General features: G+C 41.7%; 1 long non-coding RNA gene and 1 pseudogene across 1 annotated transcript in view, besides 4 other annotated features; one reads left to right on the top strand and one right to left on the bottom strand.

Annotated features, from left to right (window-relative positions):
* RNU6-655P (RNA, U6 small nuclear 655, pseudogene) lies at positions 11,960-12,066 on the bottom strand (annotated as a pseudogene).
* Positions 17,153-17,654: an enhancer, noted in NCBI's record as "H3K4me1 hESC enhancer chr18:75791151-75791652 (GRCh37/hg19 assembly coordinates)". NCBI's record gives its function as "activates a minimal SCP1, AML or CMV promoter by ChIP-STARR-seq in naive H9 embryonic stem cells {active_cell/tissue: H9 hESC(naive)}" and the evidence as "EXISTENCE:reporter gene assay evidence [ECO:0000049][PMID:30033119]".
* Positions 41,376-42,120: an enhancer, noted in NCBI's record as "OCT4-NANOG-H3K4me1 hESC enhancer chr18:75718641-75719385 (GRCh37/hg19 assembly coordinates)". NCBI's record gives its function as "activates a minimal SCP1, AML or CMV promoter by ChIP-STARR-seq in naive H9 embryonic stem cells {active_cell/tissue: H9 hESC(naive)}" and the evidence as "EXISTENCE:reporter gene assay evidence [ECO:0000049][PMID:30033119]".
* Positions 42,121-42,866: an enhancer, noted in NCBI's record as "OCT4-NANOG-H3K4me1 hESC enhancer chr18:75717895-75718640 (GRCh37/hg19 assembly coordinates)". NCBI's record gives its function as "activates a minimal SCP1, AML or CMV promoter by ChIP-STARR-seq in naive H9 embryonic stem cells {active_cell/tissue: H9 hESC(naive)}" and the evidence as "EXISTENCE:reporter gene assay evidence [ECO:0000049][PMID:30033119]".
* Positions 45,418-45,946: an enhancer, noted in NCBI's record as "H3K4me1 hESC enhancer chr18:75714815-75715343 (GRCh37/hg19 assembly coordinates)". NCBI's record gives its function as "activates a minimal SCP1, AML or CMV promoter by ChIP-STARR-seq in naive H9 embryonic stem cells {active_cell/tissue: H9 hESC(naive)}" and the evidence as "EXISTENCE:reporter gene assay evidence [ECO:0000049][PMID:30033119]".
* The window catches only part of LINC01029 (long intergenic non-protein coding RNA 1029), a 22,434-nt gene continuing 5,422 nt past the window's right edge, over positions 55,078-72,089 (top strand). Inside the window, exon 1 of the long non-coding RNA NR_104127.1 lies at positions 55,078-55,170. This is a non-coding gene — a long non-coding RNA (long intergenic non-protein coding RNA 1029). The remainder of the gene's footprint in view (positions 55,171-72,089) is intronic.

Here is a 72,089-nt window from a genome sequence, read left to right as displayed (position 1 = left end):
ACACAGTGGTGTTTGTGTGTCTAAACACAGAAAATGTACAGCAAAAATGTGGTATTGTCTTATGAGGCTAGAGTCACATATGCAGTCTGTCTTTTAACTGGCACTTCTGGATTGCTGGCTTCTTTACCTCCAAGCCTGGGATATATGAGGCAGAAGGAAAGTCCAGTGAACTCCCTCCCATGTCATTTCCCGGTTGAAGTCCCTGGATACTCTGCCTCTTCTCTCCATCTTCAGAGTCTTACGTGTGTTTAATCTATGACATCCAGGGTTTTGAGCTGCACCTCATGGGAAGACTAGGGAAGAAAATGTCTACTCCATCTCTCTGAAATCAGAATCTCTGTACATTTGTTTTTAAAATCATAGACTGGAAAAATGTAATCCGTATATCCAAAAGAGCTAACGTCTTCTGAAGAACTTGGCATGGCCACATTCATGGTGGAGAGGGGTAAACTGGAGTGCAGACGTACAGTCACACATCAGGGATCCATTCCTCGAATGCATCCCTAGGCAATTCCACCGCATGAACATCCTCAAATGCACTCACACCAACCTAGACGGGAGAGCCTTCTACACACCCAGGCTGTGCAGTGTGGCCCGTTGCCCCCATGCACCTTCACAGCAAGTAGTGAATACTGTAGACAATATAACACAGTCGGGTTTGTGTATCTAAACACAAAAAAGGTGCAGCAAAAATGTGGTATGATCTTATGAGGCTAGAGTTACATATGCAGTCTGCCGTTGAACAAATGTTGTCTTCCAGCACATGATTGTGTATATGTATATATAACAAGCATTTGAAATGTTCACTGTCTTCTCATTAATGTGGATTACATATATTACCTCGATATTCACCACATCTCTCTTTTCTTTAATCAAATTTTTGTGTAATCTGTCTAGGGTCCTCTTCTGAGTTAAGAATCCTAGGAACAGAGCTGAGAGAAAGGAGTCAGTCACAGAATTTGTGAAAAAAATCTCTGGGTTACAAGTGAAGCTTCAGCCTTACAGCCCCCATTGGATGTAATAGACCTCACATAGTAACAGCATTTAGGCTCATATTGTCATGAAAATAAAACCTGCACTCGTATCTACTTTCATACAGAAAAAAAAAGTCAAATTGAGCATTTTCACTATGTGGAATTCACTGGAAATTAAAGAAGTGGATTCAGCCCCCTTTGTGGTTTCCACGGTGCCTTCGGAGCAAAGAAGAGGCGACTTTCTCTTGCCTGGGAAGGCGGGGACTGATGAGAAGGAAGCAGAGCTAGAGAGAAAGACACCTCTAATGCAGTGATATCCATTTCCATTAGGCAAATAAAAGCCACAAATCACTCAGATGATGCAAATGCTCGATGATATTTGTGTTCTATATATCAGAGTTCTGACCATCTAAAGTTTTGGGAGCATGTTTCCAACTTGGCGTCTGTAGGATCATTGGTGAATTTGATTTTTCAGCTTTTCCTAATGACAAATCCCTGAGTTGGAAGCAAAAAGGCAAATAACTGATTATAAGTGCAATGAAAGTCTCTTGAATTTACATATACATTTACTTGTACCCTGTCACATTTTCTTAACCTCTGAACCTCTGCACAACATATAAATGAACTTGTCTGGAATTGTTTTTTTCCCCCAAATTGCAGCCTGTATTTCTGTAGCACTGATGCAATTATGCCACCTCAATTGCCTTGCAGTGGGAAAAAAAAAGCACAAAGCAAAACTTTGTATATCAAGAAAATAAAGCCTAGAAAATTGCCTGTGACACACAGCAACACAAAGACAGCTACGCTTCCCCAGAAAGTGGACAGAATAAAAGTAGACAGTTTCTATTAACAATAACAAGACAAAATACAGAGGCCCTTTATCTCTTAAAATGTAAATTTATACAAGGATTCATGCTGCCCTGCTGTAAATATCAAATACCCCTTTAGACCATAGAACAAGAATGAATTGATTTTCCTGCTAGCCTCCGCCATCTGCAGATTCTCATAGCTTGGCATTATATCAATGCTAAATTAAAAATCCTACACTCTAAAACCATACGGGAGATTTGTGAGGTTCAAGCTGTTTATTCTTTAAATTATATGATTGATTTTCTATGTTCATATCTACTCTATCTGAATCATTTTTCAAGTTTATTCAATTGATTTCTTAGTGTTATGTGTTGCTCTCTCAATAACCTTTCTCTAGTGCATATCAGCTTTATATCTGTTCTCATTTACATTTATAGGCCGAGAGCAGCTGAAAGTATATTGATTTTCTTCAAGCACTTTGGTATACAATCCCTAGTTATTTGTGATGAATGCTCTTTCTCATTTATGGTATTAAAGTCTCTGAGAGGAAACCTAATTCGATTTGCATTCATTTGGGTCATCTGCCCTTCGGAGAACATGGTAGAAGAAGCTGGTGGTGACAAAATTCATAATTCAGTGGCACTGAGTCCAGTAATGGAGCCAGGGTGAGAAGCAGCGTTCTGTTGGCGACCTATTCAACTCACATGGCAGAAATCTACTTATTTTATCTCATAATGTTTATTAATGACTTCAAACCAGTTACCCAGTCTTAGCCACTAAACTCTATTAATAAGGTAACGATAGCTATTATCTGTCACACCATCTGATTTCAACCATAAATGACACGTGTCGCTGGACGGCTTGTGCAGCATATCATGTAATTAGTAAACAGAAAATTCAGACGATTCCGTTTTTACAAATCATTCAAAGTCTCAATCTTCTCTTCATTTTTTTTAAAAAGGTAGAAGGAATGAAAGGAGAAAGAAAGAAAGCCACAGATAAATAAGATACTCTGGTTCTGTGAGCTTAAAGGTTAAACGTGGATTATTTTGTATTTGCCCAGTAAATCAGTTTCTCAGAATGCCTGGCTAAATCCAATAGATTAGCTAATGTCTGTGTACACACAATATCTGTTAGTCTAATAAAGGTCTCATACTGCTCCATTTATGTCTCACACAGTGACAAGCACACGGGCCCCAGCTGCTCTGCACTTCAAATTAGTATTAGATACCATTTCAGACTGCACACCTAGAATTAGAAGTGGAAATGGCCTGGTGGGTGAGTCCTCACTTCACCAGAGTAGTTAAAAATGCACTGATTTGTTTCTTAGTCGCAACATGTACATAATCTCTTTGCGAAGCTTTCTTCTGCATTCCTTCATCTTTAAAAGGAAGTGAACTAATTTTATATTTATCCAACAATAAAACTAAATAATCAATGTGAGAAAAATCCTCCTTAGTTGAAAGTAGCCTCTTTCTTTTTGTCTCAGTCAAAAAGTGCTTGTTTTAAAGGACAAAAAATGTACATTGCCAATGAGAAATGAATACCTGACTTTTAAGAGGACTGTGTTTGTTTTCATGGATTTCCCATTTTGGTGCTAAAGAGCTGCCTGAGACCTTGATTTTCATGTACATGTGTAAAGGAAACACGTAGTTGGATAAATGTGTAAAAAGGAGTGCACACTTTCTAGGCACAGTCTGGTTATCTCTCCAATGCATTAAGTAGGAAATAAAATCATTTTTAAAATTTGATTTTCCATATTACTTTGACCAGAGAAGGATTACACTTTTCAGTTAAAAGTAAAAGCAGTTGAAACAGGACATGATGGAAATGTGAGAAAGCATAGACTGCATTTTGAAAGTTTGATTTCTGTCAAGGACAACAAGATCAGAAATGTGTTTATTACAAAGGAAAGGCTATTTGACCCCTTGTATACTTAAAAAAAAGGTCTTTAACATATATTATTTACTAACCATGAATATCTTTCTTTGTTTATTTCTAAAAAATAATGTAAATATAGACTATACTAGCACCGTCAAGATGCTGAAACTGGCATTTGAAAATAGGGAGAGTTGGGCAAGACGGAAATTCCCAGCCGGTCCAGTGGAAGTTCACTGGCACTGTCCATGGATGATGAGTCTGTGAGGAAGGGGGGTTTGCAAAGAGAGAGGGGAACACTAGGGAGCAAATTCAGATCTGACAATACCTCCAAGGGGTGCGTCCACCACTCGATGCCTTGATCCCATTTCATCTCAGCAAAGGAACTGTGCAATTCATCTCTGAGCTGTGTTTTTTTCATTGAAAAATGACAAGCCTGGGTTTAATGATTTTTAAAGTCTTTTTCATCCTAACACTCTATACTACTAGGCACAGATTTTGTAAATATATTTTATATACGCAGATGCACACACACAATTTTTCCCTTTCCGAGTTTGTAAATCTGCAGTGGTTTGGCTGTGTGTATGTGTAAACCCGACTTAGAGCATTTTGTGGTTGAAGATTGCAAACATTTACCTAGTGCTAAATACGCACCAGCTTTGTGCTACACCTTTCTATATATTACATCCTATAATCCTTAAAGTAAACTCAGCCCCATTCAGTGGAGATTCCTTGTTGGTTAAAGACCAATAAGTCTTTGGGGAATAAGGGTAGTAGGTAATCCTGTCATAAATGTATAATAATACTTCAATAACTTACTCCACCTACATTTAAACTTTCCTAACTTTTATTATTCTTCCTGGCACTGGCTAATTTTAACTCCCATACAGGAAAGTTATTTCTAACTTTCTCAGCAGGACTACATGTCTAGCTTAACAACAATGCCACCTGTCCTTGTGTCTACCTCAGACATGTCCTGAATTAGCTTTTCTATCCCTAGTCCATTTTCAAACAGGGAATAATATCCAGCCATGCCATGGTTTCTATAACAGACTTTATTTGTTTATGGGGGCATATATTCTAGATGAGTGAATTTTCACTTGAGGTGGAGGGAATAGTTGGATAACCCTATATTGTCACGTGGAAACTGTATCATACATGCATAATATATACACTGAGGGGTGAGTCATCTGGTTTTGCTGACATGGTAACATTCATAACCACGAACATTGCTTTCAGTTGAATAGTGAATAGTTTTGAGTTATAGTTAGCATACAATAAAATGAACCTATATTAAGTGTTCAATTTAATGAGTTTTGACAGTTTTAATCATTTGGAAATCACAATGGAAAGCGCATTTTCAACACCCTAGAAAGCTCCCTCCAGCTTTTTAAATCACTTTCCCTTCCCCTGCACTGAGCAACTACTAATGAACTTGCTCTTTACCGTTGCCCAGATCAGATATGGGGAGGGTTTCAAGAGCAATGTGGACACACAGGCACTCACTCAGTCAAGTTAATGCTTCCACTGCTACCAACTTCACTGGTAGGAGCCAAAGGTCCATTTGCAAGCACATGGGTGATCCCTTACCTGTGCTTCAAGGAACCTTAGGACTTCCTCTCTCCTCTTACTGCCTGGCTCAGGTGCTGGTGCCATTCCATTCCATGGCCATGCAGGATGCTGAGAAAGCACCTTCGGCTTCCCAGTCCCTCTCACTTAACATCCAGCCAGCTACATATTTCTACCATTTGTCTTTCCAATTATCTTCTGAATCACTCCCTGCCCTGCTGTGCCCATTGTCACGAATGTAGGTCAAGTCCCTCTCATCTCTTATCTGAATAAGTTGAAATACAATCTTCCTATGGCCGTCAAAAAAAAAAAAAAACTGCACCCATAGTTTTTCTACAACCTCACTGACTGTTCATTTCAGCCCTTTTTGCCTGATTTTGTTGCATTTTCTAAGCTTGGCACTCAGGTCCCAGCCTCCCTTCCCCCCATGTATGCTCCCTCCTTCAGAAGAAAGATGCTGCCCTGTCATTGCCCAGGACCTCTCACCTGGGCTCCAAACTCCAATGACCAACTTCCTGTTCCACAGATCCACCTGGGTTCTTAATGTGCCCCTCAAACAGAATGTGTTCTAAAAGAACTATTCCCACCCCTGTCTGGATGAGTTCCCCCGCAGTGTCCCTGTCTTCCAAAAGGGCAGCATCCACCAGTCAACTCATGCACCCGAAATCAGAGGTTCATCACAGGCCCCCACTCAGCTTTTATACCTTAAACCTCAGGCCCATCACAGGCTCCTGCACTCTCTTCCTGGCCCCCTGCTTCTGTGGCAAGTGCCCTAGGAAGGAAGTGCATCTAAGACATCCAGTTCCTCCCTGCCATGGGGTTGAGACCTGTCTCTGCCAGCAGCTGCCCCTGCTGGTCTCCTGCTCCTGCCCTGGGATGCCCACTCTGGCACAGATTTTCCCCACAACAGAAAAGGGAATAAGGTAAATATAGAAACCAGATCATCTTATTTCTCTGCTCAAAATACTATAGTGGTAGTCCATCCCTCACAAAATAAAATTTATACCTTTTTGGTATTCTGAGCCAATGGCAGCTGAGGCAGCATAGTTTTTTAATCTCACTGAATCCATTAATAAACAACAAGTAGAGCAACCAGGAGCATCAAGATAGTGAAAGCAAAGGTCTGTGAACATGTTCTATGATAAAGCTCAGTGGAGTGTAACTCTATAAACTCCAGCCTAAAGGAGTGTGGAAAATCACAACCACCACATCAGCATGGGATCCTGGACTCTGCCTGGGGAAGCAGAGGACATGCCTGAGCATCCCACAGGCCACAGGAGCTGAAAAAAATTCACTGGGAATCACAGAGGCCAATTTTCTCCACAGCTGAAGTGGGAAGATGTTTGCTCCCTGCAATAGAAGGTAGTGGAAGGACCTGCAGGAAGGTTAGTAGAAACCAGGAGAGTCAGACTTTATGAACTTTAAAAACTTACCAATCAAATAACCTCTAGTATAAAACGTTATGCTCTAGTATAAAACGTTAAGTATTTAGGCAAGGATATACATTTAGTGGGACAAGAAAAATGAAAGAAAAAAAAAAAACCATAAGGAAAGGTCTAGAGAAAAGTTTGAGAGGAAAGCCAAGAGCTCTCAGAAAGCAACGACCACACTTTCAAATGACACATGCCAACAATAGGCGGGACACTCCCTGAAGTTAAAAAAAAAAGATATCCTGGTCCACACCTTTTCTAAAAGTTCAGGCAAAGTAATTTCGCAAGAAAAGCACAAGAAAAAAATGCTGGAGTTAAATCCCATGCTAAGTTATTATTTTTAAAAATACACAAAATAACATTTCTACTGATAAATAACTATAATGTCAGAAAAATGTGCCAAAGATGTTCATGAAAATATAGCCAGCTATTTTAAAATAAAACACTAAGAAAATAATGCAAGCTATGAAAAAATAACATATACTAGAATTGTAAAAAAAAATGCAGAATTTAGGAGATATAGCTTGAAAGAATTATAATGAAAAGAAGTATCAGCTGAGAATTGAATGCTAAACTAGAATGAACACAAGGGCAAATAAGCAGAATAAATGATGTCTTTCAAGAATAGAGAATGAAAATGAGCAAAATCAGATACCAATGAAGAAAGAGACAAAAAGGATAAAAGAAAGAAAAGTGCCATTATTACAGAAAGGGGAAAAGAAGATCCAACATATGCATTATAGGAGTCCTTAAAAAAAGAAATTAAAGCAAATAAGCAACAAATACTAAAATCTATTAAGCAAGAAAACTCTCCTGAAAAACTATTTATTTTAAAAATATCCGAAAGTACATTTTGAAAGAGTACATCAACTATTTGAAAATATTAATGGAGAATGCCCAACACCAAGACATAGTCTAGTTAAAGCGAAAGAAACCATCTGTGAATCTAAGCCCCCAAACCAAGTAAATTGTAATGGGGAAAAAAATTGTCACAAAATTCTTAACAGCAAGACTTAGGCTGCAAAAACAAATGGAGAACCATAGTTAAGACAACCAAGGAAAAGGAATGTGAACCCAGCATTATCATCCACTCAAATTTGCTTTTGAATATGAGGATCACAGACAAATGCTAATCAATGTACAAACACTCAGGAGTATTTCTTCCATAATTCCTCTCTGGAAAATCTATTGGATAATGAGCATCACATTACCAAAGGAATTAATACTAGTGCTGGTGTGAACCTTAAATATGTAGCTACCTATAGCAGTGAGACCACATGAGAGGGAAAAAGAATAGAGAACATGACAGCTACGGCTTTGACAATGTAGATGTAGTACAACTATAAAATGGGTGGAAAATTGGGTGAGTATGTGCTATATCATACCAGGTGGGTTAAGTTGGTATTGCCACTTTGAAACTGTCATACATGTAGGGTGGAAAAAAGGCAAACAAGTAATTATGAAAAAATTCTAGTTAGGTATCTCAAAACCCAGAATACTTAATATGGAAGTATGGAAATACATCCATAAGATAAAAAAGGGTATTTTTATGATAAATTTGAATTGGTAAAGCCTAGGAAAAATAATAACTTACACAGTAGTAATGGAGAGATCATGGTTTTGAAATACTATTTCTCATGAAAAAAAATCAGAGTTTCTTGGAACTAGGTAGTTATACCAGATAGATATAAGGAAGCTAAGACAGATTATGATGGCCAGATCAAAAAGTGCAGGATCCCACCAATCCTGCCAGCCAATGATGGGAGGACAATTTGAACTGATACTACAGTTAATTGAAACCCATGAAATATGTTTAAATTCATATGTTCAAAATACTATTTAAGAAAAAATAATTGGTCACTGCGGTATGCAGAATAATGACCCCCCTAAATATGTCCACATCCTAATTCCCAGAACCTGTAAATAGTTTACCTTATATAACCAAAGGGACTTTATTGATGTGACGAAGTCAAGGATCTTGAGACGGGGTATTTTCCTGGGTTATCTGAATGGATCTGATGTATTCACAAGGGGTTTTCTAAGAGAGATACTGGACGATCAGAGAATGCAAAGGGAGAAGTGAGGACAGAGGCAGAGGTGAGAGAGGAGTGAACCTTCTATGCTGCTGGCCTTGAGGATGGAGGAGGGAGCCAAGAGCCAGGGAGTGCAGGAGGCACTGAGCCGCTGGAAAAGACAGACTGGCTTCTCCCCAGAGCCTCCAAAGGAACCAGCCCTAGGGACCTGTTTTAGACTTCTCACCTCCAAAACTGCAAGAGAATAAGTTTGTATTATAGGTTTGTAGTTATTTACTATAACAGCAATAGGAAACTATTGGTTTTCACTAAGGTGACAATTGGTTACCTTGAAAACTAGTAAATGAAAAGTTAAGAATCAAGCATTTATCATACCTTTCCTGTATGCACAGTATCACTCGTTATCTAAAAAATAGATGCAAAGAAATGCCTGTTTATAGTCATATTCAAAGCAATAAATGAAAAAAGAAAATGTTAAAATATCATTATTTTCTAACTCCTAGTGAACTCCTAGGTACAGGCATCAAGCACCATTAACAGGAAATGCCACAGTAAGAAAGAAAGAAAATACCACCATCGTTTGTCTTGCAGAAAAAACAAAACAAGGAAAAGCAGGAAACAAACAAACCATGAATCTGATGAATTCTCTCTAAATACCAGCCTCACAGAAACTACAGGGAAAAGAGGGATATTAAACCTTGCCATGGGATGCCATCAACATGAAATACCAGGATTCATCAAAAAATTGTAAGGGAAGGAAGGGATGAAAATGGAATATTTAGAGATTAACAGCCATTTTAAAGCCAGAACTAGCAAAACTAAAACAAACTGTTTAGAAATGCTTCTTTAAGTGATAACCCTCTAAAGAAACACCAAGAAGAGACTACTCTAAAAATAGAGATGGTGATTAATAATTTTAAGGGGGTTGAGGGTGTATGAGGGAGAGGCAGTGAAATTCCCTGTCTTGATTTGAGCAGTAGCCACAAGGGTATATGCTTTATAATAATTTATCAGATTATACTTTTGCTTTATGTGATTTTCTGTACCTATCTATTATAATAATCAGAATGGTTTAAGCAATGCAAAAAAGACCAACTGCATTATTACGGGAAACAATAGATCCACTTTACCTCTGGGTAATCCCTCCTGGTCCTTCCCTGACTTCCTTTCCTCCAGCACACTCTTCTTCTGCCTTCCCATGCAAAACACGTGCTGTTCCTTCTGCTGAGGACATTTTTTTTTAACTCTAAGGTTTCCCAGATAATTCTTGAATTCTGTGCTTGGATATCAACTCTTCAAAATGAATTTCTTACTAAAATAAACCCCAACTTTGAGTTTTCTCATTCAACTTTATTTTTGATCATAGCACTTATCACTCACTGAAATTATTGGACTTATTTTCTTGCTCGCTGACTACCTTTCCCAGAACAGAGCATCTAACACAGAGCTCCATGGGACAGAGACCTCATTTGTCTTATTGACTGTATTTCCACTGTCAAGAAGAGACCTGAAACACGGTGGGTGCTCAAAAAACATTTGTTGAATAAATGAAGGAATGGATGAATGAATGAATGAAGACCTACTAAAACCCTCTACCCACTTTTCTCTCTACATCCAGGCCCACTGGCAAATCCATTCTCCATCTAACCACCAGAGCGATCTACCGAAAACATGAGTCTGACTCCATTATTCCCTTGCTGAAAATTGTCCTGTTGGCTTAGCATGGCAATGACTTCCCATAATCAATATGACTACTCCCTATGTCTCTGGTTTCTTTTTCTTTTTTCCATGCTTGAAAACCAGTGGCAAACTGCTGCTGACTTCACACTTCTGATATCATACAATTTTACCCCATGATTATGCCCATCACGTAATGTTCTTAAGTAATCCCCACTCTTGTTTTAAGGAGGTTCAATTCAGTTTTTTTTTCCATATCTCTTCTAGGAAAATGCCTTCTAGGAATACAGTTGAGTTACGGGCATCCTAGAAATTTTTTGTACATATTTTAATCATTGCACTTAGTTTCTGTATAAGTATCTACCTTTGTGCTGTTTCTCCACCTAGATTCTGTGATCCTTGTGGACAAGAGCTATCCTGCATTCATTGCACCCAATTGTAGTTCTTGGTTTGAGATGGTGTAGTTCTTGGTGTAGATGTTTGAGAATGAACTAGGGATCTATGTTACACTAATGTGTTAGTTGGCCGAGGCTACCATAACAAAATACCACAGACCAGCCAGTTTAAACAGCAGAAAACATATTTCTTCACCCTTTTGGAGTCTGGAAGTTTGAGATGAGGGTGCTAGCACGGTCAGGTTCTGGCGAGGGCTCTCTTCCTTGCTTGCGGACGGCTGCCTCCTCACTGTGTCCTCACATTGTAGAGAGATGGAGCAAACCCTTGGGTGTCTGTTCTAATCTCATCATGCCCCCATCAAACCCAATCACCCCCCACAGGCTCCATCCCCAAATCCCACATCAGGCTTCAACATTTAAATTTTAGGGGGACAGATTGAGTCCATAGCAAATAGTTACTTTAATTGAATAGCACATTGCAAATGAAGATCACATGCACTACCTCAATGAACTCTCAAAACAACTCACCAGATGTGTCACATCTCTCCATTTAGAGGAAAGAAACCGAGTCTCAGAGAGAACAACAGCTTGTACCATTAGACGCAGCTCATGCAGAGTCAGAGCTCAAACTCATGGTTTTCTGATTCCAGAAGTTTTCCATTCTCTGACCATAGTTGCAATCTCTGACCAGTTACTTGCACCCTTTTTTTGGTAATAACGCTGTTGCTGAAGAAGTTTGTAAAATGAAGCATGGGTTAAGTGCATCAGGGAAGCTCCACATTTAAAGCAAAGCCAGAATCTACTGTTTTGTCAACCTAAGAATGTTTTGATAATACAAAAAATGTTTTCCAAATTACCACCTTGGCAAATTTTAATTTTCCAATATCTGCCTTTTTCATGAACACAATTGCTATTAAAACCATTGATTTTATCAAAAGTAAAACCTACTAATAATTGTCTCTATAGGGCTAACCATAAATATAACTTGATAATTTTTGACACTTACAAGCTATCTTCCTACCATTGTTTTGCATGATAGGATTCTGCATATGGGCATAGGAATTGGCTCTGTGTATGTGTAAGTGAATAGGAATTAATGAATTCATTTAACCCTTTTTATTCAAGCTAAATTATATAATCAAATTATTACATGAAAGTGTGTCTCTTCACTTTTTAAATAAAATTCAAAATTATATTATATGGAAGGCTTCACAAATTTGCATGTCATCCTTGCACAGGGGCCATGCTAATCTCCTCTGTGTCATTTCAATTTCAGTATATGTGCTGGCAAAGAGAGCACTTCACTTTTATTTTTGACATTAGCAGCAATTTATTCAGTTGCTGCTTTGTCCCTTTTGGGGCTTCTTATGGATGGACATAGAGACACATCATCCCAGAGCCCATTCCTGACCGTCCTGGGAGAGGAGATTCTGAAAGGCACCTGCGGATTTTAAGAGATAATAAAATGTTTTTTATGTTAAGATAACCTGGCCAGATCTCCATATTTGAAAAGACACTTTTAAATTATTAGAACTGTACTCTCCATTTATACTTTTATCACTATTTTTCAAATTCTATATAAAGAATAGTAAGAATCCACAGCACTGTAATATTTCAGCCTCATAGAAATTGTTGCCAGATAAACTAGATATGGCATCTTATTACGTAAAGTGAACATTTTCAACTGCTCATAAAACTCTTAGTAGCTATGAGGCCAACCCTTAGGTTTATCTCAGTGTCTACTAACACCTTATGAAAAGCAATGGCTAAGTCTATGACTTGAGCAGAGGAAGATATCACAGAGCTGGTTTCAAGAAAGCCAAAGAGGGCCGGGCGCGGTGGCTCACGCCTGTAATCCCAGCACTTTGGGAGGCCGAGGCGGGCGGATCACGAGGTCAGGAGATCGAGACCATCCTGGCTAACACGGTGAAACCCCGTCTCTACTAAAAATACAAAAAATTAGCCGGGCGTGGTGGCGGGCGCCTGCAGTCCCAGCTACTTGGAGATGGAGACCATCCTGGCTAACACGGTGAAACCCCGTCTCTACTAAAAATACAAAAAATTAGCCAGGCGTGGTGGTGGGCGCCTGCAGTCCCAGCTACTTGGGAGGCTGAGGCAGGAGAATGGCGTGAACCCGGGAGGCGGAGCTTGCAGTGAGCCGAGATCGCGCCACTGCACTCCAGCCTGGGCGACAGAGCGAGACTCCGTCTCAAAAAAAAAAAAAAAAAAAAAAAAAAAGAAAGCCAAAGAGACTCTGTTTGTTTCTTTTGAGAATGACTGGGGAGGGTTCCAGGTTCAACTTCCTGTAGGCAGCGTGGACTCGTGCCATCATCTGCTAATAAGAAGCGTCTATTCACCTGTTCACCTACCCTATGTTCATCTGAAGGTCAGGGTAGTTGGGTTTGCGATACATAAATCTGGAGACAGTTTGCACTTTGAGCATTTCTAAAATATCATCAATGTCCCTGCAGGAGCACCTTCCTGATTCCCGAGGAACTCAGGTGGGACAATCAACACCCCACAGGTCGGCCTGGAAAACCGTCTCCAGGGACAGACATGCTTGGGGGACCAGGGAAGACAGGATTAGTTGCTCTTGAGGAACACACTGAAAGTCCTCTGAGATTGAAGGCAACTCTGTTTCTTTGAGATAAACAAGTGTTGTTTTCTCCCAGTTATCTCTGCTTTTACTTCCAGCTCTGTCTTTATTCATTTAACAACTAAAGCAAAGTTTACAAACTCAGTCTATCCCCTTCCCCAGAAAAAAAGAGGAAAATTACAAGAGGACTTTGCTGATGGATCAAATCAAATCGAGAGCATTTAATTGTATTTCTGCCCCAAATGCTCCTGTCAGTTAAGAGAAGTCTCAAGGCTGTTCCAGTTTTCAGCTCCATCACCTGGTGCTTTCCAAGGTTGGTCTTCAGCACTCAAGAAAACCTGAAAGACAATCAGATATTTGAATCAAACACAAGTCAAAATCTCTACTCGCCTCAGCCTCGGGAATCATAAAGTATAATCCAAACCTTAGGCATTCTGGGATAAATTCTAGGTGTCATTTATTTGCAGAGAGCAGAGCCAGGAGGACACACAACACACAGTCTCCTCCCTTAGACAAGGAGCAGAACAGACATTCCCCGATGCAGGGTGTTCCCTTCTGACAATGACAGGTTCTTGTAAGTTTGCACAGCAAGTGCAGAAGTTCCATATGAAACCACTGATCCAAGCGAAACCCTATCAAACGGGACTCTCTTTTATTTTCTTTCTGATCCTAATGCGGCTTTTAGATAATGCAAATAGATCACAGGCCAAAATGATCTGACAAGATAATGGAGCTTTCATTGCTGCCTGATTAACTTGGCTGTAGGGTTCCACCTCGACCCTTTCGGCATGATGGTCCTAATTAATAATGATTACTCCCAAAATGTGCAAATGGAACGATAAACGAAGAACCAACTAATTAACTGCAACCATTTCTACTAATCATTAGTTAACATCCCATTTTGTCATCATTACACGGAGGCGCATGCAAGGACAGATAAAACAGGGTCAGCTTTTTGCCCCCATAAACCTGACAGCCATATTTTCTTTCCCAATAAAAGACAAACAAGTAATTAAACTGAGAGCTGCAGTAAGGGCCACAAAATTCGATTACTTCAATATTCCACTGGTGGGTGAAACAGAACCATTTTTCAAAATAAGTGCTGAGACCATCCCATTCTTCAGGCATGCTTCAAAGGTGAAATTGTTTTCTCTCCAATCAGAATAAGACTGTGCTACCTGAAGGATTGTTCCGCACTCTCCCCAGAAGAGTGAAAACTCCGACATCCAGAGGACCTGCAAGTGGAGCTACCTGCTAGCCTCACAGGCATGACACTCTCCCAAAACCCACGATGCAGGGTCTTGCTGGGAGGTGGCGTGGAGCTGTGTCCAGGTCCCCGCAGGGTTGGAGAAGGACACGGAACAGGTGAAGATGGCAGTGTGACTGTGTCCATGACATCAGCCGCAAATAGAGGGTGACTTCAGACAACACCCAGTGATCCACACTGGCTCCCAGTCATGAGAATCCCTGCTTGGAGGCTGGGGACCCCTGGGAGCATCCATGAGGCAGAATGACCAGGGCCTTCCATGGCTCACCCAGTCAGCCTCCCGAGGCCTCTTACCCAGATGGAGCTGCCGGGAGGGGAGAGGAGGCCAGGTGCTCTCAGCAATATGTTCTGCCTGTTTCTGATGAACAGACAGACTCGATTTAGCAGGTAACAGTTGCCTGAATGGATGCATTTGTTAAGGCAAAGATCAAGGAAACATTTATAAAGTGGTGGCTCTCAGGAACAGAGAGAGAACCACACACTTGGACAATAGTATATTTTATTTTCCCTTTGCCTCCACTGACACATTTCAGATTCCACTTTCTCCGCTTTTTAATGGCTTTTTGAAAACGCCTTGTACTGAGCTGGAATTTGTATAAAGGAGAATATTCTCAGAATATTTAAGTAGGTTCTTTCCACAATGTGTTCTCTACTTCAAAATAGTACTACTTTTTTATAACTGTTCAGACAAAAAAAAAAGAAAGAAACTTATTGGAAAGTTTAGAGTAATGTAGTTTATTAAATAATAAAAATCAGATAGAAGACTGCAATGTAAAATGGGCCTTTAATTAATTTTAAAATTTTAATAATGTTCACAGGTCCCTCATTTCAGTTGTCCACATCTGAAGTGAGGTAGAGGATAGAGACAGTAAACTGAACATTTTACATTTACATTTACAAGCCTTCAAGTTTTGGCCCTGTAATCTACTAATTGTTTTGCCCAAAATTACACATAAATAAAAAAAGAAAATATCTTCCATGAGTCTTAGTTCCGTTCTTTATTGCCATGAATAATAATGCCTTATGTACCTGGGGCTGTAAAGCTCGAATGTGGATGAAATGGTTTTCATTCTTTCAAACAACAACAACAAAGGATATAAGGTGTTTTCAGTGAGAATGGGGAGAAACTTCTTTCTATTTGGAAATCCTTATCTACGACTGTTTTCCCTGTCTAGGCGAAAAAGGGCAATTATAAGAAAAGTGAATAAGGGAATAAAAAAACACCTCCCAATTTATTTTCAACAATAGTAGAAGAAGAAGAGGAAGAAGAAGAAGGAGGAGGAGGAAGAGGAAGAGGAGGAGGAAGGGGGTAGGGGGAGGGGAGGGGAGGGGAGGCGAGGGGAGGGGGAGGGGAGGAGAAGAGAAGGAGAAGGAGAAGAGGAAGGTATATAGTAGCCATGGCTATTCAGTTGTAAATTGTACAAACCAAAGCAGACTGTTTTCTAAATCCCGCCTCATAATCAGGCAGGCGTGCTTTGCTTTGGGAATCAGGGAATGCTCTTTGCACGAGCGTCACTTCTCTCTTGCTTTTTCTTTTACAATCGCCTGAAATTTGGATGATGCAGGTCAGTTCTTACTTTCTGATCTGGGAACACTTGAGTCCAGAAAGTTCCTCTAAAAATATCTGTGCATTCTAGAGGGACAAGAGCTCATTAAGTGAGATTCAACGTAATGTTCCTACTACCATGACTGGCAAGCAACAAAGGCTCCGTCCAAGCATGTAAGCACACATACATAGACACTCACACACACATATGCACATGAACACACATGTAAGCATGCACCAATACATGGAAAAGACACAAAAAACACACAAACAGGAAAGTACACAAACATGCACGTATGAACATAAACCTACATGGAAACCCACAAACACACATTTAAACACACATGACACACAAACACATGAGACACAAGCATGCACATATAAGCATGCATATAACTATACAAACACATAACATACATGACGGCACACACAAACACGTGAGGGCACAGGCACACGTGTAAGTGTGCAGGTCAACACACATTTAATCATGCAAGCACATATAGCTGCACATATGACATCACATAAACACGTGTGTAAACATACATGAAAACACACACACAGATAATGTGCGCGGCCATGAACAATCATCACTGCTCGTGGGAAACTCTGTGCTTCCTTACTTTATTAAGTAGTTACCCTCTACTGTGTACCAGACACACTTGTGGGATTTGGGGATCCCACAGTCAAATCATCAGCCAAACCCCGTGCAGCCATTGTGCTTATGCTCTAGCGGGACGCTGAAGAAGCTAATGAGGAAGCAGCATCCACAGTCTGCCCAGGGAGTGGGGCTGGGGCTGCAAACACAGCCAGTGAGTGGCTGGGCATGGACAGTGGTGGTCTCCTGGGGCCCAGCTGGGGAAAGCCTGTTGGAGCAGAAGCCTGGCAAGCCCGGTGCTGCTCCTGGGGAGAAGAGCAAGAAGAGCATGGAGGGCCCCTGGGATTGAGAACTGGGGGCTGATCTTCGTGGACTCAGGTGCTTCCTGTGGGGCCTGATTAGAGAGGGCACTCGAGAGTGTAAGGTGAGGACCTGGGAGGCCTTGTGGACACCTCGTTAAGGGACATTTGCTGTGAGTGTGGAGGCAGAGAAATGGGCTGGGGGAGGGAATTTGGAGGCAAGGCGGGGTCATTCTGTGTGTTCTGAGAGGACGGAATTAGCCGGGGGGGCACAGCAGGTGGGGACACTCCTAGAAAGGAGACGCCTGGCGATGAAGGGCTGGGACAGTGGCCAGCGAGTCCCTGAGCCCGGGGGTCACCAAGAAGAAGGCCCCAGCCTGGGTGCCCGTGAGGAAGGCAGGGTACACAGTCCTCAGGGGTGTGGGGGGGTGGGCATTTGTGAAAGTGTTTTTTGTTCTTTGTGTTTTTTCCTGAAAAATAATAGGGTATCATATTTGCTAAAGTCTTAGCTAGACTTAGGCAGGACGCATAAAAGCTATTAAATTTTGACAACATAAACACGGTCCTGTCCACGGTTACAAGTGCAGTGGACGGCAGGGAGAACTTTGGTGGGGATGTTGGAGTTGAAGAATGAAAGAGGAAACAAGAAAAAGTGTTTGCTTGCTCCCCTGGCTCTCAAGCCCCCCTAATCCCTGGGAGAAGTGTGAGGGGACTTAGAATTTCAGTGAAGGTTTATCCAGGGCACACAGCACTTGAGACCCAGAAGAGTGCGGCCAAATCTGCCAGAACTGATTTCAGATGGGAAGAAAGCTCCCATTCAGGGCTGCCTGTGGTACTGGACACATCAGAGGCTCCCAAGAAACAGATGAGCTAGGATTTTCTATTCCCGTTTTTCAGATGAGGAAACCAGGGTCAGAGTTCAGAAATACCAGAGGCAATAATTGTCCCTTAATTCTGAAATAAAGATTAAAACAATCCATCCTAGGTTGTCTGTCATAATAACAAAAGAATTGAGCTTAAAGTTTGCTAGATTAACTTAAATTAAAGCAAGATTATATTATACCTTGCTTTTATGATCAGAAAATCCATCTGATGATTAAATTTATATATAGTGATATATGAAAAGTAATGACATATCATATATGAAAAATCATATAAAAATAATTTACATATAAATAATATATAATATCATTGACTAATTTAAGATATTTTCCATGAAATATGTAAAACTTCACATTAAAAAATAAACTATTTAACAAATCTTTACAATTATATGACTCTGCAGCCAATCTTGAGTATTATTTTAAGATTGTGTATTACATGTAGAGAGCTAACATTATTCAATATGATAATATATCCCCGGTTTCTCCCTGCCTTTTCTTACAAGACAATATTATTAAAATTCAGACATAGCTATCAATACATCATACCCTATGACAACACGAGGTAATGGTATTCACCCAATAAGAAACGTCCCACAGGGCCTCAGGGTGCACCACCTCCCAGAGGGGTGGGGCCAGGACAAAGGCAGCCTTCACGTGCGCGCAGTGGTGATTCCATCATAAATCTCACTGTTGCAAATCATGTGACAGTCATTAAAGTGGTTTGTCCTTTATTTTTATTTTTTTTAATTTTTTTTGAGATGGAGTCTCACTCTGTCACCCAGGCTGGAGTGCAGTGGCATGATCTTGGCTCACTGCAACCTCTGCCTCCCAGGTTCAAGCAATTCTCCTGCCTCAGCCTCCTCAGTAGCTGGGACAACAGGCACGCACCACCACACCTGGCTAATTTTTTTTTTTTTAATTTTTAATAGAGACAGGGTTTCACCATGTTGGCCAGGATGGTCTCTATCTCCTGACCTTGTGATCCGCCCACCTCAGCTTCCCAAAGTGCTGGGATTACAGGCGTGAGCCACCATGTCTGGCCAGTGGTTTGTCTTTTTAAGGAACAATACATGAAGAAAAACTAAGCAAAACATTTATTTCATAAATCTTCATAGAGAAAGCCACACGCTTACTTAAGAATTATAATTTTCCAAATATACCTCATTGATGCAACCAAATGGGGACAAAGCAAGGAGCTTTGGAAAAGTGGGGGCACCAGGATGGTTGCCCTTTACACCAAAATAAAACAATTTTAGTTAAGGAGCTTTCCATTTCTGAAAGGGGGGATCTGATATAGGTTTTCACATTGCACGCGTGCGTGGTACCATGTTTCTCTCCTCAACCAAAAAAAAGTGAATGAGCCACCTATAGAGTGTGCGCCTCACACAGAGCCACACGGGGTGAGACTTGGAAGAAAGCTGCATGGGTTTTCAATGATAACAGTTGCCATGGGCTAAACCAGCTACAATGTGCCATTTGCCCCCAAAAGATAGCTTATGCAGAATAAGTCCCCCTTGAAGAACATCTAACTTTTCTATATGCTGATACCAAATATCTGTTGTCTCATTTAATCCACACAAATGATCTCCAGAATTCGCAAACAGCAGCTCTGAGAAAACAATCCACCCCGGTCTTCTGCTCGTGGGTGCAGAGAAGCACAAGGGTCTGAGCCCAGGCCCATCAGACTCCAGAGGCCCAGACGTGCAGCCTCTAGAGCAGGGCCCTGCTAGGGGCACAGGGGATTGAGCCATCGGCCTGGGATGGTATGGACAGTCTGGGTGCTGAATCTCCTTGAATGCTTCAGCTGCTGTCTTACAGCACTAAAAAGACACTCCAGGAATTTGGGAACCTGGGGAAGCAACCCTGATTTCTTGGATTAAAGAGCAGAGGGATATTTTCAATAGGCTCAGAAATTTCTAGGTATATCTACCCCTAAATTATGTACATGGCTGTTGCCTATGAAATTTGCTTTTGTTGTTTTCAAATAGTAATGGTTTCATTTTTTTTTCCTGAGTACACTATAACTAAATGAATACTAGGGAAAAATCATACACACTTACGCTTCAATACACATACTCTAAACATTGTTATAACATGCTTCCTTCACGTAATAAATCACAAACATCATGTTGAGGTCAAATATACATCTATATCACTAATTTGATAGTTGCCTATCATTTCATCCAGTAGCCAACATGTGTAATTTTTTCTTTTCTCCGGTGTTTTACTATTATGGACAGCACTGAGGGAAACAAATTGGTGCCTGTATTTGTGTGCATTCTCTGAATATTGACTTAGATTCAAGTCTCCCTAGAGGAATTGTTGGATCAAGGAATATAAGCATGTATAAAGGTTTTAAAGCACAAGGAAAATTTCTCAAAATATAATGCTACTCTAGTTTGGGTGTGGTGGCTCACACCTATAATCCCAGTGATTTAGGAGGCTGAGGCAGGAGGATTGCTTGAAGCAAGATGTTGGAGACCAACCGGGACAACATAGTAAGAGCTTGTCTCATAAAAAAATATGTTATGCTTAAGGTTGTAAGGTTGCCCAATGGAATATAAAAACAAAGAAACAGAGCCAGTGGAACATAATGGGATGTGTGTGAGAAAAATATATATATATAAAATAATATAATATAGTATTATCTTATATATATAAAAAAAACCCCAGGCTGCTGGGTTTTCCTGCCCTCCACCTCCAACAAACACAAGTTTGCTACATCTTCCTGAGTCCAGGCCTCCACCAATGCCCGTGTGGAACCTTTGTTAGCTTCTTTCAGGTCTTAGAGGAGGTGGATTTGTGTTAGCTTCATGCTGTCTCTTCCTAGCTTTTGTTAAAACACATTCAAAAGCATGCATGCACACACAAACACACATATCCACAAAGAAAACACTAGTCCGGGGACATGGTCTCTCTAGGGGTGGCATGTCATATGTGAATGTGAATATTATATCTGAATTATCGGAATGTAAAATTTCAAAGCTGCAAACCACCCTGCAGGAATGCTTATACCACTTGTGTCTGCACTTCCAGAGGCCTGCATCTTCTTAACCACAGCTGGGAGAGGTAAAGGTTTATGTGTCTCCTGAACTTCTTGACTTTCTCTGTCCCATGGATGGGAAGCCTCCTGCTGATGTCCGGTGGCTGAGTCTGCTGTGACTGTCAGCTTTGTGCATGCAGACAGGCCAGCTTACTGAGGGGGTTAACAGCAAGATTCAGTGGGAGATGGTCCTTCTTACTTTGTGGAAAACCCAAATGTCATAAACCACCTTTTTTTTTTCTGGGACAGTTTTGTGCAAAGAGGAATTTTCTAACATTTGCTTTAGCGTGTGTGTGTGTGTGTGTGTGTGTGCGTGCGTGCGCCTGGGTGTGTGCATGTATATGTGTATGTGCAAATGTGTATATTTGTGCACGTTTATGTGTGCGCATGTGTATATGCGTGTGTGTACGTGTGTATGTGTGTCTAGAGAGAACTTGCCACATGGGCTCCTCTGTGAGCAACCCGTTCTGCCAATAGGTGGGAGAAGAGAAGAGAGAGCTGAGGCCCTGTCTGGTCCTTACACAAGTGTTGACATCACCTGCCTGTTTCTCTGCCCCTCTGCTCTTCTCTATGCTTGGTGTTTCCAAATCCAAGCTTAATTTCTTCAGGGAATACACCTCCTGGAGGTGTGGTGCCCAAGGAGGCGACGGGACCTGGAGGGTCCATGGCTCCCTATAGGAACTTCCATAGGCTCCTGTCTTGTCCAGCACTCTGCAGGGTGAGGCATCTGCAGGCCACATACCTGCAACTTCCATCCCCCACTGGGTCCTCTAGGGCCCAGCCATGCTCTCCCCAGCATGTAAGTTCAATGAACTGTATTGGATGCAATTGCCACCTCTACTATTTTCTCTGTCCTCACATGGGTTATTTCCTTCCATTTTTCTTCCTTCATTGTAATTTGTAGTCGTGATTATGGAGCCATCAGAGATACATGGTCATGTTAAACCCACCAAATTTAATTTTTATATAGAAAGAGCTATCATTTTTAAGGGATGGTTGTGCCTTGGTGTTATTTTAGCTACAGGATCCTATAGATATGGCTTTGGTTAGGGTTTGGCTTGGGGTTTGAGATATGGCCCTTTTTCTGATCATGAGCAATTCTTTTGATCTCTGGAATTCTTGATTGCATTACCTTTGAAATGAGTCTGTAACAGTTTGCCCTTAGGAGGCCATTGAGAGACGAAATGAGATAATCCATGTAGAACATTCAGCCCCTTACACATGTCAAGCACTCAAGAAGGCTTAGCTAGTTTCACTTTTATAATTACAAGTACTACTACTGTAAAGACTCCAGAACTGAGTGAGAAAGCTTGTAGAAAAAATGGATTCTCATGCTCCTGAGGGTGGTGGCAAGAGACGGTGTTCTGCAGAGGCCACCACTGGACACAACAGGCATGAAGTTGCCTTCTTGTCATGTATGTGGTTGGTTCCCTGACACAGTGAAATTGTTTTCACCCTGAGTTGCTCAAAAAACCACTTAGTGCTGCAGGCTCTCCACTGGGTGTCTCTCGCTGAGGGTGTTATTCACCCAATGCTGACAATCCATGGTGACAGCCAGGGGACCGTTTTAGGTGGACCTCTGCTGCTGAGAATGCACGAAATTTATACCAAGGTTACTCCTCAAATAAAACGTGCCCTGTTAACCAGGTTTGCCTTTCTTCAAACCAAGTTTCTTACCTTTGAGATGGTGTTTATGTCTCACGCTTGGTAATTCTCATCCAGACACTTCTTTCTTAGTCATGGAGCTATTCCCTTCCTTCTTTCTGACTTTAAAAATCATTAGATATTTTAAATACTTAGTTTGATGTGGGTAAGAGGATGGAAGAGGAGAAGGAATATTTGCATTACTAACGAATGCTTTGTCTATTAAAAACCAAAGCTGCGATTGGCCTTTTTTCTTTTCTTCGATGACAAGAGTTTTGTTATGACAATGTCACTAAATTATTTGAAAAATCACATAATGAGGTATCATCAAAACTATCTTTGTCAGTTGTGATATGCAAACTAATAATTTATGTCCTTCAATTTGTTGAAGGCAAAGAAATAAAAGCTATTTGACTTAAAAATGGATGTTTTACTCAGGTAATAATTTCATTCCTTTTAATTTCTAGAAATTCAACTAGAAGGCTTTACCCAGGTATAATAAATGAATATTTTTATTGTAAGTTGACAAATTATAATTCTATATATTTGTGGTGTGCAAAGGGATGTTATGATGTGTGTGCACAATGTGGAATGATTAAATTAAACTAATTAATATATCCATCACCTCAAATACTAATCATTTTTTGTTGTAAGAACATTTAAAATTTGATATCTTAGCAACTTAAAAATGTATAATACACTACTATTAACTATAGTTACCATGTTGTGCAGATAGATCTCAGAACACTTAACATTGTTAAGTGTGCCCTTTCCTTCACATCCTCGCTTGTGATCTTCTGTCTTTTTGATAAAACAGCTGTTCTAACAGGAGTGAGGTGACATCTCATTGTAGTTTTAATCTGCATATCCCTGATGATTTGTGATGTTGAACATTTTTAAATATATCTGTTGGCTATTTATTCATCTTCTTCTGAGAATGTCTATTTGGGTCCTTTGTTCATTTTTAATGAGGTTGTTTTCTTGCTATTGAGTTGTTGGAGTTCTTCATGTATTTTGGATAGTAACCCTTTTTCAGAGCTATGGCTTGGAAATCGTTTCTCCTAATCTGTGGATTGTCCTCTTCACTGCATTCATTGCTTCCTTCACTGTGCAGGAGTCTTTTTGTTTGATGTAATACCATGTGTTTACTTTGGCTTTTGTTGCCTGAGTTTTGGGGTCAAATCCAAAAAAATCCTTGCCCAGACCACTGCCATGTAGTTTTGCCCTTGCGTTTTCCTCTCGTTGTCTTACAATTTCTAGTCTTAGGTTTGAGTCTTTCACCCATTTTGAGTTGATGTGTGTATATCAAAAATTACTGCAGCCATTATGGAAGCTGTATGGTGATTCCTTAAATAACTAAAAACAGAATGAACACATGATCTAACAATTCCACTTCTAAGTGTAGATCCAAAGATTTGAAATCTGGGCATTGAAGACACATCTGCCTTCTCATGTTTGTTGCATCAGTAATCATAGTAGTCAAGTTACGGAATCCACCCAAGAGTCCATCCACCAATGAATGGATTAAAAAATGTGGTATATGTGCACAAAAGAATACTTCTCAGCCATAAAAAGAAGGAAATCTTGTCATTTGCAGCAACGTGGATGAACTTGCAGGACACTGTGCTAAGTGAAATAAGCCAGGCACAGAAAGGCAAATACTCTCTGATCTCACTTATATGTGGAATCCAAAATAAGTTGAACTCATAGAAGTAGAGTAGAACAATGTTTATTTACCAGAGCCTGGTGGGGTAGAGGAACTGAGGAGATGTTGGCTTAATGGCTCAGTTTCAGCTGGACAGGAGAAATCAGTTTTTGAGATCCATTACTATTCACTTTTTGAAATAAAATTTTCATATGAGGGCAATTCATGAGCCATTTTTCTTGATTACCAAAATCCACTCACAATTAATCCAGATCCTTAGACACATATATGAACACTTAATTTTTGCACCCTGTTAATGATTGAAAATAAGCTTATTTTTCCATTATGTGTATACATACGCTCCCTTATTTCAATCGCTTTAGAGAATCAAGGTACCTGTGATTATAACAACGATAAATTTAAAAATTGAAATTCAGGACCATGACGTGAAAGTGGTTGTAAACTGTCACATGACTTGAGTTAACTTCCTGGCCTTTCTACTTGCCTTGGAAATTTTCTTAGTTTCTCTGGGTCTCAGTTTTCTAATCTGTGAAACAGGGATCTAGTTCATTGGCTGTGGGAAGAATAAATCAGATTCTATTCTACATTGTGCAGCACATTGCCTGGCACGTAGAAAGCAGCAAATACAGATTTCTACTTTCTCCTCTGCTTTATAACAATAATACTAAACATATTAATATTATAATAATAATGGTTATTAAAACGAAAGTTGAAATGCAATAAAATAATAAATAAAAAAATTGTCCTTGAGTTCTGGAGACATATGAAATTAATTTTATGGAATCAAAGAATGTACCCTAAAGCAGGGGTCCCTGTCTCCCATCACCCCCAGATGGGAGCATCTAGTTGCAGGAACATAAGCTCAGGGCTCCCACTGATTCTGCATTATGGTGAGTTGTATAATTATTTCATTATATATTACAATATAATAATAGAAATAAAGTGCATGATAAATGTAATGTGCTTGAATCATCCTGAAACCATGCCCGCTCCCAGTCTGTGGAAAAATTGTCTTCCACAAAACCGGTCCCTGGTGCCAAAAATGTTGGGGACCGCTGCCTTAAAGAGATACATTCATAATCCAGAGCAGCTTAAACCATATTAGGAGAGACGTGTGAAGGGCGTAGTAAATATCACGGTCAGGAAACAATTGCTGGCTTAACATATCATCCCTAAATGGAAATTCACAAGTGCACGGGCTCCTGATTTCAGGATGTGGTATGAAGTGTTCTTCTGTGTTTCATATTTCAGGATGAGACACTTATGGAGACAGTAATGATGATTTAATATTATTTAATGATTTTCCTGAGCAATGCTAAGAGGGCCAAGTAGTTGTTTAGTAAATTGAAAGTCATGAGAAAGGTCCCTCATTTTCCTAAAATTTATGACGTTTATATTTCTGTGCTCATTGATTTGTTTGCTCCACAAACACTCACTAACCAGCTTCTGCATGCGTGGTTCTACCTGACATCATGACGTTTTGCTTGATCATCACACACTCTGCAACCTCCAGGAGTTACAAAGCTGACCTAGGGTCACCTCCTGGTACAGAGAAGGTTGATTCTTCTGCAGATTTTCTGACTCTACATTCATTGTTCTTTCTAATAGAAGACAGTTATGCCTTAATGTGGTTGTATATTTTAAATTTCAAGTTTGGAGGCAGCAAAAGAAACAAAATATTTTAAAATCTTCCTTCTTTCCAAATCCCATTTTATAATTTTGTTTGCTGTTTCTTATCTGAAATCCATCTGATAAGTACTTGTTAGAGTAATGCTAATCTTACACCAATCTATGAACTGTTCAAAAAATTTTGGCCGGGCGCGGTGGCTCACGCCTGTAATCCCAGCACTTTGGGAGGCCGAGGCGGGCGGATCACGAGGTCAGGAGATCGAGACCATCCTGGCTAACACGGTGAAACCCCGTCTCTACTAAAAATACAAAAAATTAGCCGGGCTTGGTAGCGGGCGCCTGTAGTCCCAGCTACTCGGGAGGCTGAGGCAGGAGAATGGCGTGAACCCCAGGGGGCGGAGCCTGCAGTGAGCCGAGATTGCGCCACTGCACTCCAGCCTGGGCGACAGCGAGACTCCGTCTCAAAAAAAAACAAAAAAAAAAAAAACAAAAAAAAAATTTTGTTGTTTTCTAAGTTCCCATAACACACATCTCACACATCTTTAATAATAGTGAAAGAGCTTGGAAACATGATTCTGTAAAATTAAAAGCACTTGATACCTAAAAAGCATTATAAAGTAAATTTAAAATGATCTTCCGAAGAATAACAAAGGTTTCAGGGGAAACATGAATTCTAAATGGCCTTCTATTTATCACTGAACACACAAGACATAGGACAAGCCCTAAATACAAAAATAATCAGACACTTCAGCTTTACCATAGCCAGTAATGAAAAAGCTGCCAATAACATCTTCCTCTGCAGCTGATTTAGTAAAACTTTATGAAGAGAATAAATTTTATGTTTTAGTATACATGACAAGTATGTTCTAGATGCTAAAAAGGAAGACAAACAGAGATCAATGTCCTCCAACATATACCTGGATTGCATCAGCTTCCAGTTATGATCTTGTCTGGGGGGGAAGAGAAAAGAACAATGGTAATTCCTGGTCTTGATGTCAAAGAATGGACAAACCATTTCAATTCCAAAGAGAAATACTTACAGATGTACTGTGCAAAATCTTTCTGCATTTGATAAACACTCTGTAATGGTTGGCAGAAATCATCTATCTTGTGGATTATATATCCAGCACAAGGCAAACTCACTAAGAGGGTTATGCAAACAAGAATAAGGTTTCTTAATGGCTGTGTTCATTTTGATCTCTGAGATTATAAGCCAATTCCACTTTACAGCTGTACTGCTACATAGCACTCCATTTGAATTTTGCCCTAAGATAATCCTTAAACACAGTTTCAAAGCACCTTGCATCCAAATATAGACTGGAGGTTGAATAGCCCAAGATGGCAAGCAGGTCCTGTTGTGAATGATGACAAATGTAGAAATGGCACCATAGAAATGTTGAGCTCAACTGAGCCTTGGAGATTCAGCCTCTTCATGTCACAGGTGTGAACACGGAGAGAGGCAGAGTGGAATGTGAGCTCACCCTGCTGGCTTGAGGTTGAACTCTTTATTCACAACCCAGGACTCTTCGTGGGGGAACACTGGCTTTCACCCATGGTACAATTATCTGATTGGAAGTGTAAAAATCTAGGGACAAAAAGAAAATAAAATACAGACTAATCTAAATTAGTTTGCTGAGATAGCGGCTGGTCTTTGCTGACCACCAAGTTAATTATGACAGTTACCCTTCACCAAAGGCATGGGCTTGTCCTCCACCAGGTTTCTCCAGCAGAATTTGTCCTGAAAATCCAGGAAATTAATTATTGGGAAACACACATTTGCCCCCATATTCTATGTAATTTGAGTAAAAGTGGATGTGAATCTGGAAAAATAATCTGGTTGTGTTTTTAATGCATTAGATGAAGTTGTATTGGCAATGTCAGTAGAAAGCAAAGGTTGTCGGAAGCATAAAGTATGTATTTTATGTTTATAAACATTAGAGAGTTAAATATAAGTACAGTAGAATGTCTTCAAAGATTTCTTAATTCCTATATTAATGAAAGTGTTTCTCATGCTATGGGGCAGCACAGAGAGAATGTAGCTGGGTTCAGTGTTCCTGTGGACTCTGTTGGGTATTGCCAGGTTTCACTGCCTCGAGTCCCTTTTGGAACCAGGTGGAACTGCGAGTCACTCACCATAGGGCACAAAAGGCCTGTTCTTCAATGCCAAAAAAAAAAAACCACCAGTATTATTCATCAGTAGTGAGTTTATGAAAATTACTCTTACCTTAGAATCGTGTAGTATTAGAATTGGACAATCTCAAGGGATCAGTTAGTTCTCATTTTGGAGAAAAGCATACAAACCTCCAGGTGGCTACCAGACATTCCACATTCACCGAATGACTAGCAGAAACCTGGCCGGTGTGTAGCTCACCGAGAGAAGGTCAGGCTGCTTGATGGAAATGCCGTATTTCTCTAGATAGGTGCCTGTAGCCTAACCAGACATAAGCAAGCAGAGTTGAAAGTAACTGAACAGATAACCATGGTTTGGGAGGAGGCTGTGGAATTTAAAGGGGCAAATGGATGGTGACTGTTGCTGAATTAGCTCCCATAGTACGTCAGACTGAAGACTGAGGGGATGACTAAAGCTTGGCATGAAAGCTAAGATCTGTGCAGCCGATCAGCTAGGTGTAAAAGAAAGACAAGTTCCATAATGTTATTTTTTAGTTTGTTAACTGTAAATTGATGTTTAATACATTGGAGGTGCAATAGATGACATTATTATTTGTTATCCTAAATCATCATAATGTTGTTTGCAAGGTGCACACACGGAGCTCCCACTTTCCAATAATTTTCTCATTCAGTTCTGACTAAACTTATGGCTTAAGCTCTATCCACCCAATATGGCACCAATTTTCAGAAGCCACAAGACGAATTGGAGACTCAGGACTCAAATTCAGGTCATCATAACACCAAAGCATGCATCTGTAATATAGATATTATTCTATAGTATTTATATAGCATCTACTATCCTAATATCTAGCGAAAATCACGTGTCAGAAGTATCTGGGCAGCATTAGTACTCAACCTGTGCTTTAACTAATAATAGTGGCACTCACAATTTCATGCCCACCATGAATATATTTGCCTTCTAAGGGATGATGGCCTCATGTACATACAACACCCATAATATATATGTATATATATATAAAATACATATACATATATGTTAGAGAGAGAGAGAGAGAGCGTCTCACTTTCTTGCCCAGGCTGAAATGCAGTGGTGTAATCATAGCTCACTGCAGCCTTGAAACTCCCAGGCTCTAGTGATCCTCCCACCTCAGCCTCCCGAGTAGCTGGGACTCCAGGCATGCACTACGGGGTCTCACTATGTTGTATAGGTTGGTCTCAAACTCCTGGGCTCAAGCAATCTTCCCACCTCAGCCTTTTGACATGCTGGGATTACAAGCATGAGCCACTGCACCCAGCCAGCCACGCATACTTTTGAAATAATTTTATTTTTCGAGATTTGCCGACACAGATTCAAGAATGCATTTATGATTCCGGGTAAAGGGCAAAACTAATGCAGTCTTGAGATCTATTTTTCTGCAAATCTTGGGGAAAAAGCTATTTATGCATTTACACTGTCATCGATCGATAGTGAAAACTACTCTGCTATGAGTTCAGGCTCCTCAGTTTCAAGAGGGAGTAGACAGCCACTGAGGACAGTGTGCCTGGAGCACCAGGAGTCTGCCCACCCTGCCCACTCATGCGCTGGTCTTCCCAGGTGACAGGCACAGGTCTGGCACCCCCAGTCTTGTATCTCTTACTAGAAAGGTGTCTCCTCTGCAGAAGCCCTAACCTAGTAGCATTCACTCATGCATTAGCACACCCAGTGTTGTTTATTCAGCGTGGTCTTAAAGATAAATATGCCACCCAGCTCTCACCCTACCACCAGTTAAGAAGTCAATGCCAGCACTCACGCATTTAAAACGATATGTAAATTGATGTTTTGTGTAGCGGGTGGTAGTGACCTCACAGAGCAGGGTCTGTAGGAATCGGGCTCATAGAAAGCTCCTGTGATTGGAAGATAAGCACAGGAGAAAGTCCAGGGGTGGGCACTTCCTGATTAAATGGAATAGATAAGGCGAGGGTCTAAAATGCCATCAAACGGCGAAAAGCACCCGGTTAGATGAACATCTCTGAGAGTTGCAATTAAAATGAACTTTTGGCTGAGGGACGTCCAGAGGGGAGGTCATGCTGACCCCACGTTCCGTCCTCTGGCCTGGGGACAACACTTTTGAACACGTAAGAAGAGGGTCCTGGGATGTGAGTCACGTGTGGACTTTAGAGATCCCAGTTTTGTTTCTGTATTCGCTTCAACAAATATTTCACAATAAACATTTCCAAGGACAGCCCCAGCGCCGGGCTCTGCCTGGCCTTGCAGGGTGAAGAGCAGCCTCTCATTCCCCAGGGAACAAGCGGCACTGAGGGAGTGGGTGCAAAACGGCTCTCGGTGGGGACAAAGCCTGGCCCCACCTGGACTGGAAGGCCTGAGAGTCTGTGGCTGCCTTGACCTGCCTGAGCCTCGCGGGGCCCAAATGCCTAGTTGTGAGTTCTTCTGCTTCCCGCAGGTAAGCCCCTACCCAGCTAGAGCCCTATCAGCCCGACCAGCCGCCCCCACCTCTTCCTCAGCCTGCCAGTCTGTGCAATTCTTCAAACAAGCCAGTCACGTAATCCAGTGGGCAGGAGCCAGGGGCCCCCGCCTCTTGTCATACAAAGCCTGCCCCCCACAGCCCAGCTGGCTTACCCTGCTCCCCTCCCAAGGGCAGCCCTCATGGGGTGCGGCTGGTCCTCCCCTGGGCGGAGGGCTATGGGACTCACACACTGCTGTCCATCTCCACAGCCCACGCTGGTGCAATCCATGCTCAGCCAGCAGGACTTCAGAGGAATGGAGACCCCCTCACCACTAGGTGCATAGGAGGGGATCCGTCTCCCACCCAGGGAAGGAGGTGAGGATGCTGAGAAGCTCTCTGTCTAGGACTTTGATTCCTTCATATTTCCCATCATATCTTCTCTTTGAAGGGTTTTCATCACTTCAGGGTGATCCCCAAATTGTTCTGGTCATCGCTACACTTCAAGAAAGATCTCAGAAAATAGTATAGTATCTGTAACTATAGCTCTGTCTCCTTGAAATAAATGCACATTTTTCAAATAAGCTTGTAGATATTTAGATTTCCCAGAGCACGTAACTCACGAATTACAAGTCATTCACCAAGACTGAATCTAATCGAGGTAGTTTGCAAGCAAGAAGGAACAAAGCACCCAAAACCTCATTCATGGCATCCGTCATTGCCAAGGTAGATCTCGTTCATTTCCACGCACAGTGTGCCATGTGGAACGCTGGCCACGCCATGGAACAGGTGCCTCCCGGTTGTGGAAACCTTCACCAGAGAAGGTGAGAGCCAAGGAGGGGAGACGCTTGATTTGCGTGCAGATGTGTTTTCCTTCCATTCTGTCTCCTGTGCTCTGAATAGAACAAGATCACCTAGCCTCTGAGGAGAGTGCTTTGTCTTTCTTCAAGAAGAGGACTTGGTGCTGTTTTATCCTGCTTCTAGCTGCTTCTCCGGTTAGCTTTACAGAGCTGGATTATCCGTAACAGTTCTCGTGGAAACTTTGAATACATTTGCTGACGACCTCGTGTACTCACTTCTCAATCTCAGCATCACATCTCGACATTCCAGAGTGAAGTTAATCATGCCAATTTCCAGGAGTTTGCTTCCATGTGTGGTTCAGGTAATATCTAGGTAATAGCCAGGCTTCAGATATATCCAGGTAATATAAAGCTCAGTCAATATCCAAGCTTCAGGTGTATCCAGGTAATATAAAGCTCAGGCAATATCCGAGATTCAGGTATATCCAGGTAATATAAAGCTCAGGCAACAACCAAGCTTCAGGTATATCCAGGTAATATAAAGCTCAGGCAATATCCGAGCTTCAGGTATATCCAGGTAATATAAAGCTCAGGCAATATCCAAGCTTCAGGTATATTCAGGTAACATAAAGCTCAGGCAACAACCAAGCTTCAGATATATCCAAGCAATATAAAGCTCAGGTAATATCCAAGCTTCAAGAAGCTGTGTGCTGGTTTAACTGTGCAGTGCATGTGGTGGAGCTGGGTGCCACCCCTGAAAGGTGCTTCGCGGGGCCAGTGACTCAGCACAACAAAGACCACAGCTTTCCTGGGGGAAAGATAAGAAGTCCAGGAGAGCTTTCTCTTCACTCTGTGTCTGCCAGGCACACTTCCGTGCAGATGTGGAGCTAGGGTGATGAGCTTGTCAAGGCAGAGAGAGGAGAAGTGCTCGAATCATTAGGCAGCACCCCAGTTCTCATGGGTGAACAGACTTTGATTTTACTGAGTATAATTCACATAGCATGAAATGCACCCTTCTAAAGTGTACATGTCAGTGGTCGTTAGTGTAGTAACAAGATGATGCAACTATCACCACTACCTGACTCCAGGACATTCTCGTCACCTCCAAAAGAAACCCCACGCCCCTCAGGTGCCACTGCTCACTCCCCCTTTTCCCTCCCTCAGCACCTGGCAACCACTTTAATTCATGTTCTGTCTCTGTGGATTTGCCCATCCTGGGCATTTCATTTGAGTGGGACGGTGTGGTGTGTGGACTGGGCATTTCACATGAACGGGACTGTGCAGTGAGTGGACTGGGCATTTCATATGAATAGGACTGTGAGGTGTGTGGACCTTTGTACGTGGCTTCTTTGTCCAAGCATCCTGTTTCCGAGGCTCATCGACGTTGAGTGTGGGTCAGTGCCGATGGGATATCAACTGAGAGGCGCGTTTTCCTCAGGGCTCTCTGGTGTGGGCCCCTCCTGCAGTCTGGCTCTGGTGGGGGGGACGTGGCTGGGCTCCTGCTGGACACTGTGGTGCGCTGTCTGGAGGGGTTTCCAGTGGCCGTGGGGTGCTGCTGTGCACGCCAGGGAACCCGGACCCCTCCTGGCTGCAGGGACTGAGTTGTGCATGAGCACACTGCATAGTAAGCTGATCAGTTGAATTCTTGGAGTAGTCAGCTAAACTCCTTCATACCCTAACAATAATAGCAATAATAATTTCCCCCTCTTTAACTTATTCCTACTGCAAAGTAGAGCTTACATAATAAATGATGTACTGTAGCCGCAATTTCTATTTACGGGAGTTTCAGTAAGAATGGAGATCATTTTGATTTTGGCCTACGGGGAAGGGCTCTGTGCTGAGGCGACACTGAAGGCACACGTGCTTGCTGGTTTTTACTCTCCAAACCTTGTTACAATGCAAAATTAAAATTTAGAAAAAATAGATTTTTAAGTATATTATAAATTATTTTATTCTCTCTATATAATTTGAGACTAATAAATTATACATAATAAATTATGTATACAAGTATATATATTTTAATTTAAAATAGTTTCATTAACTTATATACTGAAGTTAAATTAACTAACTTCTATGTATAATCTATTATTATTTGATACACACACATATGGAGAGTCACACATAGAAGTACTAGGAATTCAGGAAATCTTCAACTGCTAAAATTTAAGGATGAGAAAACTCTGGAAGCTTTAAAGCAGAAAAGTTCAGGTATGAAACAAAAGTCAGAAACACAGAGAAACTTACAGCTCCACAAAGGCAAAAGAAGAGGAGTTCTCCAAACGTGAATTTTTTCTTCAGAAGCCCAAACTCAGTTTCCAATACTCCAGGGAGTGCAGGGAGAGGGGCTGGAGAAAGGTGGCTCAGGGGTTCTGGACAGACACACTCAGGGCAGGGCCGGCCGGGCTGTTCAGGACCCACACAGCTCGGAGGGTGATGCTCATGGTCGGCAAACTGTCTACAGCCCCAGAAAATGCCTTCACATAGAAGGGAGGTTGTGAAGGGACTCCACTGTGTGGATGGGGTGGAGAACACCCTCTAAACCAAATCACATGTCCAGGAAACAAGTATTTGGGAATCTCCAGGAAACAGGTGTTTCGAAACCTGGAGTCAATTTTATCTGTGCGTTCTAAAAAGTATGAAATGCTACCCAGCCACCCACCCACATATCCCTTCTCTTTCCTGAATAGCCCCAAAGTATTCCCGGAAAGGGCAATGGGAACTCACATCTAAGCTGGGGAAATGAACCCTAGAGACCAATGCTGATCAATCCAGACCCTGAAATGTGAATGGGAATCAGTAACCAAGGATCAATAGCTCGCCAAGGAAAAGGAAAATTAGTAGGGTAACAGAGCGAGGGCTGTGTGTACATGTGCATACACTCACACCCACTCCTGTGCACACACTGTGCACACACCACACACATTCACACATACACAGGCCACAATTAACCATCTCTGAGAAACAGTGTTAACAAAGGAAACAAATGGAAACATTAAAAGAGCTTCATTTGTATTCTTATAGTAATTTGAGAGAGCATCACACGTGTAAAAGACAAATTGTCTTGAGAAAGAAGCTGCCAGAATCCCCAGATCCTGATATTTATGGTGATTTTTGCATTCTTCTTTATGACATCCGGGGTCTGAAATATTCTACTGTGCACATGCAATCCTTTCATTTTGGAAAATGGCATGTTTCTTTTTTTTTTTTTTTTTTGAGACGGAGTCTCGCTGTCGCCCAGGCTGGAGTGCAGTGGCGCGACCTCGGCTCACTGCAAGCTCCACCTCCCGGGTTCATGCCATTCTCCTGCCTCAGCCTCCCGAGTAGCTGGGACTACAGGCACCCGCCACCACGCCCGGCTGATTTTTTTGTATTTTTAGTAGAGACGGGGTTTCACCTATTAGCCAGGATGGTTTCGATCTCCTGACCTCGTGATCTGCCTGCCTCGGCCTCCCAAAGTGCTGGGATTACAGGCGTGAGCCACCGCGCCTGGCCTGAAAATGACGTGTTTCTTATTAAATGAAAGAATATGTCAACATAGAAGCGCTCTGTGGTTGGGTAAGTTTAGGAAAGCATCACGTTTTCAGGTCACAGAGTTTATCCCAGTATTTTATATTTTACCTACTAGTCTAGGATGTTTGGCTCATCCAGGGTTTATCTGGCTTCCTAGGGATGCCGTACCAAAGTGGAAGAGCCTGAGCAACAGGGATTTATGTTCTCACCGTTCTGGAGGCTGAGATTTCAAAGCCAAGGTGTCATCTGCTTAGCTCTTCCTAAGGGCTCTGCGGGACCACCGCCCGTTCTTGGCCCCTCTCCTTGGCTTGTGGACAGCTGTCTTCTCCCTGCGTCTCTTCACATCTTCTTCCCTCTATATTCTAAAGAGTGTCTGATAGTCCACATCTGTCTGTCCACATTTTTTTTTTTTCAGAAGAACCTCAGTCATATTGGACTAGGGCCTCCTCAGTGGCCTCATTTTAACTTGATTACCTCTGTAAAGATCTTGTCTCAAAGCAAGGGCATATTCTGAGGTACTAGGGTTTGGGATTCTAAAATATCTTTTTGAGGGGACACAATTTGACCCATAACAAGGATATTTAAATGTTGATAGAACTTTCAATTAAGTAAGAGTAGTTATGATCACATGCCAGTTCAATCATTGGCTACACTAAAGAGTTTATTTTATTTTATTCTATTTTCCTCTATTCCCCAAAGCTAGTGATTTTAGCATTATTTTCCAAACTTAGCCACTATGAGCTATGCAATAAAGCAGTGGTAAGAGGTCCATAGCCTGTGGTTGTGGCTGGTTGGAGACATGAACGACATTTATCCAAGAAAGTCACTCAAGAAGAGAGATATTTACAGTATCCTGAAGGCCTCAGCCACTTCGGAATTCATGAGAGAACAGTTGAGGCTGGTTTATTGTGGACACACTTTAATTTGGTACACCAGAAATCAAATTAGGACTTTGGTAGGCTTTGCTTCTCAGGTACTAAGGAATAAGTTATTTGTTATTGATTTATCTGCCAGATAGAGAGGATTGTTACTGCAAAACTTCACAGCACCAAGAACTTCAAGGATAAGAGTAGAGCACCGAGAATAAATGATGGATGGTGCTGAAACGAATTTGAGTATTTCCCTGAATCTTAAATATTTGGTCAGATTTCTTCAGGTTCTATTACAAAATCCTAAATACATGCTGAATCTTCTTTTATAGCCTTATCATAATTTAATATTTTAATTTATAGTAACTATACAATATTTGGCTTGGTGGCTTTTGTGAAAGAGAATGAAATAACTTACGGTTAAAACATAGTTTTTGGCTGGGCACAGTGGCTCATGTCTGTAATCCCAAACTTTGGGAGGCCGAGGTGGATGGATGACCTGAGGTCAGGAGTTCGAGGCCAGCCTGGGCAACACAGTGAAACCCTGTCTCTACTAAAAATACAAAAATTATCCTGGTGTGGTGGTGGGCGCCTGTAATCCCAGCTACCTGGGAGGGTGAGGCAGGAGAATCACTTGAATCCGGGAGAAGGAGGTTGCGGTGAGCCAAGATCATGTCACTGCACTCCAGCCTGGGTGACAGAGAGAGACTCTGTCTCAAAAAAAACAAACAAGCAAACATAATTCCTATTTTGTCTCCTCCAGTATGCAGTTCATTTTAAAACTCCTCTCTCCCCACTCCAACCATGCAGTTTGCCTGGGGATACTTGTCCAAACCATAATATCTTTTACCATCCTCAACCAAAAGGAAAGATAACACAGGTTGGGAAAATCTGGGTTCCTATTCCACTATTCTCCAATTCAAAACCCCAGAAACGATAGAAGATGGAAATATTCAGTTCTTTACAGGCAGGCATTTCTGCTCCCTTCTGAAAGTTGCAGTTTGGGCACTTGCCTTAATAAAAGTGTCTTTCTTGAGCCGGGCGCGGTGGCTCACGCCTGGAATCCCAGCACTTTGGGAGGCCGAGGCGGGCGGATCACGAGGTCAGGAGATGGAGACCATCCTGGCTAACACGGTGAAACCCCGTCTCTACTAAAAATACAAAAAATTAGCCGGGCGTGGTAGCGGGTGCCTGTAGTCCCAGCTACTCAGGAGGCTGAGGCAGGAGAATGGCGTGAACCCGGGAGGCGGAGCTTGTAGTGAGCCGAGATCGCGCCACTGCACTCCAGCCTGGACGACAGAGCGAGACTCTGTCTCAAAAAAAAAAAAAGAAAAAAAAAAGTATCTTTCTTGAAAGCTAATTTGATTTAGGCCTCCCTCACTTACAAACAAATAAGCCATTAATACAAATACAATGGACACAGTATATATGAAAAACATTACTTAAGTGGTACATTATATAAAATATCCTCAAATAACTGCACAAACTGCCTAAGAATATTGTTTCTTATATTTTAGAATTTAAAATCAAGCCAAGAGAAATTTCACAATCGTTTAATAATTTGCCCACCATGTTCCTCTCATTGTCTCAAATATTATTTTCCAATGTGACATTGGTATAACTAAGTAAAGGTCCTTAATTTCGTCATTAGACGAGCTGCTTTTTACACAGAAAGTTCTTGGATTTGATTAGATTCTGAGGGTGGCAAAGAGTTGTAAAGCAGAAAGTGACATAAATTTTCCCCAGAGGCAAAAGGAAATGGGATGTTCAAAGAGCATGAGCTTCCCTTAGTCTTGATTCCCCCGTTCCCCCACCCTATTTTCACAATTCGGACTTCTTAATTTTTTTTATAGATTTATAGGCAACTGGAAAACCAACTCCTTCTATAATCCGCCTCCAGTCTAGGTTCTGTAATACATCTCATAACTGATTGATTAGATGGTGAGAAAGGAAATTTTTACAAAGTGCCTAATACGCACCAATGCTAGACAACGCAATTTACATATATTATCCATTTTAAGCTAAATAATAAACTTGGCCAAACTATTAAGATTATTGTTTTACAGATGAAGAGCATGACATTGGAGAAACTAAGAAAACTGGCCAGGCTCACACAGTTAGTGAGAGCCAGGTTTTGGATGCCTGGCTTTCATGCATCAGAGTGCATGCTGTTTCTCCTCTTCTCTGCTGCCTTCCCAAGTGGGAGAATTTTCATTTTTGAGAAACGTTTAGAAAATTCTGAACAGTTAGAATCTGTTTCAATGCCAATGAATTCTTTTGGAGATTGGTCATTCTACTTACGTGGAGAACCTTCCCCTGAGGCTCTGTTTATCACTTCTGTATTTCTACTGGTCTCATCTCCAGGCACCCTGCTGAGGTGACTTCAACTCTGCACATTGCTTTCCCCTAAGCCCCTAAGAGGCAGTTCAGAATCACTATTACCACCATCACTACCACCATCACCACCATCATCACCATCACCATCACCACCACCATCATCACCATCACCATCACCACCAACATCATGACATCACCACCATCACCACCACCATCACAATCATCATCACCATCACCATCATCACTACCACCACCATCACCACCACCACCATCATCACATCACCACCATCACCACCACCATCACAATCAACATCATCATCACCATCATCACCACCATCATCACTACCACCACCATCACCAACACCATCACCACCATCACCACTACCACCACCATCACCACCACCACCACCAACACCATCACCACCATCACCACTACCACCACCATCACCACCACCACCACCATCACCATCACCATCACCACCATCACCATCACCACCACCATCACCATATCACCATCACCACCACCACCATCACAGTCAACATCACCACCATCACCATCACCATCATCACCATCACCACCACCATCACCATATCACCATCACCACCACTACCATTACCACCACCACTACCAATACCAACACCACCACCACTAATACAATCACCACCACCAATATCAACACCAATGCCATCACCACCATCACCCACCACCACCACCACAGTAACAAGAATGGTTTAATGCATGGTTTTCATCCAGTGGACTCAGATTTTGAATAACCTTCAACCCAATGAGCAACTGAGCATTGTTTACTCTTCATTCATTTGTATCTCACCTTGCCTGGGCCACCAACAATTTAAAGAACAATCAAAGTCCTTTATAACATATTTCCACTTTATGTAAATATAATTCATATGTAGCATGAATTCTTTAAGGGCCATCCTGATTCACGTCTTTGCATATGTTTTATTTTGTGCATTTTCAGTTCTCACTCTCTTTTTATTATTAAGAGAGTTTCCTCTTCCTCCACCTGACATCCCTCACCCTATAACTAGTTATGATCTAAGATAATTTCTTTTCATGAATACTTTGTTTTGTGCTTTGTGTTGGAATAGCCAAAAGTAAAATCAATTCTTCCTTGACTCATAATGACAACCTACCAGAGAAGAATTTCATGGGTCCTAAAAAAAGAGAGTTCCAAGTGTTCCCTGGGTATACCATTTTTTCTTGTTTTTCAGTAGAGTCTTGGAAAAAAGTTATTTGCCCAGTGGATGATTTAAGTAAATGTGTTCTTGTACAGCATAACTAATTAGCTAATAGGTAGTAGATTAGCAAAGTAAAGCCACCTTCCTCTCATACAATGTTGAGGACATTCCAATAACTTTAGTTGATCTGAGTGCATGGTCACCTGGCTCCATGTGTGGGAAGTCTGGCAAGCTGGCCTCCCACAGGAGAATCGTGGTGTGGCATTTATGTCTCTCTTCCCCTCATTTTCTTATTAAGAATGTAGCAAAACAACAACATCAACACACACCCCTATACCGATATGGTTCACAGTATTGGATGCTAAGTACAGGCGATCCTTCTTCCCATGCTTTAGAACCAGCATTTGCCATCAGCCAAGAGGCAGAAACACTGAGATGTGCTTTCTGAGTTGTCTTAGAGTAGACAGCAGGTTCTCTTAGAGGATCCTGATGCAATTGTGACCTTAGTAAGGACTCAAGATACAACCATGCCCCTTGGCCCCTGTAAACAGTCATTTTCTACCTCCCACGCTGTGATTTCAGTCAAATAAACAATGAAGTCAGATCTGTCAGAGAGTTCATTTGGCCAGTGTTACCTTTGCTTCATAAGGAATAAAACATGATGCTTTGTTTGTGCCAAGGAGAAGACAAAGGGATGCATCTGTTAGGTGGCTACATATATAATAATCCACTATTTAAAAACAAGTCCTTCTGGCATACCTCACAGACCCAGATAATTTCCCAGGCTAAACTCAACGTTAACATTAATAAAAGACAAAACGGAAGGTCCTAAAGCAGCATCTGCAGGACTAGACCTAGATAAAGACAGTTAATTATGCTCACAGATATTTATTACCTCAAAGTGTCTAAATAAAATGTAGCTCTTAAACTATTATCCAAGTAAGCCCAATGATTTTAACTGGCTCTTTTTACTTTGTATTGATAATCTGTAAAGAAAAACATACATAAGCACAATTTCTCAAAACACAACCAATACCAGCAAACATAATTTCTAAATGTAAAGAGCATCCTGAAAACTAATGATGAACTCATTTTCTTAGGTGGTGTGACCTTCGTGAGAAGAAAGCTTTGAAAGAGTATTCACCACAGACAATGCAAAACTTCGGAGTTTTTTATGAAAATTAAATGGTTTGTCCCCTGAAGAATCAGCATTAAAACCCTTTTATGCACTGGCATAAAAAATTAACCTTAACAAATAAAACTAAGCTGTGAATCATTTATCTTTGCTTGTCTCTTTGATTACTGTATATTAATTAAGATGTGAATTACTACTTGAAATAAAAGGATGCCTGGAATCCAAAAAGAATGAAAAATGCAGGCTGATGTAAGGAGACAATGAGCAGGGTAATTCAGGAAGCAATTGAAAAATGAATGTTTACTTTTAATGTTTTACTTTGCTATTTTCCTTAAAAGAAAATCTATATAAATTTATATTGTTTGCACTCTGCTGTTCTACGATAGTTGAAAACAGTTGTTCGACTGCACTGGTCTTTGAACGCTTAGATGGCAGGGCTCAATAATCTGTCTCAGCCCAGGTTAAGTGATGGAATTCATTTAAATGCCCCAGAAGTAATCATCCACAAAGAGTACATTATTTCTCTTTTATGAATTTTCAAACCTAATACTGATGGGTGGCATGCAATTAAACCTGATCAATATGTAATTTAGGTGGGCTGACATGTTTTCAAATTCTCAGAATATAGATTCTTTCAATATTGCAAGAGCTTAGTGAAATACTTAGCTTTTATAAAATAGCTGAAGCAGTTTAGTACAGTACGGAAAAAAAGGATAAGTTTAGCCAGAAGATATACAGGGAAGTAATTATACTTGGAGAGTTTAATTTCTGAACAGAAACCATAATTGGTAAACAAAGAGTGCCCGGGATCCTGTCTGCTCTTTCTACCTCCCTCTTACCTTCTCTCTTCTACATAAGAGAAGCAAGAAAGGCAATCAGCAGTATTTGGTAAAGTACCATGTTAGCAATTTTCATGTACAAATACTTTCAAAAGCAGTATAAATACTAATTACCAGATTGTCAAAACCACATTATTACATTTACTCAAAAAATTTTACATTAATGTATTACATTAATACATTTAGGTATTACATTAATACATTTATAAACATAAATGTACTACATTAATACATTTATAAACGTAAATGTACTACATTAATACATTTATAAATGTAAATGTACTACATTAATACATTTACTCACAAAGTTTTATTACCCAGAATCAAAGTGAGACCAAAAAAAAAAAAAAACCCAGACCCCATGGAGGGGTGGGATTACCATAATGACCCTTTGTGTTACGCTAATAAACAAGGGAAGTACATTGGCTTGTGACCCTAAAGGTGAAGGGGGACGCTCACTGGTATTACTAATTAGCCTGCTGTCATCCACACAATGAGAATTACACTTGAGTTCCTATGATTTGACAGGATTCAATTTTAAATTTCATGCCTGAGGTCTTAAAGTGCTCTTTCACCCCTGCATTTGCATGTTATCCATGGCCAATCAAATACAAACAGGGCTTTATGTTTGTGGAAGCCGGTGGGAAGCAGAGATGCATGAGGCTGGCCCTGCAGGGCCCTGCCACAGCACCGTGCACCTCAGGGAGCTGGGTTTCCACACAGGCCTTGTCACACAGCCAGAGCTTTTCGTCATGGGGAGTGTAGTATTTTCTGGACTTCCATCCACGGACAGTGTTTTTTTTTTTTTTTTTTTTTTTTGGTCAAATGTGTGCTGAATGTTCATTAAGCCCACTCCTCTTCCTTGTGCAGATGATTTGCTTAAATTGGATACTCCTGACTGTGGGGACAATCCCTCTTCCCCTGATTTCTTACTCAGAGCAGAACCCCGTGCCAACTCCCATTCACTGTGTTCAGGGAAACTTGTTTTCCAGTTACTCTGCACTAGTTCAGGACACTGCCCGGGGTTGAGACCACGGAAGCTTCTCTCCTTCAAGGGATGGTGCGTAGGGAGAGCCTCCAGCATCCATGATTCATTCGCTACTTTAAGACCAAGGAGATTCATGCTGGTACTTACTAGATGAACATTACCCATCCACAAATATGCCCTTTCCAATTCAATTTTCATAACATCATTGAGTAAAATGTTAGCTCTATTTAAATCACACTTCCTCTTGAAACTTCATACCTTCTGCCCTGAAGTTGGTAAACATTCTTATGTAATAAAAGAAGTATCCACCCCTCATCCCGTTTCATTTAAATGAACTCCCTGGTAAGAAATTAGGAAGAACAAAGTCACAACTTTGCATAAGCCTCAGTAAACAAAAGGACCCTCTGCAATTCATCCTCACACCCTCAAATAAACGCTAATGTGTTACCTTGGATGTGCCTTGCAGAAATGCCTGAAGTGATGTGGAGGGAGAGGCTTTCTCTGAGCTATTTGCTGGTCACTGGGACAGAAATGACAAAGGATTCTGTCCATTCGATTTTCAATACAGTGCTCAATAGTAGCTGGAAATTGATGGTGTAACTGTGGCATCGCATTGAGGAAACTTATGATGCGGACAGTAGCACTTTCAATAAAACGGCTTTTGATTTTCTATGTGTCAAACGTTTTAATATTAGGGCATTTCTAGGTCAATGAAGGGTTAATGTAGCATCATAAATCATATCTAAACAAGAGCCCTAAACTTGCTATGAGTGGAAAGTAGTCTTTTCCACTCATTTTCAGGTCAAAAAAAATCATCCAAAAAAGTCACAAAATGTAAGTAGCTAAAGCAAGGTGGAAACCACATTTATTTCATTGCCCCCATACAGACATCGACATAGCATACTAAGGAGAGTGAATAATAGGTGAATTAGAAATTAATGATTCTCTGCAATGTAAATGGCAATTAAAGGGCATGGGCTGCTCCAGGCTCGGTCCAAAGCCCGTCTCCATTTATTTGGTTGGCAACTCACAGCATATGTAAATGTTGCAATTGAGCTCCGCTACGTCTTTATTGAAAGCTATCATCTTCTGTCCACTTTAACCCCACCAAGTACACTTAACATTGCATCTATTCACTCACCTTTACAATAGAATTTCCAGCATTACAGTGTTTGGCTGATCTTTTGGTATGAATAAATAATGATCACTCCAACAAGCCACAGCCCCACACATGACACCCTTGATGTTACGAAGCAGCAAAGCTCAATGATTTACATCGATTATAATCCTACACGGCAAAGTGTTGCCTGGCAAAGCTACGTCGTTGCTGTTATTTGTGGGATTTTTTGGTCTGAAATGCTCAAAAAGAGCTATTCTTGCAGAAGGTGTAAAATGGTTAAGTTTTTAACTCATTAAAAAAAAGAAAATGAAACCTTTTCACCACCATTACGTGCAAGTGCAATTAAAAAAAGATGACAAATTCAATAAGATTTAATGAAGAACAGAAGGAATGCAATGAAAGAACACTTTTCCCATTTTGTTTGTGCTTTTACTCTAAACTAGCCACATATATCACACCTTGTATAGAGATTGTTTTCAGAGAACAGAGCCATTTAAACACCCTTATCCAGAGGGAAAAGATCACACAGCAAAGCCCCTGTCTTCATGACACACCAGAGTCTGCAGAGTGGGGGAGAGACACAGGGCCACCCTCTGTCATGAGGTCCCAGCTCCTTAAAAATCATGCAAACAAAACCCCAACAAGCCAAAACAAACCACAACTCCGAGAGCAATGTAAACTTAGGCACAATTTGTCACTTAAAATCTGCAAATCCCTGCAATATTCGGTGCTAGCCTGTGAAACAAATGGGTTTCTGGGAGGGAAAGCTGCATTGACAAACCCAGCAAAGAGCAATTTTCTGTCGTTTAATGAAGGATGGAGAAAGGGCTTGGTAAAGTACCCGCTCATTACAAGTTTGTTTTTGTATGTGTGTCTGGATGGCCCACAGAGAAAATGTGCCTGTGTTGATGAAGAGGTAAAATCTCCCAGTTCAATCTTCTTAGACAAGTTGGAATTGTTAAAAGCAATCTTATTTTATTGGGAATTCATTTGGACAGTACCGAACAAAGAGACAGCTGAAATAGCAGCCTGTTGGCATTTCTTTTTAGCTAAAATAATAAAAAATATTGTAATTGTTAGAGAGTTTTACACTTTCAACTCTAATGTATAGCATTAAAACGATGTACATATAATTTTAGAATTTATAAAATACCCAATTAATTTAATTTCTAGCCAGTCATACATATACATGAAATGTGCTCTATATAGCTACATAATTTCCATTCTAATCTTCCATATTAAAATACATAAGAAAATGATGGATTATATTACCCCTATGACTGTTATATTAATTTTGTTATTTGTAACAACAATTGAAATCATCAAACAAATAAGGAAATTTCCAAATTTAGATAGATAAAAATTAAAATTGAATACTGCTTAGTTGGATCAAAGTTCTAGAAATCAATCACATGGAATCAAAATATGTTAAAACTTAAAAAAACTTGACTATATAAATTAGTTTAGTTAACTTAAAACCATGAAAAGGATCAGACATTTTTTCTTATTTTAACAACTGAAATTGTAAGGAAACAGGATCACAGGGAGATGGGTGCTGAGCAAAGCTGTCAGGAGATGCTTCTTAGTGATACCGAAAGGGTTGTCTTAGCGCCTGGTACTTGATAAGGTTATTAAGAAGATACGTTGACACAGCATGCACACACGCACACACACATACGATTCTGGAATAATCTACGTATCGTCTAAACACAGTTATGTGGATTCAGGCATGAATAGCAAGTTCTGATGACACTGTCTTGCAAAACCCTGGTCTAGCGGACGGAGTTTCCTACTGAAGGCGCCTTCTCTCTCCCTGTGAATGTGAAGTGCACTGTCTGCTTCTTCCTGCCACAGCGAAAATCTATCGGCAACTGCTTAAAATTTAGGGCTTTTCTATAGTCCACTTTTTCTTTCAGTTTTAACCCTGGTGTGCTGCATTTTTGAGGCTCCTGTTCCTGCCCCTTACCAGGGACCCACTGTCTCAAGCGAGGATGCCCCTCCCCTTGTGTCTGGGTTGGAGGGCTGGCCACCTGACATTTCAACCCGCAAAGGACCCAGTGTCTCAAGTGAGGAAGCTCCTCCTCCTGTGTCAGGGCATAAGGGCTGGCCGCTTGGCATTTCAACCTGCAAAAGGCCTGTTTTCAGGACCAAGTCCAGAGTCAGAGAGAACCAGGGCACGCCACTGCCGTGTACTGCCTGAAGCCGAGCCATCCGCTCATGGCAAACGTTAGGGGCCACAGACGGAAGGTCTTCATGCCCCCACCAGAAGGGTTTTGTGTGGCTTATATAATTTTTTTAAAAAATTCAACTAGCATTTAAACATTGGGATGTTTTTATATACATGTATGGATTTTTAGCTTTTATTAAAAATATGTGGATCTGGCCATATTGTGTTCTCATTGTGCAGGGCACAGTGGGCTGCGGTCCAGCCATACGGCTCCTTGCAGGTGGTGCAAACTCCCTCCAGCTTCCCATCCGCTTCTGCTCACCCCAGGCTCTGCAGGGCCTGTGAGCCACCCAGCTCAGGCCCTCAGAGGGAACCTTTGGCTCTGTAGGAAACTTTTTGTGGCAACAAGGGAATGGACAGGAAAATACAAAGAGAAAGGCTTCTTTTCTAATGGAAGTACTCTATTAATTTAATTTTACTATCTTTGAACACCATTATTTTCTAAGATAAGTAGGGATCACAGTATCTTAATGAATCAAGTGTTCACATATTAATTCCCATCTCAGTCACCAGAACGGTATTGACTATGTCAGGATATGCAACACTCTAGAACGTCTAAAATGATTAAGCCCCCAAGTGGGAATTTAACTGAATGTATTATAAGCTTTTGAAACTTCAAATGTGTACAGTTGCCCCCGTATCCATGGGAGACAGTTTCCAGGAACCCCTGGAGATACCAAAGTCCACACATGCTCAAGTTCCTGATATAAAATGGTGTAGTGTCTGCTCATAATCTGTGCACGTCTTCTTGTTCACTAGCATCAACTCTAGGTTATTTATAATACCAATTTCAGGGTAAATGCTATCTAGTTGTTTTCTGGATTGCCTAGAAAATAACGGCAAGAAAAGTGTCTGGACATGTTCTGTACGAATGCAATTATTTTTTTCTGAATATTTTCAATCTTGATTGGTTGAATCTATGGATGGAAAATCCACAAATACAGAGGACTGACTGTGCATTGAAAACATTTTCAGCAAACAGTAAAAATTACCAGTGTCCTAAAGTGTTAACACATGAGGTTGTACTCTTAAATAGATTAATGATTATTTCCTTATAAATGTCAACTTTATATATTCTGACATATATTTTTATAAATGATGATGTTAATGCTTTTATTAGGTGCTTTTTTCTTAATTTCAAGGCATCATCAATCATTTGCAAAGAAGTCTCAAAAACAGAGAAGGTTAGGTGTGACCCATCAGGATTTCCATATGCAAGGAGATGAGTTAGATAAGTGCATAAACATGCAAATCATGAATGGGAACAAACAGATGATGTGGGGAAAGGCAGGAGGGCTGACTGTGGGGTTCTCTGGGCAGGGTGACTTCAACTGGGCTGTCAGAGCCATTTGGCATGGTCTCAGAACACACACACATAATGCATAATCTCCCTTCATGTCAGATTAAACTTCAAGGTGCATCATGAACAACATAAGCCAACATCATGGTATTTTAGCAAGATAATTTGCATATTAAAGGCTAAAGATACTTGATTTTGATCATGTGATATGAAAGCAAGCACACCCTCTATTTACTTGTCCTGTGTTTTTCCATTGCACACAGAACACACGAGGGTCACTCTCCATCCCCACCTGTTGTGGTGCTTAGTTCCCAAACCCCCCCTCCTCTTGTGATCACTGCTGAGTGCCATGCACAGAAGAGACATGTGGTATTTCTTGCCCATGTGGCTTGGGACAGCTACACAGAAAATATCATGAAAGCAAGCCTTACAAAGTTGGAGCCTGAAAAAAAGGGCATTCCATCTCATTTTCATGACTAAATCATTTTATGATGACAGAATTTGTACCTTCCAAAAATGTATTGCTAAGGTTAGTTTATTGCCCAGGAATGAACTTAGAAAATAACAACTCCATAACTCAGGAATGGAAAATCAAATGCTGTAGCTTCTCACTTACATGTGGGAGCTAGGCTATGGATATGCAAAGGCATACGAAGTAATACAACGAACTTTAGAGACTCAGAAGGGGAAGGGTGAAAAGGGGGTGAGGAATAAAAAACTCCATATTGGATACAATGTACACTTCTAAGGTGACACAAGTACACTAAAATCTCAGAATTTACCACTATGTATAATTCATCCATGTAAAAAAACCCACTTGTACCCCAAAAGCTATTGAAATTTTAAAAAATTAAAGAAAAGGAATTAAAAACTTCAGTTTATGGTGAAATCGAAAATGGCTGCTAAGTAGCATGAAAGAACATTTCTTCCCCCAAATCACACAATTTAGTTCTTGACTGTAACACTTCATGTGCTTGCTTGGCTGCTAAATATGAATGCAGTGGTTAGTTAATATTTTCCTTCTTAAAAATCACTAAAATCGACCTTTCTTTCAGAAAATAACACGTTAAACAATAAAATTTCAAGGTGCATTTGAACAATTATTTAATAATGAAAGTTTAACCAAGCCTTTATAAAATGTAAGCACAGATGGGATTTTTAAAAACAAAAACTTTGAAGGACAAAGACTTACTGGATAGAATGCTTACAAGCACCAAATAAAAAATACTTAGACACAAAAATACACATAAGGTATATTATTGCAAAAACTAATTTTAAGCATTTAATATGTGCCACGTAGGCTCACACGTCAATGAAGTAAGTAAGTATCTGCACACTCCATGTGAGAGAAGGGTACAGTGGTAACACTGCCAGGATATCCATGGGCAGAGCAAGGGCTCGAACCCTGGCCTGTCAGAGTCAAAAGACTTTATGATGAATCAAGGACTCTCTCTACCTCCAAATAATGAGAAAGAAATGACTAACAGTTGACTTGGAAAAACACAAGCAGTTTCAATAATAAAGAGTAAATTGCAATTAAAAAATACAAGCTGCATTATATAAAATGTATGAATTTGGCTCCAAATTAGAAATATAATGGAAAATAGACATTTTTCTAAATGATTGTATTTTAAAAGTATCAAACAAACACTTTAAAGCCCAGGAGAATTTAAACTATAGATTCCTTTTACATGTGAAATGAAAAAGTGCTCTGATTTCAGGCCAAAGGTAGGACACTGTTCTATTCTAAATAATCATACATATTCTCCACATAGAAAAATGCATACCTCTCAATTTAGTGTGGAGGAAACCCTCCTGGATGGGAGATGGGAGAACTGGCTTTTGGTACCTTCCAAAAATGTAATGCTATAGTGTGGGTTAGTTTATTGCCCAGGAATGAATTTAGTAATGCAGTGGGGTCTCCATTTAGATAGAGCTTATCACTGTGGCACCATAGACTTCTTGTTGGTCAAGGGCTGGTCTGCTGAGCCAACCTCACTGCCCTGGGCTCAGTGACTGGTTAGAAGCTCCTGCAAGTGGGCCCTACGTGGGGATGGGCTTTCCAGATCTACCTTCAGCTCTTTTGTATACCACATTTCATTTTAAGGATAAGCTCTGCTGGTAGATAACAGTTTGGCTATCTTTGGCACTGAGGATTTATAAAGCCCTTTCCTGATGTAACGTAATACAAATTCTACCACTTGTTTTCCCAGTAACATGACTTTCTCAAAGCAAGTTATCTTCTGTAACCAGTGATGCGATGGCAACCACAGCTCTAAGGTATGACCTCTTCCAGGGTCATTTTCTCCTATAAAAAGTAAATCATCCATTCCCTAGGACCAAGTGTTTGTGTGCATATAAATGTGTTTATGATTCACATATGGGTTTCCCTAAAAGTAAGATTTTACAGAGAATTTCTATAATTTTATGGGTGCTGTGAACCTTTTTATGGCTATTTTGCAGAAATGATTAAACAGAATAATTGGGATTTAGGGTACTGTTAGTTAAAAAGCTGTTATGAAAGTAACTTTGTCCCCCCACAAATATATACTTCATTTTTTTAAAGTGTGAAATTTGTTCAACCACAGAAATGCATCAACAATGCAAGGCTTTCACAGAAGATGTTTATGCCCCCTGGGTATGAGTAATGCACAAAACAAAATAATGACAATGATAAAATTTTTAGTAAAACTTATAGAAAAAATATCACTTCCTCAAGGACAAAGATCATGTTTTTCTTTGCTGAAATTCTCACAGCCTTATTTATTGTAAAAGTTCCAAAAGGTATTTGCTGCATTTGTGATTGAATTCTGATAACAGTGGTATACACAGCTAGAAAAGTAAAACTCTTAACAAAACAGAGGCATAATGCACTATTTATATGTAAGAAATGCTTTTGAAAACACTCTCATCTTTTATTTGTAAAAGGATTACATCTCTTTTTATTTTTACTGTAAAGTAAATGATGACTGTATTTATCCTGTAACGGTCCTTTGTGCATACGGAGGTGACCACCACCTGTCCTGGTGTTGAAGGTATTTGAAGAAAAGCTGATGCAGCCTGGTCCACTCCCAGGACCAGCTCAGTGCCCAGTGCCCAGTGACATCACCCCTGCCTCCCATGCGAATAATGGCCAGGCAGACAGCGTCTCTTCCTGATACTGAACACGCCTTCAGCTGTGCACCAGGTGGGCGTGCTCCACTGTGTGATTGTTTGTTGGCAGAAATCGTATGTGGCCCAGAATGAAGACAGGCAACAGGTGGGCCTGGAGGGAGCAGAGCCTGAAAATGTGAAAAATCAGGAAGTGACAATGACCAATATAAAATTCAGCATGTTCATTTTGGAGATAATCTTAAATATTCGAGATGTGGCTAAGCAAGAATCACTGAAATACCAATGTTTCATATACACAGCATATGAAATGCCAACATTTTATATACATCAGATCCCACCAAAAAGTATACACAATGGTCAAATTCATGCAAGAATTGTCTGTGGATTAGCAGAGAATCAAAATGTTAAAAGGCTCTGTTTTCAAAGTAACTTGGTCCCTCCACAAGCATACACTTGATTTTTTGAAGTGTGAAATTTGTTTAACAACCACAGAAATGTATCATCAATATAAGTAGATAATCAAAATAATGGGATTTCACAACAAGTAAATATTAACTAGATTTTTCTAAATGCAAAAAAATAAAAACTACCCTCCACCAGCACCACGGGTATTGCGGGTGGCATTCTGGTGGCCACACTTTCTGCGGTGGGCAGGGTGCAATGTGCTGTTGACAGCCTTTGTGGGGAACTGTTTTGTTCTTCTCTCTAGGAAACATTAGTGTGAAAGTTCAATTACAGTGAAAAACAGCTGACCTTCCTTCTTCCTTCTGTGTCGCCTCCTCTATTCCTTTCTCTGTCTTCCATTTGTTTTCCTTCTTTACTTTTGAACTTTTAAAAATAGAAGTAGGCTTGTAGGATGTAGGTTGTTGAGTGTGGGTAGGCACGTGTCTGCTTTTGAGCACGAGAATACATCACCCTTCTTTACAAAGACTCTGGAGATATTCTTCAAGCCCTATTTTGTCTTACATGAAAATGAACACCTACTACTTCTAAATCTCAAGGAGAAAACAAAGTGCTAAATTGAAAAAGCTGTATAACATCAGCTAAGGGAGGTTTCTTTCATGTGGATTTTGGGAGACATGTGTGAGACAATTGGCCATTTTTTATAAGCAGGGATGATGCTGTTGATTTCATAATAATTTATCATCTCCAATCTCCCTACTGTCTGCTTGGAAATGTGTTACAGCTATCTGTTACTGAATTTGAGTGATTTGGCAACAATAGTCTATATAAATGCTATTTTCAAGATTTCCTTCGCAATTCAGGCATTATTTCCCATATATTCCCACATATTCATATATATATATATTCATAAATTTGCCAATTTCCACAATTTCTCAGGTATACACAAACATAGTACACCCTCTTGGTAATCAGCTCATTTAAAATATGAGAGTGAAAAACTGCATAACTGTGTGAAATGACAAACATGTTAGTTGACCTCACTATAGCAACCTGATTCTATACCTCAAATATACACAGTAAAAGTTACTAAAAATAAAATACAAAAATGAAAATGTTGTATAATATTTCCTAAGGGATATTTTCCACAAAATTTTCTGGTTTATTTTGCCAACTGATGAATCCGTGCATACATGTCAGGTGTAATGATCTCCCAAACAGAGGGTAAAACATATCTAATCCTTCTCTCCCCACCAACCATAAGACAACAAAGAAAATAACTCACACTTCATGGTATACGCAACGAACTAACCAAAGGACCTGGCAGCTTCGACATAGTGCTTAGAAAGCACACCTCAATTGTGGTTTTCCTTGTGTAAATATCAATCTGATCAGAATATAGTATATTATTGGATTTCTAATTTTCTGTGAAAAGACCAGGCTATGTTAAGCAGCCTTTAGCAAGCTGTCACAGATGAGACCAATAAGCACATCCTGCCTTAACACACAGCAAGGGTTGCCAAGGATACGATGTCGAGGGACGAGGGTCAGGAGTCAAACTGACCAATATTGAGTAAATTGCATTGGTCTGAATGATTCCCCCTGAGCTAGTAATGATATAGCAAGCACATAGTTTGGTCTGCAGACAGATAAATACTACATTTGAAGATCAACAGAGAGCTGCATTTGGCAATTGTTATATATGCATGAATTTGGTTTGTGTGTGTGTAAAATATATAAAAATATGCATGCCGAGGCTAACATGACAATGAGTTGGATATACATTAACTATATATAACTACAAGGGTACATATATATCTACTTACTCATGTTCTTAGTTTGAAGTAAATCAGGGCTATGCACCAGTCTATACAAAAACATTATAATAAAAATATATACAATATTTTTTATTTTGATATTTATAACCATGAGTTTTGACCTCAAAGCATATGGTGATTTTTCAGGATACAACAAAACTAGAGAAATATGATCTAAAGAGTTTTTTTTTTATATAAGAGTCTCCACAAACTGTTTCAAACACATGACATGAAAATTTATTATCAGATTTCATAAACAACCTAAAACTTTACAAAGCAAACATGAAAGAGTTCAGAGGTAGTCTTCTTAATAAGCATTCTTCTAAACACTAAAATTCATACTTTTTCCCTATGTAATCAATGTTTTAATCCATATTGCAGCCTTCCCCTTAATAAGCTGGCTGAGTAAGAAGTCGACGCATTTTTAAGCCTTTCTCTGCCTTCTCCTCTTTGCCTCTGTTCACCATTTGGTCTTTCCTCATAGTTTGCCATGGCTCAAGGATTAAACAGTATGCATTAGTGCAGTTGCCTTAAGAAAAGGCTGGGATGGCAAGAGACTCACGGCATGCCAGGCTGGATCCATAACTCAGAGGAATACAAACATAAACAGAAGACCCAACATTTTGAAGACTGGCCTAGGTTGACCTAGCTCTTGCTGGCAGCTCTTTAGAACTGTCCTCCTCTCCAGAATTGTCCCTCTCTCCAGAACTGTTCCTCTCTCCAGAACTGTCGTCTTCTCCAGAACTGCCCCCCTTTCCAGAACTCTTTCTTTCTCCAGAACTGTTCCCCTCTACAGAACTACCCCTAGCTCCAGAACTGTTCCCCTTTCCAGAACTGTCCTTCTCTCCCCAACTATCCTCCTCTCCAAGATTGTCCCCCTCTCCAGAACTGTTCCTCTGTTCAGAACTGTCCCCTCTCCAGAACTACTTCTCTCTGCAGAACTGTCCTCGTCTCCAGAACTGTCCTTGTCTCCCAAACTGTTCCCCTCTCCAGAACTGTCCCCATCTCCAGAACTGTTCCCCTCTCCAAAACGGTTCCCCTCTCCAGAAATGTTCTGCTTTCCAGAACTGTTTCAGAACTGTTCCTCTCACCAGAATGGAGCAGTCGCAAGTAACACAGTTAACATTATCTAAGATTCTATCATCTTTAATTTAAAGTTTTATAAACAAGTCAGAGAGAAAAGACTGAAGAGGATATATGAAAGGTAATTTCTGTAGGGTGTCTTCCCATGTAAGATAGGTTTCAAACATTTTGAAAATATTATAACCTTGCAAATGTATAACCTCAATGAAAATAGACTTTTTTCTTTATCATCCTTATTTACTAACGTATCTTTTCCAGAAATGACTTAATCACATTTTCTGTACTATAATGAGATTTATACCCTTGGCTTGAAGGATGTTCTTTCATGCCTATAGTATGGCACACACACGTTGATGTGTGCTTGTGTATAAAACAACATCACAGAATGTTCTGAAAGTATTTGGATAAGTATGTTAGTTGCTTATACTATATAATTTACGTCTTTAAAAATATCCTTGTTCCCATTTTCTAAGTTGAAAAACAAAAGTCAAAACTGGTTTCCTAAAAAACAAAGCGGCATGTGTTTTTATGATTTAATGGATGTCATTTGATATTTACTGTTTCTAAATCTATAGATAAAGGACAGAAAAAAAAATGGCCAGTGCAGTTCTAGATGAATGGTTAAGAAAGGAATTATTCTAAGTCTGAAGTAGTGCATTTATAAAAATGTTGAGTTTTGTCTGTGTTCAATTGGGATACTGACCAGAGGGAGGCTGCAGGCAAGATAATTAAGTTTCCTTTACTAATTTAGTTCTTTGTAGCATTTGCAGCTATCTTTTCTAAGTGCCTACTGCCCAGTCCTGTCACCTTTGATGCTGGATTGGCTGCCAAGGTGAAAGATGCTACCCTGAAAATCCTCCTTGAAGGGTCCCTTACATTACTGCCTGAAAGGGGGCTGCCCAGATATTTTAAATTTGCTTGTTTTATTTCACACATGTCCTGCAATCTACACTAATTACACTGAGGTTTCAGTATTGGTTTCAATAGAGAAGTGATTTGTGGGGAAGATGCTAGGGAAAGTCTATAGCAAATAATAGAAAGGAAAATTAATAAATCACAGCTCTTTTCACATAAAGAAAGAAAATTTTTTGTAAGGTGAACTATTTAAAACACAATTAGCTCATTCATGTCTTGGCAGCAGGAAACACTGTTTTTAGACCTGCAGTGAGCTCGCTCTTCACTTGAGATTTAAACTGACAAGTAAGAAGATGTGTAGTCTTGAACTTGTTCCTCTGCTACCGAGGTCTCGCTCACCTTCTCCTGAAGACGCATCCTCCCATCTGTGTGTTCCCGTATGCAAAGGAGAGGATATTTTCAGGCCATTTCCATGCTCTGCTCCAGACATTATGTATTGAAAATACCAATACATGGGAGAAAGGGAGACCAGTGACTGGAATGTGTCTCTGTAGGACCCTCTTAGAAATCAACGCATCCAATATTATTAAAGATACCTTTTGGGGAAAATATTTTGTTGGAAATATCCTAAACTCTGAAAATGCTTCATTAAATGGTCTTTGTGCTGTTTGTGCCCCCAGGTTCTTAGGGGTTGCCGCTCTGTTTTACCCTGGAGTTCCCTTCTCTGGTCACTCTAGACCTCAGCGGAAGGGGCAGGGTCATCCTGGTCTCTGGCTCTGACCAGTACCTATTGCCGAACTGATGCGGTTTGGCTGTGTCTCCACTCAGATCTCATCTTGAATTCCCACGTGTGGTGGGAGGGACCCGGTGGGAGGTGATTGCGTTATGGGGGCGGGTCTTTCCCGTGCTGTTCTCGTGATAGTGAATGGGTCTCACGAGATCTGATGGTTATAAAAACGGGAGTTTCGCTGCATAGGCTCTTTTTGCCTGCCGCCATCCACGTAAGGTATGATTTGCCCCTCCTTGCCTTCTGCCATGATTGTGAGGCCTCCCCAGCCACGTGAAACTGTGAGTACAATTAAGCGTCTTTCTTTTGTAAATTGCCCAGTCTCCGGTAGGTCTTTTATCAGTAGCGTGAAAACGGACTAATACACTAACAAACCATAAACCAGCACTTCCAGCCCAGATCTTCTCCTGAGAAGGATAGGGAACACAAATGGCTCCACACTTTTTGGCGGTGTAGTGACATTCCATTGTCCTGGTGTTTCTTGTCACCCCCAGACATTCGGCAGTCCGTTTCCGAACTCTCCTTCTTTCTTCTCATGTCTGAAAATGAGCGTTCTCTAAGGGTCTACCATTATTCCTCTCTTTACCCCACACTTCATTTTAGATGATCAGCCATTGTCTGGGCTTCTCTGACATCTCCCCAAGGAAAAAAATAGAGACGGCAAGACTAGGTGTATTCACTTGGTATTTTAAGGCATTTGTGATAGTATCAATACATCTCTTCCTGACCCCTATACCGCTCCATCTGGATATTCTTCCAAAAGCTGAAGTTCAACATGTCCAGTAACGAATTCCAATTTATACTAAGCAAAGCATCACACATACGCCACAGTTTACTCTATAGAATAGTTATCATATTTATAATAATGAAAATTATAAATAAAATCTCCAATGACAAAAAAGCTAACTGTATTTTTAAAGCAGATTATAATGCTAGAAACAGGCACACACACACACGCACACACATGTACGAATGATCTAAATTTCTTCAAAGAACAACTTGTACAACGAAGATTTATTTGGCCCTTTCTGGTTGTCAGACATTGTGTTCTGCAGATTCGACACAGGAGAGCATGTCTGCAACTCGCACATAATATTTAGTACTAAATGAATCTACCAAAAATGCTGAAAACCAGTGGCTATCTCTTAGAAACCATGATTATAGTCACTTATGGCCATTTTAAATTTCTTGCTTTCTCTTTGTTATTTACTGCAAATTATTTAAAATGTGTGTTTATTGTATAATCAAAAGTTATTTTAAACAAAAAAAAATAAAAACTCATGGCTCTCTCCCTCACGTGTTCCTAATCCAGCTCCCTTTCCCTCTTTATTGCCGGTTCAGGGCCTAGCAATAAGAATATTGGTGGTTTCTGTCTCCTCTTGCCTCATTGGATCCATTTCCAACTCATCAGTGATTTCTTCCCTCTTTTTCTGAAATGTCCACCTGTTTCCATCATTCGGCAGGCACTTCTCTGGTGTGTTTAGCTGGAGCAAGCTTCCTCTAACCACCTCTATCAAAAGCACACCCAACCTGTCCTCCCATCTACACCTCCACTTTCTCCATCACCATTCCCGTCATCACTCACTTGAACTCCAGGCCCGCTGTGCCTACACCTCCATCCCGAGTCATCACTCCTCAAATGACCCACACATGTGCACTCCTTTCGTTGATTTGTAAGCTCTTAAATCTCGTGGTCCTGTCATCACTTCCTTTCATGCAAGCCTGAACACACATCTAAAATGAATTATCAGGCCAAGCCTGGTGGCTCATGTCTGTAACACCAGCACTTTGGGAGGCCGAGGCGGGCAGATCATTTGAGGTCAGGAGTTCGAGACTAGCCTGACCAACATGGTGAAACTACTAAAAATACAAAAACAAAATTATCTGGGCACGGTGGCGTGCACGTGTAATCCCAGCTACTTGGGAGAATGAGGCAGGAGAATTGCTTGAACCCGGGAGGTGGAGGTTCCAGTGAGCCGAGATCATGCCACTGCACTCCAGCCTGGGCAACAGAGACTCCGTCTCAAAAAAATAAAATAAAATAAAATGAGTTACCTGTAACTCACATCTTCTGTCCCTCATTCAGATTCACTCTCAGCTCTTTCCCCCTCTGCTCTGTGTCCTGAGGGGTTGACACCATGGGCTCCATCCCTGGGATAGCTAGTCATCAGCAGGATTCATCCATGGGACCTGTGAATGAGGAAGGCAAAATTAGGGCCTTTGTTCCTCAACCCTCTCTGTGAGAAGCAAGGCAGCTGGGCCCTTCCCCAGCACACCCCACCCTGGAGGCCCACCCTGTCCACATAGCCTCTCACTGCAGGTCCCAGCGAGGTTTTCCCTTGCTCCAATTCAGTCTCAGGAGAAGAGCCTGCACCCACTCCTAGTAAGTTCTTGTGGTCCCCTGTGACCCGCCCACTCCTATGTGAGCAGCCCCTTACGAAAATCCTCCAATTGTTCTAGTTGAATGTGTCACTCATTTCTGGCAGTTCTAGCATATTCCAGTAGATGGTCTGTTCTGCTGGGTGGAGGAGAGCGGGAGAAGAGATATGGGCACTGGGAAACCCTAGCCCAATTGAGATGGGTAAATTTAGAAGGTGTCATCATCATTTTACTTCAAAGACTCTAGATTTCCAGGGTGTCATATATATCAATATTTAAATATTAAGGCAAGAATTCCAGTCCTGCATGGATCAATAGTAATTATTTTAGAATAGTCGGATACATTGATTTATCCGCATCTCTGACCCCATCCACTAACACGAGTAAGCAGGAGTTGCATGTGTGGTTACATATACGAGGGGCGTGGGGCGTCTTGGCCAGGCGGTGTCCCACGATGGCGCTTGCCGGATAACCTGCACTCAGCCTCTATTCTTGGAGTTAGAGTGTTTGATCTTCACATTGCTACTCACGTCCATGTTGGTAAACACTTAGGAAAAACGGAAGCGTGGCAGTTTTTTTAATTCTATAGAGTTTATACTAAAGGGCATCAAAACCACCCTCTCTTTTACCTTTTACCATGCACAGAATTTATTACCATTTAAAATAATTTTTCAAAAGTCTCATCTAATTCCCGGTGGAACTTCTGGAGGAGAGGTGACTGGGCAGCTGTGTGTGTTGTGCTGGTAGAACTGGGATCGGGTCACCTGACGAAGGAGATGCAATTTACTTAATAAAAGTTGAATCACTGAGCAGTCAATCTTTATTCTGTGCTGATAAAAAATGGTGTCCAGTAAGAAATAAACTCAGACTGGGCAAAGAGAGACGATATTCAGCAGGGTTATTGCAAAGGAGAGAAAGTGACTATGGCCACAGAGGGAGGAGGTCATTGCCACGGGGAGAAGTCTCCACCCGTAAAGTCTGCATGTCTCCCAAGGATTAGGAAAAGGGTTTTTCTTTTCTAAGGAGAAGTGAACAGAGCTAGATAAACTGGGTGTGCAGGTCCGGAAATGCTTTCCCTCGAGGTTGGTCTGTTCTCAGGAGGGACTGGTGACAGGGCTGTCTATGGGGCTCAGACTGTGTGTGGGGACCTGGAGAAGGTGAAAAGCTTGGCCTGTGTTTGACTCACAAGCATGACGTCTGACACATCAGCGGGAACAAGCGATACAGCTAATCATGCATGAGGCACGGAGTTCGAGGGACTCGTCTGGATCTCACCTAAGCCGCATGGGGCGGGCGGCACCTTGTAGTGAGCTGTTTGCAGGAACACCACGGTGAGATTTCTTACCCTTCACCATTTTCCAGGATCACAGGGCTCAGTTGAAGTCCAAGACTGTCAGAGGTGTGGATAAAGTTAAAATATTTAACCTTCTCATGTAAACATAAGGTAAAATTTTATTGTTCTTTTCCCCAAATATGATAGTAGATATTTTCAGAATAGAGAATGTGGAAGCGTAATAAAGTCTTCTTAGCTCAAGATCTCAAAAAAAAAAAGCAGAATATATTCTTAATTCTTTAAAATTGTTTAGGATGTAATTCACTTAGGGAACCAATGTCTTTTGTAGAGCCTGATTAATTTTGAGACATGAGCTTTGGACCCAGACCTGAGCTGGACTCTTGCTTCACTTCACTTCACCGAGCTGCGTGGGCTTGGAGGGATGGTATGTTCTGTAACCTCATCTGCAAAACGGGGACGTAAAAGCAACTGTCTCAGAGTGACCGAAAGACCAAGTGAGCTCATACATGCAAAATGTTGTCACTGTGTCTGCTCCATATTCAGAAATATTTAATAAATGAGGATTATTCTTATTAATAATATTAATATATGAATAAGATAATGTTTCCTTTCACATCTTCATTGCAAAGATAACAGAAACTACAATATTTAAAAACAAAATGCTGGCTGGGTGCGGTGGCTCATGCCTGTAATCCCAGCACTTTGGGAGGCTAAGGTGAGAGGATTGCTTGAGCTCAGGAGTTTGAGACCAGCCTGGGGAACATGGTCGTCTCCACAAAAAGTACAAAAATTAGCTGGGCATGGTGGCACATGCCTGTAGTGTCAGCTACTGGGGAGGCTAAGGCAGGAGGATCAATTGAGTCCAGAAGGTGGAGGTTGCAGTGAACCGAGATCACACCACTGCATACCAGCCTGGGTGACAGAATGAGACCTCATCTCAAAAAAAGAAAAAAATAAGTAAAATAAAACATCATATAATATGATTATCATTAATACAAATTAAGTCATTTGAAGGATATCAACTTTTTATTTCTTTCTAACTTATGGTCATGCTTTAAAATTTAATTACTATAATTGTTAAAATCCGATAAATGCTTCAGGACAGGTATTTTCCTTTTATATGTTCTACCAGGACAGCATTATCAAAAATATATTGAAATTAGTGCAAACCAAAATGAACCACACATAAAAAGCATACAATGTAAGTTTTTTCTTATATTTCACATTTCTAATTGTAGAGAGGAAATACCACATTTAAGTTGAAAATCAATTAATTATAACATTAGAAATGAAATCGTAGAAACATTAGGAAACTCACAACTTGAAAGGCATCTTCTTCATGAAACGTACACTGGCTCTTAAGTACAGTACAGTGCTGAGAATGTCACTGTACTCTTATTACAGGAGGTAATGAGGTCTTACATTGGGGAAAATTGAAAGACTAGAGTATTTTATTGGTATAACTTTCTAAAATGATTACTTAGGAAGCTATTAAATGGATAATTCATCAGAAGAGTAGAATATGGAAGCTGTGGGATTAAAAGTAACCCTTGTCCTTGAACATTATTTCTACCATTTTTACACATTCCAGTACTGGTTCCTGTTTCCCAGCCTCCCCTTCCCTCACTCCCAAAACCTTCCCCCGCCTTCCGCAGACTGTTTCATAGCTTCACATCTTTGTACACGCTGCTCCTCTTAACTAGACGTATGTGCACCTAGCGCACCCTGACGCATCCTTGTTCGCCCCTGGTTCAGCCACCGTCTTCTCTGAGAAGCCCTATGTGGGACTGCAGCTGGATGTCAATGCCATTGACCCCGGGGCCCTGGACCCTCTGTATCCGGCACTCCTACTGCTATATTCCCAGTAACGGGTTGAAATGGACCCACTGTCATGTGCCTCTTATGTTCTGTGCTAGGAGCTCCTTACAGATAGAGGCTTAATCCTAGGATCTTTGTGCCTCGAGGATTTGGCATCATGCTCCGCGTAGAGTAGGGGCTGGATAAATGTCTGTTGTGTTAAGTTTATTTCAACATTTTTATGCCAAATGGCAAAATGTAGACTGTAAGTCAAACATCGAAGCTAGAGGATGCAATATCTTTATGTGAAGGAAAAGCCATCTCTCTTAGAAGTGTCTTCAGAGGAAGCCATTGTAGGCGCAGAGCAAACATTCCTGGGCACCACATGGAACCGAAGGAAACTGAGTTTTGGGAAGTGGAGTTTTTGTAGGCAGGAGCCTTACATAGCACAGGTTGGGGCAGAGGATAGAAATTGTGACTTATTATTGGAATCCATATGCTGTTCCCAAGATGACAGAGGTTCCATTCAGATCTTTTACATATAATTTGGTTGTAATATATTGGTGAGGGTTGGGGGAGGGTTTTTTTTTTTGTATGACGAGGTTAGGGAAAAATTGAAGAGGAAAAATGAAAGGTAGGAAAAGTGTTCTCCATAAGGTAAGAGAGACACGCAGTGAGGAAGAGGGAGGAAGCCGCCTTGAGAGATTGAGAGATACAGACTGGGTGTGTGTGTTGGGGGGTGTCTGTGACATCATAAGTATTAAGTCCTGTATTTGCAAGTAAACTAAGTGTTGGGTGGATGAGCAGAATGAGCACACTCACTCACGGGCACTGTGAGGGCAGCACATGTTTTTGTTTTTGTTTTTTTAATTTTATTTTAAGTTCTGGGATACATGTGCTGAACGTGCAGGTTTGTTACACAGGTATACATGTGCCATGGTGGTTTGCTGCACCCGTCAACCCGTCATCTAGGTTTTAAGCCCTACATGCATGAATGCATTAGGTATTTGTCCTAATGCTCCCCCTTCCCTTGCCTCCCACCCCCCAGCAGGCCCCGGTTTGTGCAACACGTTTTAAAAAATGGTAGGGGTAAACTATCTGAAATACAATGAAAGTGTTTTCACCATGAATTGATGTGAGAGGGGAAAGGTTAGGGCTTCACGATTATTTTTAGAAAATAAGAAAGACTAAAAATGTAAAAACAACGAACCAGGCAATCAAGAGATAGTATCACACAAGATGTTTTCTAATTTTGGGCTCTCGGGGGCTCAGGCCTGTGAGCTCTAAGTTGAAGCCGCAGAATCCCAGGTCATGGAGGAAGGGTTATAAATCCATAGGCTGGGAAATCTGCCCTCCAAGAACACGCCCTCGCTCACTGAGTCTGAGTCATGTAGTACAAAACCTGGCCTTGGATATAAGATTCTCTAATTTACCTGTTCCTCCCCCAGTTAAACGACGCTTAGACGGGGGCGCACGGTGACAGATGCGGCCCCGGCACAGGGGCACTGGCGTTGAGATTCCACATCAGCATCGGTGGGAACCTGGGAGAACTATTGCGCCTTTTGCAGACCCAGCCTGGATTCTATTTTTAGTTTTCTAATCCTGTAATACTCTTTCCTAGGGATCTGCATCCAATATCCTTGAAGTATCAAAATTTGCTTCCTCTGAAATGAATGGATATAAAATATACTGTTAGTATTATAATAACTGAAATCAACAAGTTACAATTCATGACTGTTGCTTCATTTTTTCTAATTTTAGAGGGCTTAATGAATCTGTTCATGTTGTTCCAGTATTCCTTAATGATTTACTTTAAAATGATTTATTTTTAAAGGGTAGAACCTTCTTCAAACAAGGACCACTGAGTATAATTTCCTAAGAGACGATTTGTGAGTTTCCATGCATGAGTCTATGGCTAAGGTTGAAATTTAGAAGTTGGCAGCATCTAACCAAGGAAGTATTGAAAATTACAATAAAATGCCCGAATTGTCTCTTTATGTGGTTATGTAAACTGATGTTAATTTTCGTGAGGGGAAATAGAAGAGGGCTACTACAGCAGAATGGCAGAGAGATGCCTCTGCAGCAACAGAACGAATACTTGCTTTAAAAAAAATGTCAAAATGTGGATGTGCCTCCAATCATTTAAAAAATAGAAGGTGATAAGTTGAAAATGTCAGGTAATTGGCAGACAGATAGAAAGTTAAACTGTGTCCTCAGTGAAGAAAATTAACCAGCAGCTGCCAGCAGGGACCCCAAGGTCATGTGAATGCCAGAATCAAGCAAAGCCCAATCATTCAGAGGGGGTTCTCGGCTGATATTTCCCCTCCCTGGTCATTTTCAGATCTCTTAGGAACTGCCCTGAACTACTGCCAACATGTGTTCATTTCTAAAAATTACATAGATTGTGATTTATTACCCATCACACTACAAAAATCCGCTGCGAATTAAATCAGCCCTTTGTTGAAATTGCTCCCCGGCAATGCACATCATATCATCATAAATGACATTGAAGTTATAGTCTGCAGCCCTCGGCCTCAGCCGCTGATAAGGCCCCACCATGGGACGATCAATACTTACTATTCATTTTTGAAATTATCTCCACATTGATCCCTGAACAAGCGCCAGCAACACAGAGGCACAGTGCCTTTAATACAATAATTATATAAAGGTTTACAGGCTCATCCTCCCAGCCAATAAAAGCTGTCAACTGGCAGGGACAGTTACAATCCTATAATCCATCAAAACGCTGTTCTCTGACCTATGGGCTTCTGGGCTTTCAGGAGACCACGATAAACATGCTCGTGCCGGAGAGGAGAGCCGCACAGACCTGCTAAACAAAGGCTGCAGATGGATGCCACCGATTAACCAAAAATCCTCCAAGTAGCCCAGTGTACTATTTTCTGTTAATGAAGGAAACAATGAAGGATTGTCTATTTGCTAATTGTCATTTACTCAGAAGGAGTGCAGCTAGCCACTTTGCTGTTTTATTTTTTGGTCTTTAATTGATGAGGTTTGACTTTGAACCGGATGATATATGGTAATGAAGTAAGCCCATAGAAATCATGGTGCAGACAGGTATCTTAGGAGAGGAACAAGTGAGTATCTGAGACCAGGGAAGGGAGACGATCAATGGGCAGGGCAAATAGTGTCAGCGCTCACAAACAGGCACACACACATGCGCAATGCACATGTCCCCACACCCAAATATTCATGCACACACACATACACAGGCACTCACAACACACACACAAATGCACCCACAAAAACATACGTACATATATGCACAAGCATATAAACCTGCACATGCAAACACATACGCACATACACATGCAGCGCACACACACATACATGCAATACACATATACATCTACACACGTGCACATGTAAACACACAATACACAAGTACGCACATACACACAGATGTAGACACACGCCTCGCACAAGACACACACAAAAATACATGACACACACATGTTCACATGCAACACATCCATGTGCACACATGCACACAAACACACACATCTCTACACAGAGACACATACACACCCACACACAACTATGCACACAGAAACACATGCACACACAGACACACAGGTACATGCATATACACGCACTCAAACACATCCCCCACAGGCACACACAAACACACCCCTACACACCCATACAGACATATACCGCACAGAATGATAGTAACAAGCCTTCCTGCTCCAGTTTCATTGGATATTGTGCATTCACTAAAGAAGTCTTGCAGCTTGTCCATGCCTGGTGTTTGTATTACCGTTAATATACCACACAGTCATTTACTGAATCCGTTTAATGTGCCCTTGAATTAAATCTTGCTTAGGAAAATATTAATAGGCTGAAAAAAGTTAGCCAAAAATCCTTTGCATTTTCTATTTCATTTTTAACTGTTTTCAATTATGATTAGAAAAACACATTTATTGTAGGAGTATGGCGGGGGTGCTGGAGGGAGAGGCACATTCCATGAGGGTGTAGGGCCCAGATGGCGGACTTCCTCTCCCAGCTGAGCAGTGAGCGGGCAGTCACCCCAAGTGCTCCGGGCGGGGGAGGGATGAGCAGAGGCTGGTGTGGGACGGCCACGGAGCTTCGTGCGCGCACAGATTTAGGGTGCGTAGGTGCTGAAGAAACACAGCTTCGATTTCAATATGGGCTCAGGTCTCAGTGACTTGAACTCTTACCTTAGTCCGAAGCCTGCCTTTCAGGCCTCCACTCGAATTCCTCTGCTGCCTGAGGATTTGGCCAATCTGTTTCAGAGGGGATGTGCATCTCAGTAGTGTCAAACATGACAAGCTACTAACTTTTTAAAGAATTTTGGGAAATTTGTTCATCTTTTAAAATTGTTAATGTCAAAATACTCAGGAGAAATGATCCCTTGGTAGGAAGGGAGCGGGCTCGTGTTATTTTTGTTGGAGTAAATATTTCTACTTTCTGAGTGATTGAATAAGATTTTAGATAAGAAGATTTGAGAAAACTTGGCAGACCAGGTTTATCTACTGTGGGCCAGAACAAGCAAATTGCAGGGCTACACATGGTGGGCAGAAAATGTGAAATCATAGCAATGCGATGAATGCAGAAATTCTTAAAAAATATATGAGATTTGGAGGGTTGCTAAAATTTATGTTAGGCCTTGATATCTTCTGATAGATGAATTTTTAAACTATTGCTTTAAAGTTACGTTGCATGTCAATTACAAGAATGCACTGGAGATAGAAAAATCAGTAAAGCATGAGCCCCACTTTCAAAGCGCCCACAGTTGAGAGGGGACAGCTGAGACATGAGGGGCACCCCAGAAGCATAGTGTACACGTGGCCTCCACAGTGACGAGCAAACCCAGCTCCCAGAGGAAGGGGCACGGGGAGCCTTCTGAGGGAAACCAGGGTCTGGAGGGCACCATCCCAGCATCCCGAGAAGCGGCTGTCCCACAGAGGGTCCTTCCACCCACCCGCCAAGCTTTCCTGGGTCTGTGCACGCTGTCTCTGCCAGAGGACCTCAGTGAGCAACTGAAGACAAGTGGAGAGAATAAAACCTGTGGGAAAATGCAGAGGGAGTCACAGCGGACAGTCCTGCATCCTAACAGAGCATTTGGTGGCACGGACGGTGGCAACTTTGTGTTTCAAACCTAAGTGAATGTCTCAGTGTTGGCTCCTGCAGGCTTCTCTAAGGCATAGCACCAGATGTTGTCTGCAGGGGTTCAAAGTTAGCCCACAGGGAGGTTGCTGATTCTGGCCCACGTCTCACCTGCCCCTGGCTCTTCCAGTGCCAGCTTTGGGCTGCAGACTCAGCACACGCCCATAACCAACTGTCCTGCTTGGACACCACTGCAAGAGGGCGGACTCTCCTCTATGGTGGCAGCACCAGGCAACAGCTGCGGAAAAGTCGCTCTAGGAAGGCATGGGAATGCCAAGAGCTCCTGACCAGGATCCTTCACTGTGACAAAGACCCAGACGTCTATCCTGCCCTTCCTTACAAACGTCTACAAATGATCAAAACACACTTAAAACTCTAAGGGAAAATGTAAAACAAAAGAAGCTTGTTACTTCCCAGAAAAGGAAAGTATGTAATTGAATTGTGAATCGGGAATTTATAATGAAGGCAAAAATCTATTTTAAAATTCTCTCCCGAAAGCCTCTATTTGGAAGTGATCGTGCTCTCTTGAGATGTGCATTTCATATGAGGAATCCCACTAACCAGGACTCTGTCCCCGCTTCTAGAGGAAAGTTTGAAGCTTCTATAAGCATAAAACCTTGAACTGAGTCACTGGGAACCTGTGAGAGGCTTCTGCAGGCACACGGCAGCCTCCACGATGTTCTCTCCTCATTCACGTCTGCCTGCTGCACACCCCAATTCTCACGCACACCGCCGTTCTGGTCTCCTCCCTGCTAACAGGGAATTCCCTGGTAAAAAGGTAAGCCTGTTCACACCTCTGCTTTGCTTAAAAACCTTCAATGGCTTGCCCATTTCTTAAGATAAAGCCCAACATTCTTTTCTCCCCTAGTTATTTAAATTTATTATTTATTCTTAAATTTTATTTCAGTTTCAGAGGTACATGTGCAGGCTTGTGATATAGGTAACTTGTGTGTCACAGTTTGGTGTACAGAATATTTTGTCATCCAGGTAATAAGCCTAGTACCTAATAGATAGTTTGCCACTCCTCTTTCTCTTCCCACCCTCCACCCTCCAGTACCCGTGTCTATGAATAGTCAAAGCTTAGCTCCCATTTGTGAGAATGTACAGTATTTGATTTTCTGTTCCTGGATTAGGTTTCTAAGGATAATGGCCTCTGGTTCCTCCCATGTTACTGAAGAGGACATAATTTTGTTCTTCTTCATGGCTATGTAGTATTCCATGGTGTATATGTACCACATTTTCTGCACCCAATCTTCTGTTGATGGACATTTAGGGTGATTCCATGATTTTGCTATTGTGAAAAGTGCTGTGACAGACATATGCATGCAAGTGTCTTTATGCTGTGATGGACATATGTGTGCATGTGTCTTTATACTGTGATGAACACACATGTGCATGTGTGTTTATGCTCTGACGGACACACACATGCAAGTGTCTTTATGCTGTGATGGACTTATGTGTGCATGAGTCTTTATGCTGCCATGGACACTCATGTGCACGTGTCTTTATACTGCAATGGACACACACATGCCTGTGTCCTTACGCTGTGACGGACACACATGTGCCTGTGTCTTTATGCTGCGGTGGACACACACATGCCTGTGTCTTTATGCTGCGGACACACAGGTGCCTGTGTCTTTATGCTGCGGTGGACATACACATGCCTGTGTCTTTATGCTGTGGAAACACAGGTGCCTGTGTCTTTATGCTCCAACAGACATACACATGCAAGTGTCTTTATGCTGTGATGACCACACACGTGCATGTGTCTTTATGGACCTAGAGCAGGCTCTTCTGAGCTCAGTGATTTCATTTTGTACCACTTTTACCCTTGGCCAGGATACCCCAGCCTTATCTCCGTACTCCACAGCCCTGTGGTCCCCTACTCTGGAACCTTGTGCTACAGATTCCTTCATCTCGAATGCCCTCGACCTCCATTCTTCCCTTTCCCACCTTTACTTTCATCCTAGTAACTCTCCACATCCCAGCTTATAGGATCTGTCTGGTGCCAGCTGCCCTACTGCTCTAGTCCTCTCCTCTGCTAGCACTTGCCCCACGTTTAAGTGAATATGTGGGAGATGGTTATACAAAGTCCCACCCACTTACAGGACTGTAAGTTCTTAAAGACAGAAAAAAGTCCTTTTCATTTGATGATGATATTTCTAGTGCAAAACACAGTGACCTAAAACTGCTGCCACTCTACAAAGATTTGTCAAATGAATAAAAAAGTGATTCCTGGCTGGGCGCAGTGTCTCACACTTGTAATCCCAGCACTTTGGGAGGCAGAGGCGGGTGGATCATGAGGTCAGGAGATGAAGACCACCCTGGCCAACATGGTGAAACCCCATCTCTACTAAAATACAAAAAATTAGCCCAGCATGGTGGCGGGTGCCTGCAGTTCCAGCTACTGGGGAGGCTGAGGCAGGGGAATCGCTAGAGCCTGGGAGGCGGAGCTTGCAGTGAGCCGAGATCACGCCACCGCACTCCAGCCTGGCAACAGAGCGAGACTCCATCTCAAAAACAAAAAAATAAAAAAAAAAGGAACAAAAACAAAGTGATTCCCACCCAGGTCTTTTTGACCACGGGGTTAAAAGCCTCTACCTAAAGTGTTTTAGGTCTCTAATGTTATTTTTCATCTTCATCAAATGAGGAGCGTATTTTTATTATGCTAAAAAATACATAACATAAATCTTAACAGCTGAACCAGTTTTCAGTGCATCTTAGTAGCATGAAGTGTATTCGCAGGGCTGTGAAACAGAGCTCCATGGGATCCTCCCCAGCCACGGCCGCGTCTGACAGCACCCCTGCGGGACACCAGGCCTCCAGTTCTCCACACCTTTGCAACACTTGCTCCTTTCTGTTTTTGTGTTTTTAATAGTTGCCATCCTAATGGGTGTGCCAGTTTACTCAGTGTGGTTTTCCTTCGTGTCTCCGACCTTTACTGATGTTGAGCACCTTTTGGAGCTTTTTGAATTCGAGTTCAGTGAGGGTTTTTGTTGTGATTGTCTCATTCCCGTTGAATTCATGACTCCTGCATCCCCAGGAGCCTCTCACTGAGGTTGGTGTTCACCTAGTGAGCGTGCGTATGTGACATTTGAGAAGTCTATGTAATGCTCAGAGAGTGGAAACTGAGTCCAGTATCTACCATCTTTAGACTACATAATGCCTTTAAGACTTCAAATATCAATCATCAGTCTTTCTATTTGCACCTCTAATTAATCTCACCATTCTGCTTACCCACCTTTCCTGCTTTCCCGGCTGGTTAATTCTCTGTGGCAGGGACCGTCCTGGTCAGGGTGTAGCCATGTCCCTGACCTCCCCATACAAGACAGCAGCATCCCTCTATTCCAGTTGTGGCAACCATTTTTTCAACACCCCCAAATATTGCCTAATGCTCCTTGGTTGGTGTGGGGGTGTTTGAGAGCCCCTGCTGTTGTTTTTTCTCTTGCCAAAATCCTATGTTCACCTTCATAAGCAGCAGGCCCTTTTTGGCAGAGCACCAGCCCACACTGGGGCTGGGATCCTGATCTTTGGTCTGAAACATGCAGCCAGGGCTTACCATCTTTTGGATGTGCAGGCTGCTGGGGGGCCTGATCTTTGCCAGGGAGGTCTCTCACCATTTTGCTCAGTTGATATTTTGTTCTTTCCTTTATTCCTGAGCTGTTCAGCATGAGGCGACTCAGAAGGAGCATGAGCAGAGATGACCCTAATAGGTGGTGCCAACACAGTTTCCCTGAGAAGTTGAAATCGAGGACTGGTGCCCACTGAGGAGGTCTGAGGAGAGGAGGACTCAGAGCAGCCAGGTGAGGATTCAGGAGCGCGACTTTCGAGAACAGAACAGTAAAGTGTGTGCTCAGAGTCCGTGGGGGCAGCATCAGGGCTTCCACTCTTGCATGCCGTGCTACACTGGAGTCCCATTCTACACCACCTGCCCACACACAGCTCTGCTGAGGCACGAGGCCCCGTGGGTGCAGCACCATCTTCTCGAGGGTATCCTTCCTTGCTGCAGCGTCTTATCTGTGTGCAGCTGCAGGTGTTCCTTAGCAGGGTCTCCATATAGATGACTGCGCTTGAAACATTTCAAATCTCCTCCTATTTCAAACTGCTTTATAAATCCTTGTAGGAGTGACCAATGTATATCATATTACCCCACAATACAGAAAGGAATCTTCATCAGTAATTTAAGTTATAGAAAGTTAAGTTGTTGTAAACTAGGAGATCAAGAGGGGGGCGCCTCATCTATGTGAATCCTGTGACCCCCACAAATATTATAGAAGCAATATGAGAGGAAGTTCATGGCGACCCCACGCATATTATAGAAGCAACACAGGAGGAAGTTCATGGTGACCCCACGCGTATTATAGAAGCAATACGGGAGGAAGTTCATGGTAACTCCACGCGTATTATAGAAGCAACACGGGAGGAAGTTCATGGCGACCCCACGCATATTATGGAAGCAACACGGGAGGAAGTTCATGGCGACCCCACGCATATTATGGAAGCAATACGGGAGGAAGTTCATGGCGACCCCACGCTTATTATAGAAGCAACACGGGAGGAAGTTCATGGCGACTCCACGCATATTATAGAAACAACACGGGAGGAAGTTCATGGCGACCCCACGCATATTATGGAAGCAACACGGGAGGAAGTTCATGGCGACCCCACGCATATTATGGAAACAATACGGGAGGAAGTTCATGGCGACCCCACGCATATTATAGAAGCAACACGGGAGGAAGTTCATGGCGACTCCACGCATATTATAGAAACAATACGGGAGGAAGTTCATGGTGACCCCACGCATATAATACAAGTAACACGGGAGGAAGTTCATGGGGACCAGGGGTAAGGTCTTCAGGAAGAAGTGTGACTTGGTAGGTGGTGAAGTGAATGGCATACTTTTCAAAGCTAGAGGCTCAACCAAGAAGAAAAGATAACAGGGTAGAAATGCGTAGGGGTAGGAAAGGGGAGTGACAGGAGTGATGGGAGAAGCCAGTCCAGGAAGAGCCGGGTCTTCAGCTGAACACCAGGTTTTCGCCAGCGTGAGAAGGTGAATAATTTGAGGAAGAGGTTCTGGATGAAGGGAATTTAGCTCATAAAAGCCTGCGAGCTCCAGGGTGCAGGGGGAAGCTGGGTGTGGGGAAGTAGGGAGGGCAGGAATGGAGTCCCCCCTTCTTGGGACACAGACACACAGCCCCTTGGGATGAGCGGCCCGGGCCTGGGTGGTCCCTGGCACCGGCCTCAGATGGGAATGATATGAGAATGTGCGGCCTGTGCTTTAGCCTTGGACGGCTGCTCAACAAACTGCCCCCAGACACGACGTGCCAAAACAGCGATGATGAATAGCTGTCTTCTCGTTCGTTTCTGTGGGTCACAGGTTTGGGATCAGCTGAACCTGTGATTCTGGAGCAGCTCTTTGGGGAAGCTGCTATCAACATGCTGGCCAGACTGCAGCCATCGGAGGCTTAGCCAGGATCTGCTTCGAGGGGGTCACCTGGAGGGCTACTGTTGGATGTCCCATTCCTCACCATCCCTGTGTCTCTCTAGCGGTGCTGGGGTGTCCTCTGGCCTCCCCCGGAGCCAGGAGCTAAGTTAGAGTGAGGCAGAAGCTGGGGTAGCTTCATGGCCCGGTTGCCCTCACTCACTTCGGCAGTCAGCCCTACTCAGTGTGGTAGAGGGTCACAAATATGGATGCCACGGGGTGGGGGGTCCCCTGGAGGCTCACCGTGATAAGGAGGTTTGGGGAGTACGTCTGTGAGTTATTGACAGGGGCAAGGAGGGTGGGCTGCTTTGATCAGAGTATTCGGAGGTCCTGTCCTGGACATGTGTAGCGGGAATGGCTTGTGTGACAGAGACTAGGAGGCGTGGAGCACCCCAATCCTGGAGCCCTGGGGCTGCATCTCCCCAGGGACTGCAGACAGGCACTGCTCCAGATGTCCACGAGCTTAGAGGAGAAGCGGGGTTCCGAGGTCCCTTTGCTCTGCCACCCATGGCATTGTCAGGGCTGGAGGAGAATCGCTGCGACCTGGACCAGGCAGGGCTCCCAGGGCCACCCCTTCTCTCTGGGCCCCGGGGGAGGCCAGTGGTGGAGGAGGGGCATCTTGTCTGGACGCCAACCTACATATGACAGCAGAAACAGACATGAGGATCCTGAGTCCTGGAGGGGCAGGACTGCAGTTTTATGAACGTCGAATGTTTCCGAAATCTCTTCTGGAGAGCGGACGTGACCCCCGCTGGAGAGAGACAGCTGGCATTAGCCGACAGGGATTTGAGGAAAGTTGGATTCAAGGTCATCCAGGGAGGTGATCAATCAATAGAAAGAATCTCTTTCCACTCTCATAGGGTGGGAAGGGGAAGGTGTTAGCAGCGGGAAAAGACAGGGACATCAGAAAAATTCTTGGTTCAACAAAAAGGGATTATTATCCGTAATGGCACTACCATTTTTTCTGAGTTAGGTACTTTTTAAAATGTAACCTTTGAAGTCTACTCCCCAGGTAACTATGTGTGATTCATCAGGGCCTTTCTTCTGAAATAACAATGATTAGAGACACCCCTACCCTATGAACAATCACCGAAAAG

The sequence above is a fragment of the Homo sapiens genome, chromosome 18 (genome assembly GCF_000001405.40).
Source record: "Homo sapiens chromosome 18, GRCh38.p14 Primary Assembly".
NCBI classification, from domain to species: domain Eukaryota; kingdom Metazoa; phylum Chordata; class Mammalia; order Primates; family Hominidae; genus Homo; species Homo sapiens.
Note: the sequence above shows the minus strand (reverse complement) of the source record. Positions and strands in the feature narration are given on the sequence as shown.